The sequence below is a fragment of the Podarcis erhardii genome (genome assembly GCF_964252035.2).
Source record: "Podarcis erhardii genome assembly, chromosome: 1".
In the NCBI taxonomy this organism is placed as follows: domain Eukaryota; kingdom Metazoa; phylum Chordata; class Lepidosauria; order Squamata; family Lacertidae; genus Podarcis; species Podarcis erhardii.
This window is the reverse complement of record NC_138497.1, coordinates 139,155,136-139,226,378: the sequence shown is the minus strand read 5'-3', so window position 1 is coordinate 139,226,378 and position 71,243 is coordinate 139,155,136. Positions and strand designations below refer to the sequence as shown.

The 71,243-nt window shown below is 42.6% G+C and overlaps 2 protein-coding genes and 1 long non-coding RNA gene across 6 annotated transcripts; all 3 read right to left on the bottom strand.

The window, feature by feature from the left end:
• Nucleotides 1-1,858: 1,858 nt before the first annotated feature.
• On the bottom strand, nucleotides 1,859-24,751 carry ACADL (acyl-CoA dehydrogenase long chain). Of its 2 annotated transcripts, none has more exons than XM_081842904.1 (11): nucleotides 24,609-24,751; nucleotides 20,198-20,359; nucleotides 18,840-18,977; nucleotides 13,784-13,948; nucleotides 12,242-12,308; nucleotides 10,977-11,141; nucleotides 10,171-10,272; nucleotides 8,616-8,729; nucleotides 7,427-7,554; nucleotides 3,779-3,865; nucleotides 1,859-2,568 (listed from the first exon to the last, which is right to left on the bottom strand). In XM_081842904.1, the coding sequence occupies exons 1-11, from the start codon at nucleotides 24,683-24,685 to the stop codon at nucleotides 2,475-2,477; spliced, it is 1,299 nt and encodes a 432-aa protein (XP_081699030.1). In that variant the 5' UTR covers nucleotides 24,686-24,751; the 3' UTR covers nucleotides 1,859-2,474. The 2 variants fall into 2 exon arrangements, with proteins under 2 accessions (XP_081699030.1, XP_081699031.1); XM_081842905.1 differs by lacking the exon at nucleotides 24,609-24,751 and adding an exon at nucleotides 21,433-21,505.
• On the bottom strand, nucleotides 14,875-17,147 carry LOC309336027. The gene is made up of 2 exons (XR_014153865.1): nucleotides 16,955-17,147; nucleotides 14,875-15,196 (listed from the first exon to the last, which is right to left on the bottom strand). It is a non-coding gene; the product is annotated as an uncharacterized lncRNA (long non-coding RNA).
• Nucleotides 24,752-41,004: 16,253 nt separating the features above from the next.
• MYL1 (myosin light chain 1) lies at nucleotides 41,005-70,054 on the bottom strand. 3 transcript variants are annotated; one of them, XM_081849985.1, is made up of 7 exons: nucleotides 69,795-70,054; nucleotides 55,232-55,259; nucleotides 51,144-51,287; nucleotides 48,013-48,186; nucleotides 45,723-45,800; nucleotides 42,067-42,121; nucleotides 41,005-41,320 (listed from the first exon to the last, which is right to left on the bottom strand). In XM_081849985.1, the coding sequence occupies exons 1-6, from the start codon at nucleotides 69,915-69,917 to the stop codon at nucleotides 42,093-42,095; spliced, it is 576 nt and encodes a 191-aa protein (XP_081706111.1). In that variant the 5' UTR covers nucleotides 69,918-70,054; the 3' UTR covers nucleotides 41,005-41,320; nucleotides 42,067-42,092. The 3 variants fall into 3 exon arrangements, with proteins under 3 accessions (XP_081706111.1, XP_081706113.1, XP_081706112.1); XM_081849987.1 differs by lacking the exons at nucleotides 55,232-55,259; nucleotides 69,795-70,054 and adding exons at nucleotides 55,525-55,549; nucleotides 56,345-56,468; XM_081849986.1 differs by lacking the exon at nucleotides 69,795-70,054 and adding an exon at nucleotides 56,345-56,418.
• Nucleotides 70,055-71,243: the final 1,189 nt, after the last annotated feature.

Below are 71,243 nucleotides of genomic sequence, written 5' to 3'. Positions count from 1 at the left end.
ATCCTTTCCCGATACACCCGGCTGGGGCGCTGGCTCCGCCCCCACGGCTCTACGTCACGCCGCCGCCACCCCCTCCCTCCCTCCCTCCCTCCCTCCCTCCGCCGAGGCGCGCGAGCATCTACTTTCCGCTCCCCTCCCCTCGCATTCCAACGCCCCCGCCCCGCCCCCCGCCGCGCTCCTCCCCATTGGCCGCCACCCCATCACTCTCCCAAATCCCACCCCCTTCGCCGCTCCACTGCCGTTAGGGAGGGCGCCTGAGGGGAGGCGAGTCGCCCGCGCGCCACGAAGGAGCCCCTGCTTGGGCAAGAAGCCAACCGCCTCTCCCGACGCCCCTCCCCCTCCCCCTCCGCCCGGACTCGCCTGCCAACTTCGGTCTGTTCGCCGGCCGCCTCCTCCGCTCCCCCCGCCGCGCAGCCCGGCGAACTTCTCCTCAGAGGGACTCGCGCTTTCCTCTCCCGCCGCCGCCGCCGCCGCCGCCGCCGCTTCTCTTCTGCCCGTCTCTCGCACTCGGGCGGCGGCGCCGCCTTTCCCAACAGCCGCCCGCCCGGCGCTCCCGAGCCAAGCTGCCTCAGCAGCCCGAGCGGCCGCGCGCGGGCGGTAGTTTAGGCGGGGTGGGCGGGGCTCCCGCGGGGAGTCGGCCGACCAATCCGGAGGGCCGGTGGGCGGGCCTATGTAAATGAGGCGGCGTGGGCGGCGGGTCTGCTTCCGGGAGTGTGTGTGTGTTATCGATAGCATTGTGGACTAGGAAGGGACCACGAGGGCATCTGGTTCAACCTCCTGCAATGCAGGAATGTTTTGCCCAACGTGCGGCTCGAAACCACAACCCTGAGGTTAAAAGTTTTATGCTCTACGGTTTAAAGCTTTCCTGCATAAATTGTGTGTGTGTTTCCTGGAGATATCACTCAAATCACAGCACTTGTTCTAAGAATAAAGCTTAAAGATGGCAACTCCTTACAAACTCAACAGTCTTTGAGCACAACCAACCATTTATTTCACAACAAAGCAGCATCTGTCCCCAAGCTTTCTTCTGAGGCTGCAACCCCTCCCTCCGCCCCTAGAACTGAGCTCAAAGAAGCTTACCTTCCATGTAAGTCTGTTTACATAGGACTACGAATAAGGTTACAGGGGAGAAGAGGGCAAAATGGCAAGGTAAGTCAATGTAAGAGACTCTTAGACCCATGCAATCTTTGCATAAAGGTAAAGGGACCCCTGACCATTAAGTCCACTCGCGAACGACTCGGGGGTTGCGGTGCTCATCTCGCGTTATTGGCCGAGGGAGCCGGCGTACAGCTTCCGGGTCATGTGGCCAGCATGACAAAGCTGCTTCTGGTGAAACCAGAGCAGCGCACAAAAATGCCATTTACCTTCCCGCCGCAGCGGTACCTATTTATCTACTTGCACTTGGACGTGCTTTCAAACTGCTAGGTTGGCAGGAGCTGGGACCGAACAACAGGAGCTCACCCCGTCGTGGAGATTCAAACTGCCAACCTTCCAATTGGCAAGCCTTCCAATCGTTCCATGGCACCCACTGAGTCCCTTTCCTCCAATGAAATTAGACTCCAAAGAAGTATTCTGATTTAACCATTCAAATAGGAGGGTTATGTGCTTGATTGCAAGTTTTGGGTAGCGCCCATGACCATTTCTCCAGTTTGCAAATGTGCACAGGGGCCTCAAAAGGCTGGCAACCCCTGATTTAATTGATGGCTAGGTACCAGGTCTCTGAAGTTATTTAAGCACTATTGCCACATTTAATAGGTGTCATGTTGCACATCCAGTGTGTCACATCTTGCAGTGCAGTTTGGAGCACCTTTCAAGCTGTTGACTCAAAAGATATCAAAGATATTACTGGACTATGATATTACTATTATTTAAGTTTTTTCTTTTATTGTCATATACAAAATACAGTTACATGTTGGAAGGCACTTTAGGCTGCATACAAATGTCACTCTTTTTGTGCAATCATCTGTAACATTAGAAGATTAACTGCCCACCTGTTGTCTTCTTTGCTTATAGAGAAGCATACCCATTCAGATCATTAGAAGAGGTATATTTCTTTCTTTTTTGTCAGAAATGGGCCTACATTTATTTCCAAAGAGCTTTACAGTTTCTACAGTAGAAATTTTTCACATCATCCTCCAACATATGTTCTATTTAGAACAGAAAAGAATTGCATTAGGTTTTAAGCAATTCAGCTTTAGATGACATCATGAATTTTGTGCTTGTAGTCCAAATACTTGTAAGAGTTTTTTGCATTTGGGGAGTTAAATCATAAATAAATCATAAACAGTTATTCTAAGTTTAACATTGGAGATCAACAAAAACATACATTTTATTGTTAATGTTCTAAACAGGCTTTTGCTGCTGTTTCTTCTTCAATTAGACCCATACTGTCTCCTTATTTTTATTTTTGGCGCAATGTAATTCCTTATCAGTGGAAATGGGATCTGGAACTATCCGTTAGTATAAACAGATGCCTATTTGTCGATCACGATATCTCTAGCAATGAGTTCTTTCATTATTTCATTAGTACCACCATATATTGGCTGAACACGAGAATCTACAAAAGATCTAGAGAAAAATGTCAATGAGTAGATTGCAAAACATATTAGTACTTCTAAATAGAAACGTGTGTCATCATGGACACAAGCTTGGATCCTGGGATCTTCAAGTGTGCATTGCTTAAATTACGGTAGTTTTTACAGAGCAATTGTTTCATCAGAGTCTATTACATTCTCCCTCACTATGCTAAGCTTTGGGGAGAAAATTGTTTTTATGCTGTTTATTTATTTCTAAAGATAAATATTTAAAAAGTAACAACAACAAGGAGAGAGTAAGATACAAAGCTAATTGTCATATTGATGATTACACTAGCACACTAACATTTATATTCTTGTTAATAATAACCATTTTTCATTTATTTTCCAGATGCTTCAGTCATTTCAAAAGAAGTTCTGGTCTGTGCATAAAAGACCATGTGTGTTTAGAGGTTTCCAATAAAGTTCCTTGCAAGCAATATCTATCTATCTATCTATCTATCTATCTATCTATCTATCTATCTATCTATCTATCTCGTATTTTTCCGTCTATAAGACGTCCCCCTAATTTTTGACATTATTTTTTAGGAAAAAGACCTAGTCTTATACACAGTAATTCTTAGAAATAAAATGATGGGACCTTAAATGTTTGAAAAGACAACAGGACATAATTTTGACCATAAAGACAAATAATATATCTCAAAGCACCCCAAAGGTTGGGTGATGAGCCACACATTACTTAACTGGGATCTTAAGTACCGTTCGTTGCTGCAGCTTGTGAGGTCCAAACTGGCCCACTGTCATCCTTAAATCATATTAATAATGATGCTGAAACATCTGCATGGCAGCACTGTCATAACAGTTTCTCATCTGAAGAGAAACTGGTTAGTAATTCAGCTCAAGCACCAGTCTCAGTTTCTCTAGACCTATTGATTATTATGTTCTGCAGCTCCTCTTCTCCACAACCAATAGATAATGAAGTTTTACATTTTGGAAGAAACTGCCTTAATCCTGTTTAAAGGTGATTTTCAGGTTTCAACCAGTCACTGGACACAGAGAGAACACGGGGGCCCAATTAAAACTCCCGTGTCAACATTTTGTACTTAAAGAATACAAACATTGTTTCACAGCTTTGTAGACTTAACTGGATAAGTAAAAGACCACTGAAACATCTCTCTTTATGGATGATCAGCTTTTCCCAAACAACAGGCATGCCTGTGAGGATAAAAAGTAGTCGTACTTACTTTGCAATTGGATATTCCCACATATATCCCCATCCTCCATGGAGTTGCACGCACTGAGTAGCCACATTGTTTTGGAGATCAGAAGCCCTTAAACAGAGAGAAAAGTCTGTTTCCAAAGCAGTTGAGCTCTTAAATAAGTTGCACCACCATGATCTTTTAATAATCACTATTTTGAAATAGCTTGCATGATGCTCAAAATAATGTATTGGCTGTAGAAAAGGTTTCAAATGCAGGTTGATGCAACATTTAGAGGGGAATTCAGTGCAGCACTAAGGAGATCACTCTGCCAGGGAACAATATCTCCCCGCCCCCAATCCTGTTCTGGGGGTTCTCCAGACCCTCCCGAGCCAATTTGGAAGGAGAGGGTGGGTACAAAGGGAGAGAACAGGGGAAAGCCATATTGCACTAGCACAAGACCTTGAATTGGCTTCCAGTAGTGGGAAACCCTTAGTTGAATCCAGCCCCCACAATTCAGCAACAGCTTGGTTTTATGTATTGCTTTCCTTAGTAATAAAAGCACTACCTAGACAACACAGTTTGATTGGTACTTTTCTCCCAGTGCTGAGTTTTCCATTCCAGTTTAGAATGTGCACACACACTCTAGGATCTTTTCCCATGCAGCAGTAAAAAGAGAACAGCTCTATCTGAATACAGCCAGAGTCATACTCAGTAATGATACCAAGAAACCGCTTTATTTAAGGAAACTATAAGGAGTTTTATTGGGATAAGATATGGGTGCCATGGGCTGCAGTATTCACCATGTGGTTATGACTATAGTTAATCCTTCTGCACAGACAAAAAGACAATGGTGATTTCCTTTTCTTAGAGGCTAAGTAAAATTACTTTCCTATCAGGCATTTATACCCAAATTTCTTTTCCATAACTGGAAATACCCCATCTGGACTCTGTTATTGGTGTGTGTTTCTCTTTCTATAGTTTCCACAAGAGAAAAATCAGTATAGCCTCACAAAAATGTTTTCTGTCATTCTAATCTAGCATCTGATTTCTTTCAACCATGTAGTTAATTCAATCTGGCATCAGTACAAAGTATTACCTTAGCTGTTTTTACTTGTCTAACTCTGTCTGGTAAAACATAAGTTAATATGTAACAGCAATAACAACCCAGCGGCTTTTTCTGGCTAATGAAAAATGGAACTCTAAAGAGGCAGCCCAGGTCAGGATGTGTTATAACATGGCAAGTGGGCAACATTTCCACCCTGAAGAGTCAGAGAGATTTGGGGAAATGCTTGGTGAAAAATACCAAGTCTATGTTTATGCAGCATGCTATATGGAACTACTTATTTGATAAACCTTCAGCCGTTTTGTAATAAGATTGTGTTATGGTTTCCAAAAGCCTTTCAACTGAGCAATTAAGCATTGTTATGGAAGCCAGACTTCTAATACCATGGTCTCTTCAAGCTGTATTTTGCCAAGAGCAATTTAGAAGCTGAGGTCAAGATGACTTGTCTACCTCAAAAGAGGAGGAGGGAGAGAAAAGGGGGGAAAGGAAATACAAGATCTTCCTGAATAAATCAGCTGACAAACTTTATTCAGTTCAAGGACTGCAAGTAGCCAACGCTGCTTTAAAACCAACCCAGCATACCCAGTTTCCAAATCTAAGGAACCCAGTAATTTCCAGTAATGGGTCCCAGAGTCTTTTATTAAAGGGTCCTCACCCATTTGTACTGCATTGTAGTCATGCAGCCAGATTCTTTCCTACTTTCTAATTGCCTTTCCAGACTAGTTCATAGCCAATAAACGCAGTGTTCATTTGGTATATAGACCTCACCTCATTCATGGCATCATATTATTTTGAGGACAAGGCATTTTTCTCATCTAGAGGCAGCATCTGTGCTACTACAAGTGCTGCATGGGGTGTGACCGTGACTAGTATTCTTAGTGACGAGCAATCAAGAAACAACCCTCTGTCGCATTCTTCTGTTTTCTTTCCATTTTAATTCCCTGCCTGCCGCTATTGTGACGAGCCCCCCTACATCCTGAAATATTCCCAACAGTGCCTCCTGATGCCTGGTATTTGACACCCACTATGGTGAATACTGCATAGGCATATATATTGCATTTTTAATTTCCCAGTGCACATTTTCGCATTAACCCCCTTTTCACAATAGCTAACTGATTTGCAGTGGAAGTTTAGAATTATCAAGGAAGTGGAACCAACCACTAAATGAATTTCTGGTCTGCGGCCTAGACCCCTTACATCAAAGGCAGAGACTCTCCTGCCATCGGTCTCACGAAACAATGCACCTCCATTAAGACCACAGCTTTTGTTGGTCTCCAATTTTCAGAAAATATGACAGGCTTGATCTAAATCAGGAACCTAAAGACGTTCTCATTCTCTTTCAGAACTTCTTTCTCGCAAGGAACACTGTATTGGTCAGGCAAGAAGGTATAATCAGCAAAGTTAGATTGACTTTACTGATTTTATTTGCAAGCCTGTGTGTGATAGTCACCTTCCATTTCCTCTCATCAAACATTCTTTAAATACTTGGGCATTTAAATTCACTGCTTTAAAATGTATTTCTCATTAACAATTTTCCCTGTTACAGATAGGTAGCCGTGTTGGTCTGCCATAGTCAAAACAAAACAAATTCCTTCCAGTAGCACCTTAAAGACCAACTAAGTCAGTTCTTGGTATGAGCTTTCGTGTGCATGCACACTTCTTCAGATACACTGAAACAGAAGTTTCCAGACCCTTCTATATAGTGATTTTCCCTGTGTGCTGGAGACTGTTAAGCTACCCCCAAGTGTTCCAATGACATTTCACAGGGTTTTGTTCTGTGTCCCCTTAGCTGTAGCAAAGTAAATATCAAGCTCCTTACTGTTTATATTTCTAGAGCTTGGCTTAAGCAGAGAAGTCCTTGTCAGCTGGGCTCAGACACCCTCCTAGAGGAGCCTTTGCTGGCAGAAGTCCAAAATGTCTGATAGAGTTGGAAGGGGCCCAGAGGGTCATCTAGTCCAACCCCAGGCTGGCAAAGGCTAACTTAGAGGGGGGTTTTCACATTTTGTTTGTGGTGGCAGCCTATCAGGATGTATTTGTTGTTACTGTTAACTTTCTTGCACTTAAGTGTTGAATGGCCTCATGTGGAGCATCCAGACCTAAATAGTTGCACAAGTGCAAGGATTAGCATTAGCACAATGGGCTTCCCCCACCTCTCCTCCCCGGTGGGACTTCCAAATCTGTTCCAGAGGGCTGGAAGGGAACTCAGAACAATATTACACAGTGCGGATGAGAACGTTCTGTGGTGCAAGGGGAAATCCCTGTGCTGATTGTGTGATCTGCTTCATGCTATGTTGAACACAACTCCTGTTCTACTTAAGAAGTAGTTGCACTTTCCTAACCATTTCAGGAACTTTTACTTCCATTTAAAAAAATCAATCCTGCTGTTCAAAATGAGCCCTGGGGTGTGCATCCCACTTCTCATATGCACAAGTATTTGTGCACAGAAGTAGCAAAATTAAACTGAAGGAAGGATCATGGAGACATTTGTCACCCCCCAGGAAATTCTTTGCACCCCTGTAAGAAAGGCCTTTCACAGCCTGTCAACCATATGCAGTTATGTTCAATGTAACTGTTCAAAAGACAGAGATGTTATATGGAAAGATAGATAACTTGTTTAACACACATACCAGTACTTGGCCATTGAAGCGGTGGCAGAATCCAGCCGTTTCACGGAGTGGAGCTGGAGACAGCTATCCAGAAACGTACGACCTACACATGTTTGCGTTTTCAGTTCTGCTAGCTTGTGCTGCACAGTCTTCCAATTCAAGAAAGAAAATGCACAGTTTATTTACCTGGGAGTAAGATCCATTAGAACTGAGCAGCACTGAAAATTAAGAGGGCTATTTGAAATGGAAGATCGGGTCAGGCACCCCATAATGTACCTCTTCTATATAAAATGTACATTACACTGTGTACTCTGGGAAACATTTGCGAAGGTAAGCCACTGTAGCATCAGGAAGACCTGTGGAGGTGCTTCAAAGAAGCACAGATATAGATGTGCTACGTGGAAGGTGCCTGGGAAAACGGAAATGAGACAATACAGGCAAAGCGTCCGGTGAGAAGTGGATACCTATCAGTGTTTCCCAAACTTGGGTCTCCAACTGTTTTTGGACTACAACTCCCATCATCCCTTTACTAGCAGGACCAGTGGTCAGTGATGATGGCAGTTGTAATCCAACAACAGCTGGAGACCCAAGTTTGAGAAGCACCGCTTGGCAGAGAGAACAGAACCAGTATAAAGACAGAAGGCAGGGTGAGGTAGGGGAGAAAAGGCAATAAATTATATGAGGTTGAACCCAGATTTTGTTTGAAATTGCTAGCAAGGAAAGTATTCATTTCACCTGGAAGGATACTGTTTTCTCAGCGTATATCAGGTTTGTCATGCTGTACTGTATCCAGGACCAATTCTATGGATTTCTCTAAAATTTACACTTGTAAAAATTAAGTTATTGAGGAAAAAATGGTGAACTGACTCATGCACATGCTGCTAAACTATGTTTTTAGTGTGATGTGCATATACAGCCACAGGGTGGAATTCAATGTTTCGCTGTGGTGAACATTCCACCAGCGCAAGCCTTGCAGTTTGTCAGATGTCACCGTCTCCCCTTACCCCATGTACCATCCAGGAGGTTCTCCCAGCTACCCTAGAGTCAAATCTGGGGCCAAGGAGATGGGGGAAAGGCCGATTGCACATTAGGTGAATCAAACCGGTAGTCTGAAGTGTGGTGTCAGAGCTTGTCAGAGTAATATATACTTTATGGGATTCAGACATTTATTATGACTTTACAGGACAAAGAAACATGCCTAAATGCTTACCTGCAAATGTGCAACTGTTTTTCCAAAAGCTTTTCTTTGTTTAACATAGTTTCTTGTCTCTTCAAACATGAATTCACAACTGGCAATTGCCATATCAGCAATCAACAACCTTTCCTTAAGAGATGGAGGGAGAAAACATCCTCACATGTGCTCATTACCACAGAAAAGCTATTCGTATGCACAGTTCTGTATTTGATATTCCCTGCCCTTTCATCACAAGCTAAATTAGTCTTCCCAGTCTTTAAAAGTGACGTGGACGAGAATTAAGCTTCTAATATTTTCAACATTCTTCAAAATCCCCACACGGTTCAATTTGGATATAAAATTTTTAGTCCCAGATCCAAATTGCTAGACATGTGTCTAGAATAGCAACATCAGCCCTGTATTGATGGCCAAAGTGTGCAGCGTATAAGCACAGCGGGGGGTGGGGGTGGGGTTTGAGATTACCACTTTGCATCCATGCGCCTGAGAACCTGTCCACACAGGGGACCTAAGTACATGCACCTCATGTATGTACATTCTGAACACACAATATATTGTTAGGAGTTTGTGGGGTGCCACACACCCTAAATTCCTCAGGTTGTGTGCGTGTGTGTGTGTGTGTGTGTGTAAATAAATCATATATTGTAAAGACATTAGTCTTTTCTATGCCTCATTGTCCAAAGGGAAACAGACTCCATGTAAAGTGCACCTGCAACTCCTGGAATCTTGCACCGCTCTTCGAGTTTGGGATGGCGCATAACAACAATGCATCCTGAGAAAAACTGGACATGGAATATATGCATGTAGGGCCATATGCAGAAGCTATGTTCAAATTACGAGAATCGGGGCAATATGTTAAAGATAAGTAAAAAGGTATCAGTTTTACACTCCTAAGAAGTAGCTGTTGCCAAAACATTACCCCATTTGCCTCTACATAGTTACATCCTTTTTTCAGACATTGTGAGATATCAGGATGATGTGATGTTCAGCAGGTGATATATCACAATATTGAAAAGCAGATATGACCCAACCCTACCCCAGACCGTGAGCAGAACACTGACTGCCTCATCTCGTCTTGCTACTTGCGCCAGCCAGACTAGAAGGTGGATGGGACGGTTTTTTTTCTCATTTTTCGCTGTGCCAGCTCCAGAATGGAACAGCTGAAGATGGAGTCACTAATGTTAAACAACAGTTATCCATTATGCTGTGATCAAATGCGTCTGCAACAGATCTACTCAACATGGTATCATAATTTGTCCATCCACATTCATTTTAATATTAAACTGGCATGGCAAAAATCAGTTACATTATCAAACCATTTCTTATGAAGCTGTGATCTCTTAAATTAACACACAGGTCTGTAACCCAGTAGAAATAAGATCACACGTCAGTTTCAAATGCAGTATTTCCAACATGAAGCAGCAAAAAACCCACGCTGAGATCAGCAGGTGGTGGCTGCTGAAATCCTGTGTCGGAGATCAAATGTCACACCATGCAATCTGTCGCTGGCAGTTTGCTGCAATGAACAAGTCATGCCTTTGTGTGCCTCAGTGTGGTTTTATGTCTCCCCTACCTGAGGAAGCTCTGCCATTAGATAATAGAAGCCTTTGTTCTCCTGTCCAAGCAAGGCCCCGGCAGGCAGGCGGACATCTTCAAAAAACAGCTCTGCCGTGTCCTAATTTTTTAAAAAAAAACACATAGAAAATTTGCCAACACCATTTTGCAAGTCTGCTTCTTGTTCCCTTCATACACACAGGCTCAGAAGTCAAACTGCTGATGAAAGTTATAGCTCACCACATCCATTTTCTAAGGACCAAATGCAATGTAGCAGCAGTAGCCATGTTTGTCTCAAATGTCTGTCCCACCGCCAACACTTGGTGAGCCATAGGGTGTGCCTAATACTTAACATCATGCATGGGGGACACCCCCCCATCAACCCAGGTACTGTACTTTTCTCAGATGGGCTCACTTCCATTACTGGAACAGGTTTGGGGCAGGACATATATACATACACAGAGCAGGAGTTTGGGAAACTGACCTTGGGGAACTGGGGCAGTGGAAGTTAAGCTGTCTTCACCAATGCACCACTTTTGATGCTAAGATCAGGTTCCTGCCCCACAGCTCACTTTGTGTCAAAGGGGCAGACACATGAGATGCCAAAGGTGGCTGCCACCACCATGGGATGCCGCTGCACAAGCAGCTTCTGGGTCAAGGGCTCCTTTGCGTGATGTGTGGTCCTACACCCACCTTTCAATTTTGCTGTCTATTTTAGTGCTAAATAATACACTTCTTAATAGTTTTAGAATATTTATGTCATTCCTCAAGTTGCATTCATCACAGGCAATCATCGGAGTGGCTTCTCAGACTCCCACGACTCACCTGTGCTTTAAGTCCTATTTTCTCAAGTTTACGCCCTTTGATGAATCCTTTCATTCCTTCTTCTACCAGAAAGAGGCTAATGCCATGAGCAGGGGAACGGGCCTCACGGTTTGTAACAGCCACGACAATTACTACATCACTCATCCAACCATTAGTAATGAACACCTGCAATACAGTAGAGTGGGATAAAGTAGCTACATACTATTGTTATGACTTCCTTTGTCTTGGAGACAGGGTCTCTGTTAAGGAACTCCAAAGCAGCTGCAGCCATTTACAATGCAGCAGTGATTGGCAATGAACATTCACATGGAGGAGAGGGGAACCCATCACAACAATGCTACCATAGTCAGCCATTCCAGTTTTTACTGGTGGATTTCTCTCTGAGCAAACCATTGCTTATTCGTTTTATCTTGCAGCTTTCGTGCTAATTGTCTAGTTTAATCAAGATCACTTTGAATTCTTGTTCACAGGACAGGATACAGAAGAGACCCAAAGATATCCCACTGCCAAGTGATCCCCATCACAAGGAGTAAGGCAGACGGAAAAAAAGAGGCTCACGGTTCTTCTAATGCAGCTCAAGCTCTTAAAAAAAGCAGCAAGCAGCAAACCGAACATTAGCATAAAGTAAACTTATAATCCAGTAAGCACACTTAACTAGGGCAGACTTCTCAAACTTAGTGCCCCCTCCTCCTCCCTGCCCCAAACTTTTATCAGAGAAGAAGAGAAGCGGTTTGAACTAAAGGATCTAATAACAAAGCAACAGCAACCTGGCTGCATGCAGTTGGCATCCAGCATGGCATTTTCCTTGAACCCTCACCGAGAAAGTAAACTCATTATTTTTTCTCTTTTGCACTGATGTAGTCAAGTTTTTATTTGCCTCCTTGGTCCCCTCAGGCAGCTTCATACCAGGGAAGCCATTCTACTGCCAACTCTTTTGAACTGTGAAATATTTGCACATTGGTTACCCTGTGTAGGCCAACTATGTTGGAACATGAAAAGGCCAAATTCTTCAGATGGTCTTTATATCTTCCCCAGATAAAAGAAGTACAGAAGAGCACCTGCTAGGCTGATTGAGTTTTGAGGCTGCCGGCAGAAGTAGCCACATTACCTGGCAGCATGAATTCTCGTAAAAAACATAACGGGAAGCAGCTTGGCACTGCTTCTTTGGCAAAGACCACCGTGGCCAGTTTAGAAGCCATTATCTCAAAGGGCTGTAAGATGAAGTCTACACCAAATCCAGAATAATTTATCCTTCCTGCACATACCTTACTGCCATTTAGAATCCAGTCACTTCCATCCTTTTTTGCGTATGTTCGCACACCCTGCAAATCGCTAACAATAAAATAATTCTTAATAGTACAGAGGAAAAGGCACAGTATTTATTTTTAAATAACCCCAGCATAGATAGATCACACACCAGGGAATCTATTATATATAAAAGCAAGTTCTCCAAATAGTCACACAAACAGAAACAAAGAAAAAAGAACCCAAGCAGAATCCAGAAGAGAGTTAGGCATATGTGGGAGGAAAAGCAGTGTTAACAAGGGATATGAAAAAATAGATCCTATTCTAATGGTGATCCATTGCCATTCACTCCTACAAGGGGGGAAAGTATAGCACTGCCCTTACGAACAGGGCTGCAATAAGGGCAAAATCTGCCCTCCGTAAGGAGGCTCCACTGTATTCAATGCGGCTTACCCACAGGTAAGCATGCACAGGATTGCACAGTAAGGGAGCAACTCTTTTTTATTATTTAAAACATTTATTCAAAGGTTACAATACAGTTTTGTTCGCTGCCATAATATCACAGAATGAGCAATTCTAAGTTCTCAGCAAGGAGCAGTGGGACAGAATAGCAGAATCAAAAGCCTCGCCAGGTCTTGCCAGCCAGGGCAGAATGTGGGAAGGAGCACTTTCTCTCTCTTTTTCCTGCTCCAGTAGTTGGCCGGCACAGATTGGCCCCTATCCAAGTTATGGACCAGTTTAGGATCCTGCTCCACCTTCATAATGCCCTGTTTCAGAGCCATATCAGGAACACTACTGGTAATAGCATTCAATTAGGCATGGGGATCTCTGCAGAAGGAAGAGCCCACCAACAGCAGAGGCAGGATGAGGTAAGCAGACAGGGACATCTGCTACATCCTAACCTCCTCCAGCAGCCAGGCTCCGGGGGTTCAGACTGCAGCCTAATGGGCCACAATAATTTTTAAAAAAGCATTATCTAAACAGGGTAACAAGAAAAATTAAAGCATACATTAACACTTAATTTTCATGTGGAACATTTGCATCCAATGTTACTTCAGTGGTGAGTGCTTTGCTTCTTTTTTCATCTAGTCCTGGAATAACAGCTTCCTGTTGATAATTATTCTGCCTCCTGCACTTGGAATCATGTGCATATAATTTCTTGTAACAGCAGTAATACTTTGCATTTATAGTGTTAACAGTTCCTCCTGTCTACACACTCAGAAATACTTAAGAGCAACCTTGTAAGGTACTTAGCATTGTTTTTATACAAGGAGCAGAGGCCAACAGATGGTGATTTGCCAGTGGACTCTTAGTGAATTTGTGGCAGAGGAGAAATTAAAACTGGTTCCTTCCTGGTTCACAGCTCCATCTTTCGACCACTACTCTAGCTCTCTGACCTAGTTCAGCAAAGTTAGAGGAATTTGCTCTGACAAACTGGTCCACCAATTTTACCTTATACAGGAAGACAAAAGTATTTGAAATCTTACAGAGCACACACATGCACACACACTTAATGGGACTTACTTTTTACAACAATTAATTTTTGTAATTTCTTGGCTCACCTCCCAGCACCAGGCTCTGTCATAGCTATTGCACCAATACATTTGCCCGCTGCCATTTCTGGAATGAACCTCTTAATCTGCTCTTTTGAACCATAATTTGCTATATATGGCATGACAATATCGGAGTGAAGGCTGAATCCTGGGCCTGTGCAGTTAACATACATTCTGAAAAAGAAAAAAAGAAGTCAAGAGATGTTCAAAAAAGCAGCTTCACATTGATTTCAGGCTGATTTTTAAATACAATATCAAAACATAGAGAAACCTAATTATCAAATTATTTTTATAATTCCATTGTTTTTGATATCTAAAGTTTTTGTTACTGAGGGGAAGTTATGAAGCTAGGGACTGGATTTACTTGTTCAAAATTATTCCTTAAATCACACAATAGTTCCGCATACTGGCCTTTCCTTTTTTAAAGGAAAAAGAGAAAGAGAGAGACCATGATCTAGGACTGAGATATACAGCTGCAGATAAAACATTTTAAGTGTGTTGTAAAGTGCATTACACAAATGTGGCACTAGATGGCAATGGTGAGTAGCTCACCATTGCCATCTAGTGCCACATTTGTGTAATATATAAAAAGCTGTGAAAATGTTTTTTATATACAGTGGTACCTCGCAAGACGAATGCCTCGTAAGACGAAAAACTCGCAAGACGAAAGAGTTTTTCGTTTTTCGAGTTGCTTCGCAAGACGAATTTCCCTATGGGCTTGCTTCGCAAGACGAAAACGTCTTGCAAGTTTGTTTCCTTTTTCGTAAAACCGTTAAAACCCAGGGTGCATTGCTTGAAGAGGTGCAGTTGTGGCTTGACTTCGAGGAGCAACTCATAGCACGCGGTGTGGTAGCCTTTTTTGAGGTTTTTGAAGACTTTGGTGATTTTTGAAGCTTTTCCAAAACTTCTTTTGCAGCCATTTGGTAAGTTAAACTTTTAAAACTTTTTTTGGGGGGGGTTGGATTTTGGGTTGGGGTGTTTAGAATTCAAGGACTTGGTGTTGGGGAGGGGTTTGCAAGAATCTAGAAGCTTGTGTGTTTTTTTCTGCATTTTTATGATTTTTTGTGACCATTGGGCCACTCTGCTGTTTTTTTAAAAAAAAATCTGGGTTTGAATTTCTGTGTGGTGGGTGGCTGGGGGAACAGTTGGGGAGGGGTTTGCAAGAATCTGGAAGCTTGTGGTTTTTTTCTGCATTTTTATGATTTTTTGTGACCATTGGGCCACTCTGCTGTTGTTTAAAAAAAAATTCTGGGTTTGAATTTCTGTGTGGTGGGTAGCTGGGGGAACAGTTGGGGAGGGGTTTGCAAGAATCTGGAAGCTTGTGTGTTTTTTTCTGCATTTTTATGATTTTTTTGTGACCATTGGGCCACTCTGCTGTTTTTTTAAAAGAATTCTGGGTTTGAATTTCTGTGTGGTGGGTGGCTGGGTGCTTTTGAATTTTTTGGATGTGAAGCACTGATATTTTTTGGGGGGGGGTTGCGAAGGTAGGAGCTGTGCTGCCATGGGACCCAAGAAGACTGCTGCTGCAGAGGCCGGCGAGAGGAATCCATCGACCATCGGGACCATCCTGAAGATGAGGGAGAAGATCCTTGCGACTGATGCAGCCAAGGGAGTCACCAGGACCGTGAAGAACCGCCCAGCTGTTCTGGAGGAGGTCGAGAAGTTGCTGCTCATCTGGTTAGAAGAGAAGCAGAGTGCAGGGGACACAGTGACTGAGGCCGTCATTTGTGAGAAGGCCAAGGCCTTGCACGCAGACCTCGTCCGGGAACAGCCAGGAACCTCAGGCGAGCCTGAAGTCTTCAAGGCAAGCAGAGGTTGGTTTGACCGGTTCAAGACAAGATCTTGAATCCACAGCGTGGTCAGGCATGGAGAGGCTGCCAGTTCTGATGTTCCTGCAGCTGAAGACTTTGCAGCGGAGTTCCTGGAGGTTGTGAAGACGGAGGGCTATGTTCCACAGCAGGTCTTCAACTGCGACGAGACCGGGCTGTTTTGGAAGAGGATGCCCAAAAGGACTTTCATCACTCAGGAGGAGGCCAAGTTGCCTGGCCACAAGCCCATGAAGGACCGTCTGACCCTGCTCTTCTGTGCCAATGCAAGCGGCAACCTGAAGATCAAGCCCCTGCTGGTGTACCACTCGGAGAACCCACGGGCCTTCAAGAAACACAAGGTCGACAAGGAGCAGCTGAGTGTCATGTGGCGATCCAACAGTAAGGCTTGGGCCACACGTGTGCTGTTTGTGGACTGAGTCAATCTTGCTTTTGGCCCTGCTGTCAAACAGTACCTGCTGGACAACGACCTGCTGCTGAAGGCTTTGCTTCTGATGGACAATGCTCCTGCTCATCCTAAAGGCCTTGAGTTGGACTTGTTGGAGGAGTTCAGCTTCATCAGCATCATGTTCCTGCCGCCTAACACCACGCCACTGCTCCAGCCGATGGATCAGCAGCTCATCGCCAATTTCAAAAAACTCTACACCAAGGAGCTTTTCAGGCGATGCTTTGAGGTGACTGATTGCACCACCATCACCCTGCGGGAATTCTGGAAGGACCACTTCGACATCGTCACCTGCTTGAAGATGATCACCACGGCCTGGAACGGGATCAGCCAGAGAAATTTGAATTGCGGTTGACGCAGCCTGTGGCCGGACTGTGTGGCACCAAGTGACTCTGATGCACCAGAGTCAACAGTGGTGCAGGACATTGTTGCCTTGGGGAGGACCATGGGCCTGGAGGTCACAGAGGAGGACGTCAGTGAGCTGGTGGAGGAGCACGACCATGAGCTGACCACCCAGGAGCTGGTCGAACTGCAGGCAGAGGCTGAGCAGGAGCAGGCCTCGCTGGAAGAGGAGGAAGCAACTGAGGAACGTCTGTCCTCCAAAGAACTGAGGGACATTTGCCTGAAGTGGAAAGATGTGCAGGCTTTTTGCACAGCGGCACCACCCTGACAAGAACCTGGCACATGACCTTGTGAACACTTTTGATACGAGGGTCCTGTCGCCTTTCAGGGAGGTGCTGAAAAGGCGGATGAAGCAGCAGACCATGGACAGGTTCTTCAGCAAGAAGCAAAGAGTGGAAGAGGAACCTTCTTCGAGTGGTCCCCCAGAGTCTTAGAAAATGTACTGTACTTTGTTGATTTTTAAATGTTTTTCTGTCATGTTTAGAAACTTAATTTATTGTTCCTTACAGTATGTGTGACTTTAAAGAGCAGTTAATAAACTCTTTTTGTACCAAATTTGGCTTTGTTTGGCCATTTTTTTACCATAGGAACGCATTAATTGATTTTCAATGCATTCCTATGGGATTTCGTGCTTCGCAAGACGAAAAATTCACTAGACGAAAAAACTCGCGGAACGAATTTATTTCGTCTTGCGAGGCACCACTGTGTGTGTGTGTGTGTGTGTGTGTGTGTGTGTATAATATATATATATATATATATATATATATATATATATATATATATATATATCAGAGCTGCCCCAAGGTCCCAGCTCACAGAGGACCAACGCCAGGTCGTCGTTATGTACAAAAGTCTTTATTAAAGTTCAGTTTCCATTTCAAAGCCGCAGCGCGCAGCTCTACGTCTTAAACCCTAGACCGTCGAAGTTCCGTCTGAATCTCCTCCCCCCTGACACCAGTTTAAGATTCTAGCCCTGCTCCACCTCTTCCTCCGCTCTCTCCTCCGCTGGGTCCTCCTGCCCGCTGAGGCATTCCCCTTTCTGGACTCTTCTGACGCTGAGTCGCCTGACTCCTCCCCCTGCCTCCGGCGGGCTTTAGGACCTGGTTCCCAGTCCTCGTTCTCTACTGTCCCGCTCGCCTGTACATTTGAACTTGGCTCTTGTGCCAACCCAGTGACCTTCCTCCTGACCGTTACACTGCTTCTATCACTGCTTCCCTCTTCCGGGATGCTGGCTGGACCTGACCTCCCCTCCGTTGCCTGACTCTCCGATGGAGGCGTGGTCAGCCCTGACTCATCTTCTCTCCCTGGTGGGGGATACGCTGGACCCGATATCTGGGACTCTTCCCCCCCACTATGCTCTGGTGGGGAAGCTGGTCCTGATCTCCAACTGCTGCTCTGGGAGTCCCCGCTGGCCCCTTGCTTCTGGAGTGTCCCCCTTGGGACCCCCCTTGCCCTGGCCACCGGCGCCCCCTTCTGTGAATCTTCCGATTCGCTGGAGAGGCTCATGGAATCTCTCGGGCCACTGTCATCTTCTCCTACGCTGCCCTCCGATTCTTCCCCTTCGCTCTCCCTTTCCTCCCTTCCCTGTGCTTCTGCTCCTGAGCCCCTGACAATATATATATATATATATATAACATTTTCACAGCTTTTTTATGTGTCTAGATTCCACCCTAGCCTCTCAACATACTGAAGGCGTGGCATTTTGACACAAATACAGATAACTGGAATCAAGTGCCGTAGGGGTTTCTGAACTGTACCACTGCAGTCTGGGGATGATGATGGAATGGAAAGTCACATGTCAGGTTCAAGGATTATAGCCTAGCCTTCTCTGCAATGTGCAAATTTTCTATGGGAAAGGATATACTGATAGGGGGGACATTCAAGTAGTCTGGGGAGCATTTCAGCCGAGATGCTGATTCTCAGCAAGAGCTGACATAAATACATAAAATTACCATCAAACAACAACAACCAGATTCACAGCAGTCTACCATTTAGCATCAAATCAATGTCCTGCACAATAAGATCAAGCAGTCTACAACTCAACATGAGATCACTTTTTAGTCGTTGTCAAAATATGGACCCAACAGTGGCAATGGTATCTCAGGAGGGATGGAATTCCTTATCCTAAGTCACCACCACACCTAGAGCTCTGATGAACACACAGAAGGACTATGACCTGCAGATCTCAATAAGTGGGTAGGCTGATATACAGAGAAGCTTTCCTTCAGGTATCTACGTCCCAAGTTGTTCAGGGCTTTATACATTTCAGAAGAATTAGCAATAGGGAGGGGAAGCCAACAACAGTGTTCCCAAAATATATGACCATAGGAAATCAAGAGCAAAAAGGTACTTGACATTGAAAAAATTATTTCACGGTGCATTTGCTACTTACTGCTCTTCCCAAACGACTGCTGCAGAGAAAAGATCCCCTCCAATGCCACCATGTTCTTCTGATATATTGACACCCAGCAAGCCCTGCTGTCCAGCTTTTTCCCAGAGCTCTCTGCTCACCTGTCCAGCTTTCTCCCACCTGCAAATAAAACAAGATTTGAGCGGAGTCTGTGGGATACTTTTTAACAGTGTGCTGGGCAGGGGCGGGGGACACAAAACTGAGGAATTGCTCTATAAAAATGCATTGACTGAAAACAAAGACGTTTAGAAGCAAACCTATACACAATACCAAGAGTTGAGGATTGCTTATATGTGTCTGTACGTGCACATGCTCAATCATGTTCACACTTACACCTGCTGATTCAGAGATGCAAGATTTAAGCACTGGGGGGGTGTTCGTTGGATTTGTTCCCCTCCCCCCCCAATGGAGATACTGCAACCAAATTAAAATAAAGGAAGCCCCTGTCTTGGTCCTGCCACCCTCACAGGCACACTTGGTGGGGAAGCGGGAGAAGGCCTTCTCAGTGGCTGCTCCCAAGACTTTGGAAGTTCCTCCAGAGAGAAGCTAGACTGACTGCCTCCTTGTTGTCCTTCTGCCAGCAGGTGAAGACTTCCTTGTTCTCAAAAGTCAGTTCCCAAAAGCCAAAAAAACAGGCTTTGGAGAACTGACTGCAGCTGGTGCCATGCTGCTGTTATTGCAATTATTGGTATAGTTTCAATAGTTATTATATATATATAATAACTATCCATGCTTAATGGATATATAATAACTATCCATTTATCCATGCTTAATGGTTTTTTAATGATTTTCTATATTTTAAGCAGTTCTTGTTTTTATCTGTAGGCTGCCTACAGGGGAAAAAGGCAAGGTATAATAATAATAATAATAATAATAATAATAATAATAATAATAATCAGAAATAAGTCCCATTAAGTTTAATGAGGCAAACTATCAGGAAAGTAGGTATAGGGTTGCAGCCTTTGTTAACCTGCTGCATTACATTATTAAACCAAGGGCCAAACTATATTTATGTTAAATGCATGAATGCACAACAAGGGGAGGGCAGGATTTTTAGCCACAGAGAGACCTGATCAGGACTACAGTGTGTGTGGTTTTGTTCTGCAATCCTTTTATCCCATGCCACTGTTCCAGCAAAGATACCCCAGTCCTGCAAAGTTGCTAAACACTGTAGGATGGAAACTTCCATTGGCAAAAGTATAATCTCTTCTCCTAGAAGAACCGACATGTAATTTAACATTGCTTCTAACAGGAGGTGGCGGGTGGGGGAGAATGGAACGAACTCCGGTTAACAAACACCACCACAGGCAAGACCACAAGATTTACAATGTTTAACTTACTCTCCATGATGTGGAAGCACAGCTTCCTGGAAGAACTTTCTTACACTTTCCCTGAACATGTCATGATCCGATGAGAAGATCCTCCGAGTTCCTATGTCCATTAAGGTTTTAGCAGAGGAGGTTTCAAGGCGTGCTGATTCATGATTTTCTGTTTGAATATATCTTTAAAAATAAAATTAAATAAGAGGACTTGTAGCAAAAACATCACATTTATACTGATTTTTTTTTAAGCAAAACACTAGTCACAATCAAACTACTTCTGGAAGAATGTGGGCAAAACTAGGAGTTATAAGAACACAGCTTCCACTGAAAACCTATTTATTTGTTGCATTTATATCCTACCCTTTTCTCCATGGAGCTCAAGGTGGTTTACATAGTTCTCCCACTCCTCATTTAATGCCCTGTGGGGTTCAGCTATGATTCAGACTCTTCTGATTCACAGTTTAAACTGATAAAGGCTTGGTATTCCCCACAGAACAATTTCAGTTCCCTGATCTTACGGGAAACTTAATATTATTCACATTCACGCTCACTTGCAAAAACAGGAAAGAGCAATTTAATAATTCTGATGTGTTGCAAAAGATGTCAGCCACAATCCCTAAATTATATGAAACAAGGATGAAATAATAACTAAAGTATTCAGTGCAACACTGAGGCGAAGAGGAAAAAGCTGGCAGCTGCTGCCATCCTCTGGACTGGTTGTCACATTTATTGGTTGGATTTAAATATATTACTTTTCTGCCATTCTGCCCAATGCAATTTACAATTTCAAAACACCAAATGTAGTCTGGTAAGAGTCCTCTCAGGCCAACTGGGAGCTGACAGCATGTGTGCTCCCGAACCATAGATAGAAGCAACTTTTCCTTGGCACCACTGCTAATGGATCAGCACTGGCTGCCAATCTTCTACTGGGTGAAGTTTAAGCTTTTACTGCTCGAGTGCAAAACTCCTCAGCAGCCAAGGGCCTGAGGTCACCTTCAGCCTGCTTGAACTCTCAGGTCAAATGAGGCCCTCTTGTGGCCTTTTCAGGCTTGCATTGTTTGTTATTGTTCTCATTGGTTTTACAAATGCGTTTCAATCTATTTTTCATGTTTCAACTTCATATTTTGTTTGCACTTCTTTTCTTTGTTTTTGTGCACCGCTACAATTTTTTTTGAATGGTGGATGGTTGGTAAATTCTAGAAATAAAGCATGATCTTTTCTGCACTTTTGGATATTAGTGGATCCTCCCCTACCTCTTCCACTCACACTTTCCCCTCTGCCAGGACCTCTCCAAACCATTCATCTAGCAGCTAGCTTGACTCAAACGCTCTCTGGACATGTCAAAGCGATAAACAACTACCTGACATTCAGAAGACATCTGAAGGCAGCCCTGTTCAGGGAAGTTTTTAATATGTGACATTTTAGTGTATTTTTCATCTTTGTTGGAAGCTGCCCAGAGTGGCTGGGGAAACCCAGCCAGATGGGTGGGGTACAAATAATAAATTATTATTATTATTATTATTATTATTATTATTATTATTATTATGGACATGAACTGTGCCACACTGGCACTTTGTACACCAGGTAACAGTCTCCTGGCATGAAAGATTCACTGACTGGTTTGTCAACAGCATCAGAGAGAGAAGAGAGAGAGAGTTATAAATAGAACTTTAAATATTTTAAAGCCAGAGGGAAGAAAGAAGTACCGTATTTTTCGCTCTATTGGACGCAGTTTTTCCCCTCCAAAAATTGAGGGGAAGTGTGTGCGTCCTATGGAGCGAATGCAGGCTTCTGCCATAGCCGCGCTCAACCTCTCCGGCAGGGAGAGGCTGCACGGGCTATGGCTTCTTTAGCCCTGCGCAGCGTCTCCCGGCAAGGAGAGGCTGCACGGGGGTAAAGAGGAAACCAAAGCAGCGAGCGGGATCCATCCCGCCCCCTGCCTTGGCTTAGCTGCGCGCAACCTCTCTGGCAAGGAGAGGCTGCACGGGGCTATGGCTTCTTTAGCCCTGCGCAGCGTCTCCCGGGAGGGAGAGGCTGCGCGGGGCTAAAGGGGAAGCCAAAGCAGCGAGCAGGATCCATCCCACTGGCTGCCTTGCCTTCTTCCATAGCTGCGCGCAACCCCTCTGGCAGGGAGAGGTTGTGTGCAGCCTGTACGCTGCTCTTTGGGGCTGGGGGGGGGGGAATATTTTTTTCCTTGATTTCCCCCCCCCTAAAAACTGGGTGCGCCCTATAGTCCGGTGCGCCCTATGGTGCGAAAAATACGGTAATTTTCTATTTTTAAACCACCAAGACGATGGCTGTCCCTTGAATAAATCATCTCTTGTAGTGAAATGATAGAGAGAGCATATTCCAACAGCAGCCTTGTCGTGTCACAGCAACTATCTAAGCAGCGCAAGACAGGCAGGAACTGGGTCAGAGTTCACAGCTGGTTTTTCCAGTCTTACAGGAGTTCTGGATTGGAAATAAGGATACAAGCCACTTGCCTTTTAATTCCTATGGCAATTTATTCCTCTTCTAATTATGGGGCAATTGACAATCACAATCAAACTGCAATTACTCCTCATCTGCACCACTTGCACCCCCTCCAGCAATTAACACTTCCTCCTTTTTTTGAGGCTGGGTTTGCTCGCTATCAACAGATGTGCAGCAGGCAGAAATTAAACAGGGGAAGCGTTCAGCATTCTTGCCCCTTCAGTTCTGGCAAAGACTGTGGCAGGAAAACCCCTCCTTGCAATCAGGGCCGGATTTAGATGCAGAGAGGACCTGGGCTACCCCACTTGTGAGGCCCCTCCCCATCCCCCACACTCACGAGGAGAAGAAAATGGAAGAGTGTTATAAACAAAACTGAATGAAGCCAAGGTTGATGATGGGTATTTAAAATTCTGCAATTCACAATTTCTCCTCTAAAGGACATCAGAAAACTTCATCAAAATCTGTTTGTCTAAGTTTGTCACATTCTACGTACAGAATGCTCAGTGTGGACAACCTCTCTTGAGACATTGTGGCCCTTAATTGATTTTTAATTCTTTTGGGTCTTGAAAAACTATCTCCCAAGCAGTTTTTAACCCTAACCCTAACCCTAACCCTAACTAAAACTAAGAAATAGCCACAAAACTACTTCCACATTAGGAAAGGCCATCTGAATTTTTTCGTTTTATATAATTTGATAAAGCTCTGTATGGGACAAAGAGTGCTCTGCTGTAAGCCTATGGCTTTGTCTCATGTACAGGTGAAAGTGCAAAATATCATCAATAGGTTTCAGGTCAATATCTTCCAGGGGATACTTCCATCAACAGTTCAACACCTTGCTGAATTTCTTGCTTAGATGCTATCAGAATAGCAAGAATGGAAAAACAGTTGTGCAACATCACTGTACACAGCACTTCTTTTTAAATTGGCTTCTCTTTAAAAAATCCAGAAGTGAACTGTACAAACTTGCACAAGAACTCAGTAATAGGTTTGATTTTTTAAGGGCTTTGCTGATCTTGTGAAAATGACCAAGCACACAGATTTATATCTCTAAGATTCTGCAGATTTTGGCTATAAACTAGGGCCCCACAATTTTTTTTTCAAGTTGGGCCCTAGAGGTTCAAACTGGGCCCCACTGGCTGGCCCTGAGTATCATAGGGTTGCCCAGGTTGCCCTGCCATCGCATGAAGTCTTGGGTTTGCAATTTGGGGAGAGGGGAGACTGCCTACTGGGGGGCAGGTGGGCTAGGGAGGCCCCCTAGATTTAGAGGCCCTAGGCTTCAGCCTACTTAGCCTATACATAAATCTGGCACTGCTTGCAATACAGTGGTACCTCGGGTTAAGAACTTAATTCATTCTGGAGGTCCGTTCTTAACCTGAAACTGTTCTTAACCTGAGGTACCACTTTAGCTAATGGGGCCTCCTGCTGCCACAATTTCTGTTCTCATCCTGAAGCAAAGTTCTTAACCCGAGGTACTATTTCTGGGTTAGCGGAACTTGAAGCGTCTGTAACCCGAGGTACCACTGTACGTTCTGGGGACAGCTACCCACTACAGCCAAGTGATGTTATAAAGAGGCAGCTGTCTTTAATAGGGGCATAAACAGGCGCAGATCTATTTATTTCCAACTAATTTTAAATTCACAAGGGTTCTTTCTTCTTCTCCGGAAGTACTGAGAGTTGCACGGAAAGGGGGGAGGGAGAGAAAGAACTTCAGCAGAAGATCCTTAATGGGAGCTGTTTCTGTTTCTGTTTTTGAAGACTCGCGATCTCAAAACTGCCAGGCGTGCAGCGAGGATCTGGGGGACTGACTTATGCGGGATACTCGCGCCCTACTTTCCCCGCCGGTGCAAGACGCTCTCCGTCCCCTGCCAGCCCTTCTCAGGCCTAAAACTGCCGCGCCCACGACGCGTCCAGCTCGGCCCGCTTCTCCAGCCTCCCGCCGCCCCTGCCCAGCGCTCACCTGGCAGGCGCCCGGCCGCCCGGGAGAGAGGCCAGCAGGCGCGCGGCTCGGCGCACCGGCAGCCTCGACGTGGCCATGTTGCCGCTCGGCTTCCTCTCCAGCGCCGCCTCGCCGCCCCGGAGCCCCCTCCGGCGGACAGGAAAGCGCGCTGCAGCAGCCCAGGATGGGCAGGAGAAAAGCCCGAGGCTCATTCCACAGGGAAGGGTGCCAGGAAATGGTCTGGTTTTGCGGTAGAACTGCAGAGTTGGAACGGGGGGGGGGGGCTCCCCAGGGTCATCTATCCCAACCCCCTGCAACGCAGGAATCTCACATAAAGCATCCATTACAGGTGGCCATCCAACCTCGGCTCAGGAATCGCCACCGCTAGCAGTAGTGGCATTTATTGAATTTGTAGTTGACAGAGCAGTTCACAGCAGCAAAATACAAAACAAGAATACTGTACAAAGTATATAATAAATCCAACACACGCTCCCGCAAATGCGTTTTAAAAGCTGTAGAATGTTAATCAGCTCAGTTGAAGAGAAATGCTTTCACCTGGCTCCTAAACATATGTAATGAAAGCACTAAGCAAACCCCGGGGTTGCAGACAGTGTGCATCCGGCAAACGAAAGCTTCCGCGGCAAGTGGCTACCCAACCTCTGCTTAGAATTGTAGAATTGTACAGCTGGGAAGGGAACCAAGGGTCATCTAGTCCAGCCCCCTGCAATGCAAGAATCTCAAAGCATCCATGGCAGATGTTATTTTAAAAGCCTTCTTGCAGAATACTAATATATATATATTCAGACACCCGCACAGAATGCTGGCAAGGAGGGAGCCATGAATATTCCAAAGCAGTTAGTGTCTGTTAGTCATGAAAAAGATTACAGTGGAAGAGAAGCAGACTTTTCACGTATTCATAGTTTCAGGAGTTACTGTTAATGGGTCTTAACATATCACAGTTTATCACTTATTAAGAGAACAAATGATTATTGTTAGATTTTCAGTAGTTATTCACCAATTATGTGCTAACTGGCAGCCTTCTGTAGTAAAATTTCTATCTGAACTTCTGCTGGGCTGTGGCAAAGCAACACTGTTCTTTACACGTAACCACAAGATGGCAGTGCAGGAGAACATATTAAAAACAAATATTGATGACAGGCAACTAGTATTTTGATGCTAGCAGGAAAGAGGGATCCAGAGTATACCCTCTTAATACTACTTTTGCTTCTTGTAAGCAGGTTGTTCAAGTTTTTTATTATATTGTTATATATATTATATGATATTGCCTGCAGAATCTGTTTGACTTGAGGTGATTCTCAGCCAGAAGAAATGTATTTCTACACCAAGAAAAGAGAAACCCCTCTTGTATTGCATTCAGGTCTCTCAGAAAACTGTTTGTCACCAGTCAATGAGACTGGCTGGAAAAAACCTCTGATGCTATGCATCTTAATAGAATACTCTGAAGACCAGACATTTTTGTCTCTCTTCCTTGAATTTCTGTGAAGTTTGCATCATATGGAAAGAAATACTGTGGCAGCCAGCCAATAATATGGACCAGCCACATCTACATCAGAGAAGGAATAGAGATAATTTGCAAGGCAGGACATCTGTTATCCTATATGGATGTGGTACAAAAAAAATCCTTTGTGGATTTCCTCAGCAAAACCCCCAAACAGCCCTGTGAAGCATGTTAGACTGAAAGAGTCAGATCTCATAACAGATCATTTTAAGCCACTCTGGGAGCCCTTAGCTGAAGAGCATAATAAAAATGCTTCAATATGTGGTGACCATTTCACAAGGGGGTTCCTTCCGTTCTTGTCTCCTGCATGCATCAGCGGTGCATATAAACACACCATAGGCAACCCTGTTCCGCTCCTGTTCTGCCTTCTGGATCCAGCATGACACACGTGTCATGAATGCACATTAAATGGACCTATTAAAATGACCATTGCCAGTAAAACTGGACTAAATAGTCGGGTGAGCTTTTTGGCTGAATGGAGATGCTAACTTGGGTTTGTGCAAGCACTGGACAAGGATCAGTACGAGAAATTAATTGTCCAGAATAGCTACATATGGCCTGCACTCAACAGCTTTCCCTATACACTTCGCTGCCCCTGTATCTCCATTGCTTCCCATACTCTGCAAAGATCAAAGATGCTTCAGTTCCTTGTGCTGTTACTGTGGTGGCACATACTTAACTCTAACCATAACCACAACCCTAACAATGACCCCAAAATTAAACCAAACCCTAATGCTAAATATAAACCAAACCCTAACCCTAACCCTAACCCTGAGCCTGAGCCTAACCCTAACCATTAAGCCCAACCATTAAACTTACCCTTACCATAACCCTAACCCAACCCTAAAAGAAACCCTAACACTAAAACATATCCTAAACCTAAAACAAACCCTTACACTAACCCTTAACCCTAATAGTAACCATATCCATAACCCTAACACTGACACTAACCCTAACACAAATCCTAACCTAGACCCTAAACCTAAACAAAACCCTAACCCTAACCTTAACCTGAAAAACCCTAATCCTAACCCTTAACCCTAATACTAAAAGTAACCATAACTATAACCCTAACACTGACTCTGACCCTAAACCTAACCCAAGCAGGAATCCTAACCCTAACCCTAACCTTAAAACTAACCATAGCCCTAACACTCAGCGAAAAACAAACCCTAACCCAAATCTGGTCCATAACACTAAACCACCACTAAAAAACCCTAACCCTAAACCAAACTAAAATTCTAACCCTAACGATAGACCCAACCCTAAACCAAACTATAAGCCTAAGCCTAAACCTAAACCTAAACCTAAACCTAAACCTAAGGCTAAGCCTTAACCCTTACCCTCACCCTAAAACTAAAAAACCTAAGCCTAACCCTAAACCAAAAGACCCTAACCCTAATACTAACTGTAACCATAACGATAACCCTAACCCTAACCCTAACACAACACAACCCTAACACAACCCATCCTAACCCTAACCCTAACCCTAACCCTAAACCAAACACAACCCTAAGTCAACCCTAACCCCAAGCCTAACCACAACCCCAAGCCCAACCCTAACCCAACCCAACGCAACTCTAACCCTAACTTTAACCCTAAAAAACCTAACCGTAACCCAAAAAATCTTAATCTTTTAACCCTAATACTGAGGGCACAAGGAGAAGGGGACAACAGAGGATGAGATGGTTGGACAGTGTTCTTGAAGCTACCAGCATGAGTTTGACCAAACTGCGGGAGGCAGTGGAAAACAGGAGTGCCTGGTGTGCTCTGGTCCAGGGGGTCACAAAGAGTCGGACATGACTAAACAACTGAACAACAAACAACTAACTGTAACCAGAACGATAACCCTAACACTGACTCTGACCCTAACCCCAACCCTAACCCTAACCCTAAACCCAAACGTAACCCTAGCCCTAGTCCTGGCCCCAATCCTAACTCTACGTAGTACTGGCACCTCTCTTTTTTTGGTTAAAAAGTGTGACGGTTACTGCAACAACTCCATGTACCAGCACCTATTTTTCTAGGAAAAAAGCGCTGGGGTTAAGGTTTGTTTTAGGGTTAGGATTAGGGTAAATTTTGGTTTAGGGTTAGGCTTAGGCTTTGAGCTAGGGGTACGGTTAGGGTTAGCGGTTGTTTTAGGGTTAGGGTTAGGCTGGGGAGGGCAGAATTGTCTGAGCCATACAGCCTGCCCTGTGCCCTCTAAGGCAGTGGAGACACTGTCCTGTCAACAGGGCAGATTAAGATTTAACTGTCATTCCAGTTGATTTTTGTATGTGCAATGGGGGAGAGCCACTGTAGCACCCTGCTTGTGGTTAACGCTTAGCTGGAATGAAATATTCAACGCAGCAATAGAGAAATTAAAATAATAATTTATTTGTCAGACAAATAAATGAGAGGCACAGTGGTATATGGTTACCAAGCTCTGGCCTGGCCTCCTGCCATTCTGGCCAGCACTTATATTTCCTTAATCCAGCCCCCTTGCTCCTCCTGTGGCTGCCTCTGTCCAATCAGCCTGGTTGAAATTCCTATTGGCTGTTTGCTAGAACCAATCACAAAAGATACACCCATTTCCTTTCGCCCTTTTATGGGACACAAAAAGCTATATATTCTTATATCTATAAATGACAAATAAGTAGTAATATATCTTACACTTGTCTCAACAAGGAACCTTAATTACCAGCTCACCTCTTGCGCTCCTTGCCCTATTGCCTTCCAAAACAGATGGTTAATCTTAAATTTTTATCTTAAACATATGTCAAGGATCTTGAGTTCACATCAACATTGAAAGATCTCCTTCATTTGGAGGTCTCTAAACAAAAGGCCTGACAACCATATATCTAATGATGTTTCCTGCTTGGCAGGGGGGCTGGGCTGGTGGCTGACTTAATTTCAGGATAGTTACAACTCTTACAACTATATGAAATAAGAATCTAGCATTTCTTAAATCCTTTGCATAATTACATTTAAGCCAATATATTTAATACATAACATAAATAACCTTTTAAAAGGAAAAGAAATCTTAAAAGGATCTCAGTTTAAGAAAGAAACAACTTTAGAAAAGACTTCCAAAAATCCTTCCTTTCTGCCAGCTAGATGCTTTCCCCCCCCCCATTGCTCTTGACCTTTTAACCTTAGGAAAATATGGCTCAAGTTTAATGGGAGGCACATGGTGTTATTTTACTATTTACCCACTCTTAATTTTGACCACTCTTACAGCTTAATTGTACTCTGTAACATGCAAGGTCAGTGTCCTGCTCTCAGCCTGTAATTCCCTTTTTACGACTTTGAGAATTGTTTTCTGCTATAAATCAGGGGGCCCCCTTGTCCAGGAGAATAAACATCTTGCCAAGGTTCTTTAGGCAGCTGGTCTTCTGCCTGGCATAAACATTTGAAAATCTTTAAGCTCTTTTTAAGATACAGGCCCTGATCGAAATATAAGCTTTGATAAAAATGCAGGCTTATGATTAGATGCCTCATTCCCCCCTTTCAAGCTCAAGGACCTTCATCCCAAGTGTCCTTGATAGCTTGACCTTCATCATATTCCTGAGGTAAAGCTCTGTATAGGGCCATGATATGAGGTAAAGTTTCATTTGAAATCATCTTGCTAATTGTACTTCTAAAACACGAAATGATACATGGCATCATACATAAAACCATTACTACTACTGTCAAGAAAAACAAGCAAGACAATAGTATCCCTTTGAGTCCTGCGACATTAGGTAACCAATTGGTGAGCCATCCCATATCCCATCCTTCCCATGTTTGTACTGGGACATGTGCTATATTCTCCATCTTTGTGGCCAACACACGGATTGCCTCACCATTATCAGAAATGTTAAAGCAACAGGCATTCCCTGTCAAGTTCAAGACTCCACATAGGCCTCCCTGCCTGGCAAGTACATAATCCATTCCCATTTTCAGCTGCAAAATGGCGGCTCTACTTTCATCCTACTGTTGTGCAATAAGTCTCAAACTCTGGGCCGTTGCATTGGTTACAAGTTCCACTACTGCTTGCAATCGAATTATTCTGTTTAGATTATAAATAGGATCCCGTGCCCCTTGTATGAGCTCACCAGGATTCCCGGAGGCAGGATCATAATAGGCTATAATGCGCTCTGGTGGCCAATCATCAGTATCGCTCCAACTTTGGGTACTTCCTCCTGCTATATGAGAAATATCAGCGTTTCTTCGTGTACGCTTGACCGAACTAGTGGGCATAATCCACATTGGTGGTAATATCCATCCCAGGAAACAAGTCCCACTCCATTTGGAAGGGAGTTTCTTGTATGCCCATTCTCCACATATCCACCACAACCATCGGGTCTGAGGTTTTTGGTACGTGGAGTGCATAAGGCGAAATATCAAAAGGGGTACAGAATTCACAGTGCAGTATGTTAGATTGCCTTTTTCTGTCACAGTTATGTTCCATACCACTTTCCATGCATGAATAAAAGGAGGTGCACAGGGCAAGGTATTCCGAGTTCGATAGGTAGTACCGTTTGCCCAGGTTTGACTATTCTTAATATAATCCCAAGTATAGTGGCAATGAGAAGAGCCTATCATGGTAGGATCAGCTGCATCTGATGATTTATGCACACAGAATTCCCCTTGCACAGGTATAACTCGTATTGGTTTAGTTGAGTTCCATCCGGGGAAATTCTGTACTTCTGTTTGGTGCGGCATTTCGCTTACCATACCAATGGCATTTAATGGTATTGGTAATAAGGGCATACCTCCCTCTGAATCATCTGGCCCAAGAGAGCAAACAAGGCAATTAGTCCTATTTGCAACATTGGCTACCATCTCAGCTAAGCCTACCCACATATTGTGGTCATGGCGGAATCCATATTTAGCAAATTTGGTCAGATTCAAGGACCCTTCCCCTTCCCAAGGGATCAGGATTAATAATAAAATCATGTTGATGTCTAGCATATGCATTCCTTCCACAAAAGATTACCTTATTGTGATAGCAAATAAATATTAGCCCCAATATAATTCCCCCAGTGGCAGAAATGGGGAACCACCAAGACCAAAACATATATCCCGAGGATCCCCAATGAGTAATATTCCTTATAATTGTTCCACAAGGGGGCAGTCAATCAATTGTATAAGAGAATCTTCCCGTTCACAGTCGCTGGTTCAGACGCTCCTCAAGCTTCAGGCGTGCGCAGGTCAGCCAGCTTCCAGGTCGTGGCTGCAGCAGGCCGGTCATCTAAATGTTGCCCGTGACCTAGCCCGTTCCCGGTAGGGCTAGATACAGGGGTTTTTGGAGAGAGTCAGTTTTAAAGGATTAGAGGGGTCACCTTTGCACGTCCAACTGCCTTCGGACTTCTTCAAACGGGAGTGATGAATCCAGAGGGTCACCTCAGCTACCTTCACCGCTGTTGGAGTAGAGAGCAAGACGGTGTAAGGTCCACGCCACTTAGGTGCAAGTGGATCGCGTTTCCACTCTTTCACCCATACGCTATCGCCAGCCTGGAACTGATGAATCGGCTCGGCAATGCTGCACGGCATGTGCTTGAGGGCCCACCTGTTAAGAGAAACAAAAACACGGGAGAGAGATTGCACTTGTTCCTGTGTCACATGGTCTCCTATTTGTTTAAGGTCAGCTGGAATATTCTGAACAAAGGAGGGCGGCCTCCCATACAGGAGCTCAAAAGGTGACAACTTAAGTCTTTTTGTGGGTGCACACTGAACACGAAACAGTGTTATGGGTAACACATCTACCCTTCTGAGACTTTAGACATATTAGTGGGCTTCTGGCATGCCCTGCGGATACCTTGCACAAGTGTCTGGTGGTAAGTCTGGCCAGGTGAATTGCATTGTTTGGATCCCAATTAGGATCTTCCAAGGGAAAGTTGTCCTGAAGATGACGATCAATATTAAAAATATTTCCCACTCTGGCCTGCTCACGCAAATATATCTGTGCCTTTTCAATTATGTCTCTCCTTTCCTCAGTGGTGAAAAGAGTATTTAGGAGCTGGCGACAATCTGTCCAAGTAGGACTATGAGTATTTACTATTGAAGTCACCAAGTCCATCATAGCCTGAGGTTTTTCTGCGAAAGATGGGGTGTGTGTTTTCCAATTCATCAGATCCGTAGTCGTGAATGGAATATATTGCAGGGTCGAAGTTCGAGGTGGCCGTGGTCCGCGTTGCCCGTTAACCAGCACAGGCTCCTCAAGTGCATCAAATACTCTTCTAAGAGGGGCTACTACGTGACCTTTCTCTTCACTTTGCTCTAGGGGCCTCAAATCATAGGGGATGGTATCTGTCCCAAGGCGTTCTTTTAGCAGCTTTATACGCCTGGCTGTATTGCTTGCTGACCGATCAAGGTCTCCCTGTAACTTCTGTAATATTTCTCTGGGACTTGGATGTACAGGGGTTTGGGGTGGGCAATCAGTTGTTCCACTAAAGGAGACTGTAGATGGAAGTCTATTAGGAGTCACAGGTGGAATAACCACTTCTGCTTGGGCTTTATTATAGGACTCCAATGCCTCCTGAAGATATTTATCATAATCTATCAAGGAATCAAGCTCTGTGACTCCACCCCCATTATTCATTCCAGTTTCTTGCCTTGGGGTTACAACTGGTGGAGTGTTTGGATTAGGCTCCCCTCGGCGTGGCGCATAGGGTGGAGGTGAAAGCACCTCTTCCTCTGGCCTCCAAAAAATGGGTTTGAGTTTATTTGGCAAGATTCCTTTCCTAGCTTCGGCTTTTACAGCCAATAATTTGCATCGTTTGACTTTGCATTTCCTTATCCATGGAGGATTATTATTTAATGTGCTCAGCCAAGAATCTATATATGAAAATTGTTCTGGGCACCCTCCAGTTTCTTTGGCGATATCAGTCCAAAGTTTGCTTACTAAATTTATATCAAAGGTTCCCTGAGATGGCCATCCAGTATTTTGTTTTGGCCACTCTAATTCACATAACGTTCTCAAGCACTCTGGCGTCATTTTGACTCCATATGCCCCTGAGAAGGCTTTCTTAAAATTATTTAACATACATTCAAGAGGTGTATTTCCCCCCTTTGAACCCCCAACTCCCATTGTATGGCCCTGTGAAGTATCCACTCAGTCACTCACACACGCGCTTTGTGAGGTTCCTTGCCCAGATGAAGTCGCCTTACTGGGAACCGAAGTACTACTCACTCCACACTCAGGTCAGCTACAGATTGTTCTGTACTTTCTCACACATACAATGCGCTAGATACTTCACCACACTCTACCTCCCAATTTTTCCCTTTTCCTCCACCAGACCAACATCTGATGTACCCAACCACCTAGCGTACTCAGTTCCCCCTTACTGAGACGCAGAAGTTTGATCAAGACTTCTCTTCCTCCCAATTAATTGGAGGGCCTCAAATCCCTTTGTGCACTTACCCTTGGCTGGTTCCCTGTTTATTTCTCTGGTTCCCCCCGGTCCGTCGCCGCCAGTGAGCAGGGTATCAGACAGACGAGACTTCTGTGTTCCCCCTGGAAAAATGTACCAGTGCACGCTGGGTAAGCAGTTTAGAGGTCCTCTCTCTTGTACCCTGCCCAGTACGGCGAAGGGGCTGCGTTCCAGCAGACCACTTATCCGAGTCACAGGGGCACCATAAAATGTAGCACCCTGCTTGTGGTTAACACTTAGCTGGAATGAAATATTCAATGCAGCAATAGAGAAATTAAAATAATAATTTATTTGTCAGACAAATAAATGAGAGGCACAGTGGTATATGGTTACCAAGCTCTGGCCTGGCCTCCTGCCATTCTGGCCAGCACTTATATTTCCTTAATCCAGCCCCCTTGCTCCTCCTGTGGCTGCCTCTGTCCAATCAGCCTGGTTGAAATTCCTATTGGCTGTTTGCTAGAACCAATCACAAAAGATACACCCATTTCCTTTCGCCCTTTTATGGGACACAAAAAGCTATATATTCTTATATCTATAAATGACAAATAAGTAGTAATATATCTTACACTTGTCTCAACAAGGAACCTTAATTACCAGCTCACCTCTTGCGCTCCTTGCCCTATTGCCTTCCAAAACAGATGGTTAATCTTAAATTTTTATCTTAAACATATGTCAAGGATCTTGAGTTCACATCAACATTGAAAGATCTCCTTCATTTGGAGGTCTCTAAACAAAAGGCCTGACAACCATATATCTAATGATGTTTCCTGCTTGGCAGGGGGGCTGGGCTGGTGGCTGACTTAATTTCAGGATAGTTACAACTCTTACAACTATATGAAATAAGAATCTAGCATTTCTTAAATCCTTTGCATAATTACATTTAAGCCAATATATTTAATACATAACATAAATAACCTTTTAAAAGGAAAAGAAATCTTAAAAGGATCTCAGTTTAAGAAAGAAACAACTTTAGAAAAGACTTCCAAAAATCCTTCCTTTCTGCCAGCTAGATGCTTCCCCCCCCCCCATTGCTCTTGACCTTTTAACCTTAGGAAAATATGGCTCAAGTTTAATGGGAGGCACATGGTGTTATTTTACTATTTACCCACTCTTAATTTTGACCACTCTTACAGCTTAATTGTACTCTGTAACATGCAAGGTCAGTGTCCTGCTCTCAGCCTGTAATTCCCTTTTTACGACTTTGAGAATTGTTTTCTGCTATAAATCAGGGGGCCCCCTTGTCCAGGAGAATAAACATCTTGCCAAGGTTCTTTAGGCAGCTGGTCTTCTGCCTGGCATAAACATTTGAAAATCTTTAAGCTCTTTTTAAGATACAGGCCCTGATCGAAATATAAGCTTTGATAAAAATGCAGGCTTATGATTAGATGCCTCACCACTATCTTGTCCTTTGCCTCAGGCAGCAAAATGTTTGGGGCCAGCCCCACATAAAAGCAGCAGTCTTTAGATGTCTAGGCAGAGCCAGCCCAAGACATTTTGGCACCTGAGGTGAGCCACAAGATAGCTCCTCTCCACCCGCCAGTCTAGCGATTTAGAGGCTCTAGCCTTCAGCTCCACAGTCCCACCTGGCTTTGGTGCTGAGTGGAGGTGGGGAGAGCCTCTCAGTGGTGGCCAGAGTGGGCTTCCTTTCTGCTCCGAGTTCCTGAGGAACCAGTGTAAAGCACTTTGCATATTTAAAGGCCAGTGGAACAATGGCTTCAAGTTCAACCATCTTACCATCAAGGGATGCTTCCCGCATTAAGTTGGCTGCCATGCTGGGAACAAGGGCACCTGTTGCATTTCGGCCTCCTCCTAGAATCTCAGTGAGGACTGGAAGAGGAGTCTGAATCAACATCGATATTCAGTACACAGAGTGACAAAGAAAGAAGCTGGAGTTAGGAGATGTGTGGATGTATTTCAGTTACTGGGTGGGGAAAGATTATCACATCTTAAACTGCACTGCTATTTAAAGGCTGCAGCCCAGCTAAATTTGTTGTTGTTGTTGTTGTTGTTTAGTCGTGTCCGACTCTTCAACTAAATCCAGGCACGGCCAAACTCGGCCCTCTAGATGTTTTGGGACTACAATTCCCATTACCCCTGACCACTGGTCCTGTTAGCTAGGAATGATGGGAGTTGTAGCCCCAAAACATCTGGTGGGCCAAGTCTGGCCACGCCTGATAATTGCATTGAAAGCAAAGGGATTTAATCATGCCTAAATTGTTCACTTGGGCTAATTTCATGGCTAACTTTAGCTAAGTCACAGTCCTTTAATAGAACAAATACGATTTTGGATTAACAGGTGCAGTGATGCCTCTGCACATTGAACACTGCTTTTCCTTACACAATTATTCAGAATACAGCATCACTTTTTTGGTGAGCAGTGTTTGTGTCACATGCTCTGTGTATGATCTCTGTTGAGGACCAGTGTAGAAGCAACAGAAATATGATTTTAGGTGAATAGGCTAAAGCCCTGCTTTCCTTAAACGCAAACTCAGCTTTAGCTGAGATTTCTGCATTGCAGGGGGTTGGACTAGATGACCCTCGGGGTCCCTTCCAACTTTACAGCTCTATGATTCTATTATTCCCCTCAACCTGCCTGTGACATTGTATGTCTACCCAGTCTGACAGGTAGATGTAATAGCCAAATTAAAGTTATTAGACAGCAGCCTACTCTTTTTCTTACTTCTTCCTGAAGGACAAATGTATAGGCAGATGTATCGCACAGTGGTTAGAGTGTCTGACTAGGACTGGGGGAAATGGCTTCATATTGCTAACCCTTCATGGCTAAGTGTTTGGGACAGTCACTATTTCTCAGCCTTGGCTGTTCCAGAGATGTGAAGGGAAGAATGGGCAACACATCATGTATGCCCTTCCAAACACAATGAAAGCAGTGTCTAATACATCCTTAATGTTCATGAAAAATAAAAAATTCAAGTTTGATTTCTAAATACCTTCACCCTGCATCCCAATTAAATATAGGAACTAACCCCGCAAACATAGATTCCTAGAGAGAATCTAATTGTCAGGAATCAGGTACAAGTTGCTTCTTTCCCATCTGCAAGCATGCACAAAATGGCTTGGCTGTTCTTCCACTTATGGAGACTGTGTTATGAATGGTTGGCAGGCTATCCATGCACAAACTAGTGCAAATATTAATTTGGACATTTGCCTGCATGCCAGGGTTTAAAATAGGAACATGGGGGTGGGTGAGGGGGTTTGGTGGAGGAAGACATGGAAACCTGACACCACCCACTTCTACAGCTGGCTGGCGCATTAAGGATTACATTCCTTCTCAAACCCCACCTCGCTGATGCACCTGGTGCCTCTTGAGTTATGACCATTTCACATGTAGAAATTTAATAAGGTTAAGACAGACTGTTATAGAATAAGCTGACACTTGGCTAGGGGCTTAAAGTAGTTTTATATGTGCCATGGGGATGGGGAAAGTGTCAAGCTGAGACCCAAGGTATGCCAGTAATGATGTAGCTTTGTTGTTTAACTACTCTACAGCAGCCATCAAAGAGTAAGATTAAACCAAGGTCTTAACTCTGTACTACAAATGAAATAAACCTTGTTTTATCATTGCCGACATAGAAATTAACACAAGTGGCTGTGGACTTCCGGTGGAGCGCGAGCCCGTCGCAAGCGATGGATTTTTCCGCTAGAGGAATCCCAGCTATTTCGGTCGAAACGGGGGGTTATTGGGTGAAATAACCCCCCATAAAGCCTCTGGAGGGTGTTCAGAGGATCAGGTTCCCGGCAGTGCCTAGAGCTAACCTACTGGCCCTCAGGTAACCCCGAAAAGGGGCGAAGAGTACGGAGGGAGGATTAGCAGGCTTTCGGGAAGCCATTGCTAAGGCCGATTAGCGAAGCCCCGACCTTGCAAGGAACAGCGCTCCGCTCTCAAATTTAAGAAATTCGGACTCAACAAAATTATAATTTGGAAGAAATAACATTAAGGAAGGCTCCGCAACTAAAAAGGATTAATACAGAGTTCAGCTGTCATCTGGAATCAGCGCAGACGCAGCATTGTAAGCAGAGCTGGAAATTGAAAGTGAGTTGCCGCTAGCGGCTATTGTTTCCGTTTCTCTCTAAACTTTTAGAACTAAAGTTAAAAGGTATAAAAGAGACTTTGGAAGAGGTTACAAGGACACAGGAAGATTATTACAGTAAAAGAGGGATCAGAAAGTTACTATAGTGGCAAATAGATGTCTTTGGTGTAGCAGAGGATATATAAGGCTTGAAGCGTTTTCCCACTTTCACTTTTAAAGACAAAGAGCCGCGTTGGAAGGAGAGCCTTCGACTCCATTGTTAAGAGCTAAAAGGCTGCTGTTGCAGAGGGAGAATTGCAGAGGGAGGTGGTTTTCTTTTTAATTTTAATTTTTTTTCCTTTGGAGACTGACATTTATATGAATTTTAGATCTACGCCACTTATCTGGACTCCGATTCCCTAGTGGATGGAATGAGTCATTACAACTTGTTTTTCTATGATTTTCCTTGCCAGTGGAATATTTTTAAGAAACAGGAAATCTGACTTCTCCCACTTCATGTTTTGGGTGCTAGGTGGAATACTCCTTCTGGGACTCTATTGATTCATCTGTAAGTGTGTTTAAATATATTCTGGAATTAATACCAACAAGACAATTAAGAATCAATCTTCTGAGTTGATATTATAGGTTATAAAATATTTGGATATCTGAAAAATTATTTTTGAAAAATAACTATATTTGGACATTATATTTGAATTATAAAAGAAAATATTTGGATTACAAATTCTTTGGATTATAATTGGATTACAATTTTATATGGGAGGAAGCGAAAGAGAAGATTCTAATTAAGGATTAGCCCAATTGGGGGCAAGAAGACGGTCCTGTACTTTGGCTTGGATTTTGGATTTGGCTTCTCCTTTTCTCCTTTGAAGTTATTAAAAGGAGATAACCCGACAACTTACCTATCTGGGTACCCCTTCTCTCAAAAGATACCCCTCTCTACATATTGTACTTTTCTTTTTTCTTTTTTATACCCACTACTACTATATCCCTATTCTACTCCCTACTCTACTCCCTACTTTTTTGGAAGTGGACATATTATAATTCAATAATTGAAATTGTAAAAATTGTTTAAAATTTATCATCCGAATTTGGTATACAATAATTGATTATTGGCTAATTTAATGAATAGGGTTTTGTACTGTAAGGCAGTTCGGTGAAGGATTGGGGAGGGAGGTTGTAGAAGGGAGAAATGGCATACCAACAGAAGAAAGGGGTGGAGGGGGTGACACCAACAGAAAGGAGAGCATCTAAGCAAGAATCGGACTTCAAAGCAGAAATATTGAAAATGTTTGCAGAAATTAAACAAAGTGAAAAGAATTTGGAAACAAAATTAGAGCAAGTGGATAGTAAAATTGGCAAAATGGACAAAAAAACTGACGAGACGGTCAATGAATTGAAAGGACAAATAAGAGAGGTATCAAAAAGAACTTTATCATTGGAAGAAGGGATGAAAAAGGTTAAATTAGAAATGAAAGAGGTGAAACGGGAAGAAAAGAAGATGAAAGTGAACATGATGGAAATAAATAAAGCACAGGAAGATATTAAAGATGTGATAGCTATGAATGAACTGAGACAGAGGGAGGTGAATCTGAGGCTGAGATCAGTGCCGGAGATACAGAATGAAGATATTAAAGAGAGATTGATTAAAAGATTCAAAGTTTCAAGTCGATATAATAAATAATAAATGTAAAATTCTGTCAAAAATGTATAAAATACTGTTGGAATGGAACATGAAAGATGAAGAGGTTAAATCGGTAATGATACAATGGGCCAAAGACTTCGGTTATAATATACAATTTGACGATTGGGAAAAATTGTGGAAAGAAAATCTGAAATTTACTGCATGTACTGCGTTGAAGGAAAATGTTATGAAAATGTTTTACAGATGGTATATCACACCGGTAAAATTAGCAAAAATGTATCAGACATGTAATAAGTGCTGGAAATGTAAAGAAAAAGAAGGAACATTTTACCATATGTGGTGGGAATGTAAGAAGGTGAAAGGTTTCTGGGATGCCATTTATAATGAATTGAAAAAGATGTTGAAATTTACTTTTGTGAAGAAACCAGAAGCCTTTCTTTTAGGAATGACAGGAAAAGAAATAAGAAGAAAAGACTGTAAACTCTTTCAGTATGCAGTTACAGCGGCAAGGACTTTATTGGCTCAAAAATGGAAACAAGAGGAATTACCAACAATAGAAGAATGGAGATTGAAATTGACAGATTATGCGGAACTGGACAAATTAACTGGGAAAATCAGATATGCCCGAGACCAAAGGTTCATTGAAGACTGGGGAAAGTTTGTAGAGTATCTGAAAAATATATGCGATATACAAACAACGCTAGTGGGGTTTCGAGAGGCGCTGTAAAAACTGAGAGATATTGTCAAAAAAGAAATAGAGGGGAGAGGGAAGATAAATGGCAATATGTGTAAAGGGAATGCGTAATTAAGAGATAAACATGGATGATTTCCAGGGAAGCTGAAGGAAGTCCAAAAGAGATGTTTTGTTACAATTTGGTTAAAAATGTATAAATGTATTGGAATATATATATATATATATATATATATATATATATATATAAACACAAGTGGCTGTGATTGTTGTACTCCATCTAGGTGGCCCAATAATTTTTTACTCACATTTGAAATGCAGTTAAAATGAAAATATTTGTTGTTGGGTCTCACATTTTTTGTAAAATTCTGATTTGAATCACAGATCTCCCATTTCCAAGCTGATGATAAGTTAGGCTCTGTGTTTGATTCAAACTGGAAGTTCTACTTTATGGCTCAGTCTTACGAAATTCCACTTTAGAAAATTCTAAATGAGCTATTTTGCATGGTGCAAGTTAGCTTTTAAGTTCAATGTGGCAAATGCATTTTAGTGGCATTCCTAAAATAGTTTATAAACACATTTTTAAAGGGCACTCTTTGCCAACATCTCCAAATTCAATGGAACCTGTTGCTTCTGACTTTTGCTACCTACTTTGGTAGGAAGAGACATTACCATTATTACCATATGCTCATTCCTTCCATTCCTTTGAGCCACGAGGAACTGGGAGGATGCTAAAGGGCACATGCCTAGGACAGAGATAATTTAATTCCTTATTCACCAGCTGCCTGGCACCTGTCCCTTCAATTAATAAGTTGTAAAGAATGTACTGGCCAATTAAAGTAATTAATGGACATTCTGAAGTTTTCTTGGATAAGAATTGAATATGTTCCAATGAAAAATTTGAAACCATTGAAGAACTGTTAAAAAATTCACTCTATCTCTCAGCCCCAAGGAATTAAAACCGCTCTTGGATCTACATGAAATCAAATTGAACCCCAGATAATATCTTTTTTTGATAAAACTTTATTGTATGGAATACAACATATAGAGAAAATAAATTAAGACTTCAAATTTGTTTTAATGGGGATCTGAACAGATTAAAGAAAGATTTTCCAGCCATTCACTGACCACAGAGATTTATTATCAGATTCGTATTCCCCCGGCCAAGAACATACACTGTTTTCATGGTGGACAATATGGAAAAAGATAATTGGGCTTAACAGCTGTGGCAATGTAGTCCTCATTTGCCTTGGCAAGTGCTTCTTCTGTGAAGTGTAAAAACTTTGAGATTCAATTGGTGTCTGATGCTGATGGCTTTAAAAAAGGGGATGATTGGAAGGCATCTATTACAATCCTTTAAGGTTCTAGGATGGTGTTACTGGATGGAGCAATAGTTTCCTAGATTTGTAGATCTCAAGTGCCCACTGATCTTGTTCTGTCAAAAAGCAAAGCAAATATCATTAGATTCTGTATTTTATTATAAGTTGGGGGGGGGGAATGCCTATATTTACATTTTCAACCTGCAATAAATACTTTCTCTCTGAAATAACCCTATGAGTAGGCAGCAATAGTTCCATTTTACAGATATGAAAACTGAGACTGATAACAACTCGTTCCTGGTCAGCCATAGCTGACTTGGTATCTTCTGGATCTACTGATGAGACCACATAAGATCCTAAGTGTTTATGTCAGGTTATTTGGAGATCAGAATGAAATGTATAATATGATTAAAGCCCCAATGCTGCCATTAGTTATTTTTGTGTGCCTATGATCTATGTTTAAGAATCATAGAGAAATCCTTATCTTAGAGAAAAGTCAGCATTAGACAGGAATTGTGGACACAATCCAGCCCAAGTGAAGCTCTTCTAACGGACTTTAATGAGAGACAGAATTGCTCTAAGTGGGACTGAAACACCATTCACTTGGGCTGGGCCATGCCTTATTTATGTACTTGTTACAGTTGTGTCAAAGCCTTGAAAGGGATTAAATGTCACAGGGTCCTTTTTGTATTATAAACCAATGCAGCTCTTTTCAAATTGTCACCCACAGAAATTCAGCTGATACTGGTAGGGATGCCGCCTATAGTAGCTCAGTGCTACTGCTGGCTACATGCAGATAATAAAAGGCACCCACAAATAGAAGTGCGAAAGAAACCAGAGCACGTGTACAGAAGCAACTTACCAAACTACGTGTCTTGAGAAATCTGTTTAGACAGACATGATGTGCCTCACAAATGCTGTGGAATAAAACATAATCAATACGTCATGGAAGCAGGGAACTTGAAAAAGACATTGCAGTATCGAGTGCTCCTGCTCAGGACACTCCATCCCAATCCACCTCCCTCTCGGTTTTCTTTTTCCCTTCCCCAAGAGCCAGTCAGCATTCCATACCCACAGAGTGTGCTTGGTCCACATTGGACTATTAGGACTAGGATTCCCGCCCCCCCGAGGTGTGGGTTTTTTTGTTTTTTGTTTTGGTACTTCTGCAAACTTTGGGGTTCTCCCTCAACCCGCTGCTACTGCTACTTTCTTCTCATGCAAGGCTGGCATCATTTTAGCTCCTTAAGAACAAGCTCTCAATAGAACTGTGTTCACTGTTAGTATATATAAAAATTAAACAGACATTTCCAGATGTGTCAAAATTCTTCTGTACTGAGAGCATATTTCAGTGGAACTGATGAGCCAGTAGTAGAATTGCAACATGAGCTGAACCCTGTCGGTGGTATTTAACTAAGTTTTACTCAGAGTAGACCCATTTAAATTAATGAACACGACTAAGTTAGGTCCATTAATTTAAATGGACCCGCTCTGAGTAAAACTATGAGGTTGCCTTACCCAACATGTGCCCATTCAACTGATTGTTTAGTGTGGTAGTGCCTGCACTTTGAAATTTCCTGCCTATTGAGAGCAAGAAGGTGCCTTCACTGTCCTCTTTTTGGTGCCTGCTAAAAACATTCCCCTTTAGACAAGCCTACCCAGATGCTTAGAAAGTTGAGATAAGGTTAATCTGTTTTAGTATTTTAACTTTTGTATGTTTTAAGGTACGGTTGTAAATTTACAATGATGTTACTGTTTCACCTTTTTGTAAACTGCTTTGAGGCTTTTTACAATTGTGGTGTGTAAATTTATGAGAATGATAATAAAAAAATAAAACTTGACTATCACCTCATTTAATTAGTAGCACCTGCCACCAGTTGACAAATGACAGCACTGATAAATTCAAAGTGAGATGTGAATTCTCTGATCTCCTGTCTTTCTTGGGATTACTTCTCATACTGTACACTCTTGGGCCCTGTTGCTTCAGTCCCAGCTACCTCACAAAGTAATCAGGTTGTCTTTGCACAGGGCCATCTTAAGCGTATCCGGTGCCGTGGTGCAAATATCCCTCTGCCGCCGCCCCCCCCTTTCCCAGAGTTGCCGATCGTTTTTAGGGAGGACAGCGCTGCCGGCTACATGCACAGCTTTGCGGAGCTGGAGGAGGCGGGCAGCGGCTGGAGGGCAGCTCCTCCGGCGGGGAAGAGGCGGAGGCTGGACACAGAGGCTCGCGGCTCAGCTGGCCGCTTCGTGCCGTGGTGGCCATGGCAGGCGGAGGCTCTGGGCATGGTGCTGCTTCAGTGCGGCATGGCGGAGGCAGGCGGCGAGTTGATGCCAGGAGGTGCCACGTCCAGCCTCCGCCTCTTCCCTGGCAGCCTCCAGAACTTGGTGCCCTGCGCCACTAGCCTCTATGGGTAAGACGCCCCTGTCTTTGCCGTTCTTGTAGATAGAGCTGGATGGAGACCACATTTTGAGATTCCTGTATTGCAGAGGGTTGGGCTAGATGACCCTCAGGGTCCCTTCCAAGACTTCTGTGATTCTATGAGGATCTGCTAATGGTTCAGAGTCCTTTTTTCATGTAATTCCTGATCCCTTTCTGTCATTGCATTTTTTTCAAGCTACGGTAATTGTCCTCCCCCCCCCCTTTAACAGTCATTCCAGCTTCCACATTACCCCACGCTCTGGAAGCCACACTTATGGCATTTCTCTCTGATCCCTGCCTGTTGCTTTTCAAGTGAAGCCATGCAGGGATTTCTCCAGCTGCTCTTCGTTTGTTTGTTTGTTTGTTTATATGTTGGACTTATCATGATATACAAAATAAAACCTAATATTTAAACCATTTTGAGCATTTAGAGCAGCTGCTTCCTTCAAAATGCTATTAAAAGTCAGCATAAGCACAACAACAGCAACAACCCCCAGTGGAGTCAGACCATAGTAAGAAGCCTGAGGAGTGAAGTCTGCTTGATCTCACACAGGACAGCCATGAAACAACTGTTGAAAGTGCCCAGCAACCTAACCATCTTTGGAGGCTGGCATATTAGCAGGACCTGCAAGGTAGAGCTTTACATTAGGGCAGGTTGAGACAGGTACAGATGAACCTGTCTCCAAACCATTTTGGGCACACTGAATTGGGCCCAGAAATGCATTGGCAACCAGTGCAACTGATGCAATATTAGTGAAATATGTTCCAAATGCCCGGTTTCCAAGTGACCGTGTTTTGTACCAATCAAAGTTACCAGACCACCTTTAAAGGCACCTCTGACATGAAGTGCATTATAGTAGTCTAGTCTAGATGTCACTAGTGCATGAGTAAGTGAGGCAAGCTCTGCTCTCCAAATAGGATCACAGCTGGCATACCAACCTAAACTGGCAAAAAGCATCCTTGGCCACTGCTGCCACCTGAACACCCCCAATTTGCTCTGAGTTCAGGGTCACACTCCCAAACTGCAAACATGGTCCTTTGAGAGGAGCACAGCTTCATCTAAGACCAATGTAAGACTCTGTCCAAAGTTATGGGTTTCCCTGCCCAATGGATTCAATTTCAGCCTGTTCATTCTCATCCAACCCTGTACAGCCTCCAGTCATTGGTTGAAAAGTTCAACAGCCTGTGGGGAGCTGAGGTAGAGCTGACCAAGTGTCATCTGCAGACTGATGACACTTCAACCCAAACCTACATGAAATCATTGGGAGAAGTCATTGGGAAATGCTGAAAAGCTCAACATCTAATAAATTAATAGCTCAAAAGCATCATGGCTGGTGTAGTAATGATAGGGAGCCTTTCATTCCTTTCATGGAAAGACAGGTGTTCCAGTGCCAGGAGTGTTGGATTTCAACCTAGGCGAAAAGAGAAACCGCTGCTATTCATGCACCATTCTCAGTGCTGAAAGTGGGCGAGGGATACCATACTTTTCATGTGGCCCCATAAACAATCTCCTTTCTTTTCCGGTGGACATGAACGTGGGCTAACCATCCCACTTCTTTTCTCTCTCGCTTTGGACACTGGCCACCCACTTTCCCCTGCAATGAGCTTGTCCGCATTGGGCTGCTGATAAGGGCACACGACAGATTCAGCCCCATCATTTGGGAGGGGGACGTGGCTCAGTGGTTGAGCATCTGCTTTGCATGCAGAAGGTCCTAAGTTCAATCCCCAGCATCTCTTCAGAGCACAAACAGATGTGACATGAGAAATCCATGATCTGATATGCCAACTTAAAAAGGAAAGGCATCTGTGCTTGGGTGAGGGATGGAATACACTAGTGAAATAGTGCTGGGGAGAGGATATTTCTCCCTTTCCTCCTGCACGGTTTCCCCAAAGCTACTGGGGAGGAAATCACAGGTACCACTGTTTTATATTGGGTCTCTGGCAAAGCAAAGCAAAGAAAATAGCAGCTTGGGGTGTGCAATTTACTTGGGAAAACAGCATGGGTGAGGGAAGTGTTAAATTCTCCTTCCTCCAGCACTGCTGCCCTCTTTCATTTGACCCCACCCCATGGCTGCTTTCCCCTACTGTATAGTGGAACTTACCCTCGTAGTTGATGCAGCCGTTGGAGTCTTCCTGCCCTTTCATCAGTTCCTCTACTTCTTCTTCCTTCATCTTCTCACCTAAACCACAGAAGATATTTATGGTGGTGATGATGTTATATACAGTCGTATCTTGGTTCTCGAACACCTTGGTACATTTGGCTTCATACATTTTGGCTTCCAAATGCCCAAAACCAGGAAGTAAGTTTTTGAACATTCCGTTTTTGAACATTTTTAGATGATGAACATCCAACACAGCTTCCTCTTGAGTGCAGGAAGCTCCTGCAGCCAGTTGGAAGCTGAGCCTTGGTTTTCGAAAGTCGAATAGACTTCCAGAACAGACTACATTCGAGAAGTAAGGTACGACTATACTGCTTATGTGCCAAAATTGCTTCTAAGCAGTTTACAGATCTAAATATAATAAAAGCCCTGCTGGATCTGACCAAAGACACATTTAGTTCAGCATCCTGTTCTTACAGAGGCCTATGCTGTGCTGTGGGGTGGGGGGCAAACAAGAGACTGGCTTTGTGTTATGTGTCAGCTATCACTCATGGTGTGTTTCACTCCAAAGAAAGCCCAAGCAGTTTGTTCTTAGTTTGTTCTTAGCTTCCTGGCTCATGGTTTCTTTCAGATAAACAAACTACGAGCGCTGGTTCACGTGTAACAATCAGCTGGCCTCTGGTTTATCTCCTCCCTGGAATGACAACAGCAGGAATAGGGTGGGGGAGATCTGAAGTGGAGACTTCTGAGCAGCATGCACCAGCACACTCCTCGTTCCAGTTAAACCACATTTTAACTGTAGATGTACAAACTAGGTCAGTGTATCTGTTCTGATAGCTCTTCATTTCCGATGTCATGGGACTTGCGGTGTTGTAGCAATCTATGTGGACTTTCAGCCAAGGGTGCAATGTGGTTAGGCAGTCAAAATGCTGACATGCAGAACTCAGGGTGGATCACCTATGTTTCCTGCTGCTGTGGAAGCAACTTTCTAGGTGCTCACAACAGATCCATGACCACACAGGATATCAAAGGAGAGGTACCCCTGCAAAAGGGCATGTTGAATTATTCAACTTTCAAATTCCAAATATGATGGATCTAAAAAGTTGTAACATGACTTGGGAATTCAAAAGATATTTTGGTTAAATTAATATACTTACGTTTTGCTTGGTAAATAAAATGTTTGTAAAATTGCACGGAAATCATTGCAAACAATTGCCAAGCGCTTGGACTTGTAGTTTATATTCTTGTCATCATCTATCTATCATCTATCTATCTATCTATCTATCTATCTATCTATCTATCATCTATCAATCTATCATCATTACCTGACATTTTCAGAAGGTAAAATTAAAATTATCTAGTTTTTTGAAACCTTCATCAAATCAAATTACCAAGCTGAATGTTGTCTAATCACAAAATAATAGCAAATATAAATTCCTCAAACTCTAAAACAGATTTTTAAGACCCTTCACTGAAGAAATTTGCAAAAATTAAGTTTCACCCCCTGAGATCACATGCTCTGTTCCTGCGGTTGTATGATTCTCAGTGTCTTTGAAATATATTTCTTTTTAACCAACCAGGATTTAATGATGCTTTATTGATGTCTGTATGTATGTTTGTATTACCTGCCCTCCATGCTAAGATCTCAGGTGGGCTACATCATTAAAACATAATATAAAAACAACTTAAAACAACTTCCAACCTTAAAAATAAGGTGGGTCCAAAAACATACACCTCAGGTATCAACAGCCATGGTAAAGAGTTACTTTTAATTACACTTTTAGTTATTTTATTATAATCTTGAATGTTTTATATCACATTGTTATACTTCAGGGAAAGTGTGGATTATCCAAATTTAAATAAATAGGCCTTTGCTATTAGAAATATCCGTTTTATTACATTGGAAATAATAATTGGGCACTAATGCCAATATAGATTTAAAGTGGCTAAAAAGTTAATCTTCTCCAGCTCCAGAAACATTTACTTTATTTTCCTATTTTTATTCCAACCCATCTCTCAGAGGACTCCAGTGCTTGGTTTAAGGGGATGGAAAGCCTTGGGATCCCTTACAGAGAATTCTCGGTGCTCTGACCAAAATTCCAGTTCCCAGATTTAACTGAAGAAAGCCAAAGGAATGTAACTTTTATAAAAACAAAACATATCTGTAGTACAGTTAACACAGGGCCAGGGGTTCAAGCCCCATGTTGGGCAAAATATTCCTGTATTGCACGGGCTTGGACCAGATGGCCTTTATGGTTCCTTCCAACCCTATGAGGACTTTTGGAAGCCTTACCCAGAGTGGCCAATACATGACGGAGTTCAGCACCCATGACGGTCCCATTGCCCTCTTTGTCAAAGACACGCAGACCTTCAACGAAGTCTTCAAAGCCGCCCTGGTCCTTGTTATTGGCTGCTGCTTGCATCATGGGCAGGAACTCTTCAAACCCAATTTTCTTGGCATTCATCTCTACAATAAAACAACATTATCAACAATGTTCTCAGATATATTTGTGATGCTTTAGGAAGTTCTCCTGAAGTGCTATCCTGTGATTTACATCTGTTTCTCAACCAAAACTATGCTTCCTTTAGAAATTAAATTTCTTCCTTCACAATATGGCACTACTGCCAAAGCTTTCAGGTAGTCATAAAACACTGAAGTCTTTGCTTATTGTTGTACTTATCATCAGGTGATGCTACATACACATAAAGGAGGCAAATCTGTATTCAGTGGAGGAGGACGGTTTTTACAGGAATCATAATTTAAAGGAATCATAATTTAATGGTTGTCCAGCTCCATTTCTAAGGAAACACAAGCACACAGTGGTTGCACTGCTTGTGAAAAAGGATCTGTAGTTTAATTTGAACACGCTATTTATTTCATGCATTATCTATTTATTATAGTTTTATAGTGGTGTTTCTAGTGCTGTGTACTATGGCTTTTCGTATAGCACCTTCACACTGGTAAAGCTTGCTAACAGCTTTAAAGGAAAAGAAAACAAGGGGCTGTGAGTTAGATATTGTTATGAGTTGTGGGGTGAGGAGTGCCAGACCCATGGGGGCAACCAAGGGGGGATGCGGGAAGCTGCCCCCTGTAAATCAATAAAAAGCAATAAAAATACTTAACTGAGGTTCTGCCTCCCCCAACAAAAGCTTGCCCCCCTAACAAAAATCCTGGCTAGGCCCCTCTAATCCTTGGATTCAGCAAGTGTTAAAAGCTAATCAAGACTTCTGATTCCTGGAAATAGTTAATCTAGCTACTGGTGAGGTGATGGGGGCTTAAGGGGCTCAGTACAGACGGCAATTTCAAGTCAGTTTATATAGGTCCCACCAGGCACTAGTCAGATCTTGAACTATTTAATTTCATGAAGTAGCTGTATCATATGTCTTCAGATATGCCCTTGGCACATGCTTGATTCTTTCTCATCAAAGACATCAGGATTTTAATTTGGGTGGGTAGCTGGAAGCTACTAACATGAGTTGGACCAAACTGAGGGAGGCAGTGGAAGACAGGAGTGCCTGGCATGGAGTCTTTTGATAACGACCTTCGAGTACGGCAGAAGGAAGAACATCCCATCTAGCCAATGTAAAGGCACGTCTGTATTTTGGGATGGTTAATTTAAACAGATATGAAGCTGGGGAGTCAAAATGAGAAGGGGGAGAGTAGGTATACCATGGGCACAGTTTCTTTAAGATAGTCAGGTTGTTTTGCCGTTCAATGTCTTTCAGGCGCTGGCCTATTAGACTCTTTGCTTTAATGAGGCCCATTGATAGTAGGGACTGTGAATGCAAACCGCATGTAAGGAGTTTTTGATGCACAGTTTTGAACCACTTGCTTTTGTGAGGGTCTTGCATTACTAGAGGCAGTAGACCAGGTGGATTTAGATTAAGACGAAGCCAATAGTTGAATGTTCTTTGCCAGGTCTGAGTTTCTACAGATGGAAGGCAGGCCTCGAGTCGTAATGCTGCGTTTGGAACACAGGTGGGGACGCCGAATATCTGCCTTAGGAATTTAGACTGAACAGTTTCAAGACTGGAGCAGTGGTTCCCCGTCCAGATTTGTGCCCCATACAGTAACTGCGCCAGAGGTTTTGCTTGAAAAACTTCAAGGGCTGCTGGGATGTATCTGCCCCCCTTCGTGTAAAAGAAGCGGGACAGCATCTTAATACTTTGAGCTGCTTTTTCTTTGGCACATTTTTGATGGACATCCCAGGACCCAGTCGACTGGAAAACGATGCCCAGATATTTGAAGGCTTTAACCTGTTCAATTGTCTGGTTATCCATCCTCCAGCTGTACTGTCTGTGTTTCCTTGCAAAAACCATAATTTTGGTTTTCTGATAGTTTATTGCCAGTTGCTCTCTCCTGCAGTATGCTGAAAGTTCACCTATGAGCCTATTTAAGCCTATTCTTGTTCGAGATAGGAGTATCGCATCATCAGCATACAAAAGTACTGATATTGATTTGTCAGCCAGTTTGGGGGCGTGGAAGTCCGGAGATGACAAACAGTTAACCATATCATTGATGTAAAAGTTGAATAGAACTGGGGCCAGGATGCAACCTTGCTTGACCCCCTTGCTGACAGGAACTGGTCCTATAAGATGGCCATTTAACGAAGTTCTTACATGCAGCACCGTGTCTTTATATAAACAGCTGATCAGAAATAATAGTCTTTTGTCTATACTTGATGTGCTCAATTTATCCCAGAGTCTTGCACGTGGAATTGAATCGAAAGCAGCCTTTAGATCGATAAAGGCTGCATATAGCACCCCACGGGTTTTTTTGGCATATTTGTCAATTAAATAGGCTAGGGTGAAGCAATGGTCTATGGTGGATCTGCCTTGTCTGAAACCCGCTTGCTCTTCCACTAGAATAGCTTCAGTTTCCAGCCAGCTAGTTAGCTTAATATAAAGATGTTTGGCATATAGTTTGCTGGGTATAGGCAGAAGGCTGATTGGTCTATAGCTCGCCGGGTCTGGCATAGGTCCTTTTTTATAGATTGGAATAACTATTGCCTCAGTCCAACCATCTGGGAGTAAACCCGTTGAGTCGATCCAAGAGAATAAAGACGCCAGCAGGGGGGCGAGTGCCTGGCATGCTCTGGTCTATTCTACAGGTTCACGAAGAGTCGGACACGACTAAACAACAACAACAACAACAACAACAACAAAGCTGGAATAAAACTGTTGAGCTGAAAAAATTACTTTGCACATTCACAAGTTCTACAAACTCATGTCCATAATAACAAAATATTAAATGCTTTAATTTTTTTAAAATAAAAACCCCACCCCCACAAATGCTTGTGTGGTCAAGGCTTGTATAAGAGGAAAGCACACTCCATCTTCACTAAAATTAAGGTAGTGGGAAAGGAGAATTTGAGTGAACGTTAAGAGGACATATTATGGACCATTTCATCTCAGAGTCATTACCCTCATTGCTGGGGTTGCCCATGATCTTCTTGACCTCAGCATTGGTGGGGTTCTGCCCCAAAGCACGAATGACATCTCCAACCTGGCTTAGGGTGATCTTGCTTTCACCAGTCCTGTCGAAAAGGAGGAAGGCCTCCTTAAAGTCTGCAAGAGGAAAGTGTCAGTGTCACCATAGCCAAACAACTTGCCCATACACTAGTTTGTATCTACTATGGTTTAAATATTAATAGGGCCACTTTCTCTGCAACAAAATTCCAGTGGTGTGACATTTGCATAATTTTACTGGTAGTATCAAATTTATTTTTACACCCCCCCCCCCCATTTTTTGCCTCTAATAGCCATTACAAGCTGAGATTTGGCCCCCTCCCTTGTCCCTTTTTTAAAAAAAATGTGTAGTTTCATGGAAGCAGTGAGCCCCTTTGGTTCACAACCCTGTCCCCAATAAATATTGACTGTTTACCATATCTTATGATGGCTAATAGAGCCCTGATAAGGTTGATACATTTTAAAATCCTCCATGTGAAACACCCACATTGCTATAGCCCCATGGAGGAGGAGGTAAGATATGAGCTGGGGCATCTGCTCTGACACCTGATCCCCGGGAAAACTCTGCCTATCTGCTGTCACCCCACTTTTGAGAGAGAGAGATTGCCTGAGTGGAGTCTCCACAGAAGGAAGCACTGGTGTGGATCGCTCACCATTTTTGGTTACTCTCCTCTGCGGCTGAAGCAACGGGGCTGTGTCACATGTAGGAGCTTTTATCGTAACTGCCTGCATGCATATAGATGTTATATATGTATATAGTTTTAATTAACTAATAAAAAAGGTAAAGGGACCCCTGACCATTAGGTCCAGTCGTGGCCGACTCTAGGATTGCGGCGCTCATCTCACTTTATTGGTCCGAGGGAGCCGGCGTACATGTGGCCAGCATGACTAAGCCGCTTCTGGCGAACCAGAGCAGTGCATGGAAATGCCGTTTAATTAATATCTATATTTAATTCTTAATTAAATATTAATTAAATAAAATATTAATTAATATTAATTAATTAATATCCATGTTCAGTTGTCTTTCCTGTGTTTTTAATGGTTCTTATTTTTATCTGTAAGAGACCTTGGGTCCCATTACAAGAAAAGGGAGGGGTATAAATCAATATCACACCATCATTGATATCATCATATAAAGGAAGGCAGAACCTTGCAATTATGGTTACAGGGGGCCATTGCAGACAGCCAAAAAGTTCAGAAAATGGAAAAAGGATCTGACACAACTAGCAGCTGAAAATAGCAAGCATTGTGTCTTGACAGTAAAAGTACTTTGAGAGGCATAGAAGCGAAGCTGTATGAATAATCCGGGAAAGCAAGCAGGTCCTACAGAAAGGCAAGACAGCGTGAATAGGTGTGTCTTTGGAGGGGTTTAAAGTTTTCACCTTCTACACTGCATTTATAAGGCTGTTAAGAACCCAGAGTGTCACCTAACTGCAGTCGCCACAGAGCAGTTTTGAAATTTCTTCTAGACAAATTTGGAATTTGTTCTGAAGCCACATCATGCCTGGCAAAGTGTAAATTTCTGCTTTATATATAACTCTGCTCCTTCCGTCTTTCGGTCGACGCAGGCTCAGTAAGCCCATGGGGCAAATTATGCAGCCTCCATTCATTTTCTCCTGGGTGCTTGTGAAGCTGTACTATTTTGGTGCTCCCTCTTGCCCTCCTTATACTGCCTCAAGAAGTTCCCTAGCCCTCTCCTAAATTGCTGAGGCAGGACGTGCGGTGGCTAGTCTGTAACCCAATATATCTGATATTAATCCCCTCACTGTCTGATGCGTTGAGACCTGCAAGGCACTTCAATAGCTAGCCCTCTCTCATTACAGCTCATAAAGTTCTGGCCTTTTAGAATTGAAGAGACGAGACGGCTACATGCTCCCAGGCTCACATTTGATATTTCCTGAGTGGCTACAAACAACAGAACTTCACTCATTTACACCAATGGAAGATCTCATCACCAACTCATCACCATTTTTATTCTTCTTTTTAAAAGACTACCCACTTTCGGGAATGTAAAATGCAAATTTTTAACGGTAATAATAGGCTCAGTAAAGTATGCTTCAAGCACGTTCTTCTGTCCCTCAGATTCTTTTTGCTCTGCATTTTGGATCAGTGAATTTGCAGCCCAAGAACAGATGGGCATTGCTGAAACAATTGGAAGGCCAGAGATGTTTCCTTTCTTTATAGGCACGCATTGTGACTGAAATTCTTTCCTCTCCCCTCCATGCAAGATCTCAATAGGTTTAAAAATATGTTTTTGCAGTAGGCAGAATGTGAAGCTAAGTCCACAGGTGTGTGTGGGTGCTTAAAGACACAGCTGGGATTCTGATTTTACCCCCCTTCATGTTGCGCAGTGCAATAATTTATTTATTAACCCAGAAGTAAAAATTTTATTTTAGGGTTCTTCCACGTCTTCTTTAATTGGCTAGGTGTTTGTCAACTTTTTAATAAGCCATAAAATTGATATTAACTGGGGGCAACATTTCTTTTATAGCAGTTTAATATGACTAAAGAAAGTGTTTCAATTGTTAAAAGTGTTCTTACTAAATGTTGGCCAGCTCTTTTGTTTTGAAATACTTTGGTTTTGACTGATTTAAAATTAATCTAGCAAATTAATCAATCTATGGTCACCTTAACAAGCAACTCCAAGAATACCCTTTAATCTGGAATGTATTGCTTGTGAAAGTTGTTAATGCAGAATGTGAAGCTGGAGAGAGAGCTTTTTAATTCAAAGGTACATTCTAGGCAAGGTGAGTTTTTCATTCAATTTATAGGTCTAAGAAATGTAAAAAAACAATAGGTACTCACTATAGCAAGGGCATATCAAATCAAGTTAAAGAAATCTTGCCATTTGATGGTTTCATTTAGAATCCCCATGTTACAGTGAACATCCAGATTTTGCTGAATGTTGCCATTTAAATGTGAATGTTGGAAATCCAGAGAAATTTTGTGAATACCTGAAAACAGATATATATCCCCCACCCCACCAAGCTCTTTGTAGATATACCAGTGAATGCTGACATTCACCATATCTGGGGCATTCTGCATCATATACTCATATCTTAAATCACATAATGCAAGCCAATTATTTGACAAATAAAATCCAAAGCGTTGTAGTATATTGATCCTACGTATGAGTGGTAGCATATCAACATGCCATTCAACTGCTGTGACATTGCATTAAAATGGATGATAGGCAAGAAGCCTTATAATGCTACTACTATAAGGCTGTAATTCTAGCCTCATTTACTTGGGAGTAACCACCATTGAATTCAATAGGATTTACTTCTGAGTAGAGAAGATTAGGTCTGTGGTGTTAGTGATAAAGGTGTCTTGCTTTTAATTGAATAATAAAAGACTTACATAAATTGGTATCAAATAAAACTATCTTTACAGAAGTAATATTTTAGGATATTTAATTGATAAAGTTGGGCTATTTGTTTCTTTTGTCTGACAAAGACACAAAGATTTTTTGTGGGGGTAGGAACATTAATTTACTGGAATTATGAAATGTATACAACAGGCTGATTACAATAAATAAATAAATAAATAAATAAGCCTCAAATTCCCTTTAATTCATGACACTCATATTACATACCATATTCTTAGTTAAATTGATTTAGCTCTGCCCCACTCCAGCAATACAGCTTGATATTCCCTTAGTATTTCCTAGGAGTCATAATCATACATGCATTGTCTTCATTTATTTATTTATCAATATGCAACATTTATAGATTTTTGTTTCTCTGCTTTCTTCCTTACTAATGGCTTTAAACCTCATTCTCTCATTACTGCCTTACCAGCTCTCTGAAGAGCTATGTGCCAAAAGGAGAAGGCAGCACTCTCTTGTGATCTGTGCTTCAAGGCAGGCAACAGCAAAACATAAAACATCTAAAGAAGTGATTTGGAATCTGTGGCCTGATCTTTAAGTGGTGGAAGTCTACATGACTAAAGTCAATTTAGCTTCACTGTTTATACCAGCGAGCATATTCCAATGGTATTAAAATACCTCTCTCTATGGTTACTGGCTCTCCCCATAAACTTACCATCCTGTTGTTCCTTGGAGAACTCGATCTGTTAGAAAAAAAATCAATCACAAAAAGCCCCCTTTTTTTTAAAAAAAAAAGACTTGTTGGACTAGACAGCATCCAGCTTGCTCCTTGAAACATCTTCCCAAGATGCAAAGAAAAGGATTTTGTCCGATTTTTCAAGTGTAGCTGAGATGCCACCAGGTTGCTAATGGAACAATGCCTACTTAAGCTAATGAGTATCCAGTATTTGATGTTCCGTGCAATGAATCACATCAACACGCAGGGAATTGAATTTATGTTCCACTTACCAGCAATCTGATCAGCGCTGAAGGACTGCATTTGGCAAAAGAGAGAGGAAAGTAAAAAGCTAGTACTCTTGGAGGGAAAATTGCATTGACAGACAAAAGTTATACATATCCTATAGTGTGTTTATGTGAACTAATTTGGCCACAAATGTATTTTATGTATTCCATTATTTGAAATCTTTCTAGGCCACCTTTCAGGACAAAGCCCTCCAAAAGCAGTTTATGTTAGAAATAATAATAATAATAATAAAAGCAGATAACAATGTCATGTAAGTATTTGAAGTCCATTATAGTGTCTTCCTGCACACAATCAGAAGCACAGTATGAGCTAAATATCCTAATCCTTTTTAGAGGAACATATTATTGCATTACAGTAGAGAACATAATGTAAATCAAAAATATCATTGTGCAATAAATACTACATTCAAAAGAACTAATAAAACAGAAGGTTTAAGACCCATATGTCCTTTAAGCCTTTATTTTAAAAACATGCCATTTTGTTACTGTTCATAGGCAGGTTGTGCATCTGGATTCTACTGCACATATATTTCAGCAAACATGAATTACAGACTATTGATAACAACAACCTGCTATAAAAGACGGGAAACATGCGAGCTATTACATAAGACAAGATTTCCCAAATAATCCCAGTAATTTCACATTAACAATAAGAATAGATGCACACACTCCTGCATGATTTTGGTAGGACACTATATTGGTTCTCTGACTCCCTTATGCTATGCATTAATTACACACTTGAAAATGACAATGTTAGATCAAACCACTGGCTCACTATGCAGAACTAATTTTCTCCTGCACCCACCATGATTGCGAAAGTTGGAAGGGAAGAGGAGGAGGCAAGGCTGGAAGCTGCCTGAATCCCTGAGAGTGGTCCTGACTCCCTGGCCTTATTTCTTCTTATTTAACTTAGGCCAGTGACATCATGGGCAGGATTAAGTGTCAGAGAGTAGTGGCCACTCCCCCTAGGGGAGTTCTTTAACTTTCTTAGGGCAAAGGCAAAGAAGGATCCATTTCTTGATGGACCTCTCGTAGGCACTATTTTTAGGAGGGTGAAGAGCAGGCAGGGAGCTGCTGCTTGCTTTCCTGAGTTTGAATCCTGTCAGCACTTCTTCACTCTGCAGCGTAAAGATGGAACATTCCTTATGTAGTCTTCCTCAAAAAAGGCTTATCGCTTATGGACGCCTGTTCCTATTGAGCCAGCTGGTGGGACAGTGGACCTCTCAAGGGTTTCTCCAGCTGGCTGCCTTAAGCATTTTCAGCTAGGTCTGATACCTTTGGTATTGAGAACGACATTTTCTAGCCAGCGAATTTAAGAAGCTTGATCCCGAATTATTACACACCAGGGAAACCACCCCTCCTGCTTTCAGTCAGCATAGTTCACTTGCCAGTTAAGGCAGAGAGTTAGGCAGGTTTACTTGAAGTGAGATCCACTATGTTAAGGGAATGTTACTCCCAGGTTAAGTTCACAAAGGAAATGATTAAAGATCCAAGAAGAAGTAGCAGGTTTTATTATAAATTTGGCTTGATTCATGCATTAATTTTGAACATGGTAAAGCCACTGTTAAGATGATTTTACCATATCAGTTTTGAGTGATGAGTCTATATTGTCTCCTATGTAATGTGGCATTTTACTAAGACAGAGCAAACTTTAGCCTTCAATAGTTCAATCTGGCATAGTGAATTCCACATCAAACAAACATTCAGAAAACATTCACCTGTGTAGAACTGATGGGATGATTTTACCATGAGCTCAGTGATTTTACAACATCCATGAGCAATATGTGAATTGGACCTTAGGGGTGTAAAATTAGATTCAAATAGTTTGACTTAGCCAACCAATTGGCTTGATAGCCTTAAGAACAAAACTGAACAGCTTGGTGGTTGCCACCAAGTCAAATATGTAATCTGAATTACTTCTAGCATTTAAAGTATGTATGATTCATAAGATTCTGTATTTTTAGATTTTGTGAATCGTGATAAAATGTAGCTCATGTAGGTTTTGGAAAAATGATATGCTGCTGGTTCATGACAGACAGGAGAGGGTTCCCATTATTATAATAAAAAGCTGGTAGCATATTCAGAGACAGGAGTTTGGAATACGACCATTTCCCTCACTACATTTACAGGTTTATTTGCAATCCCTGTAACATTGCCCTTGCCATTCTTTGACATTTCTAGTAGCTACAAAATACAAAACTTGCATATCTAACTTGCATATTAAAGTGTGGGTAGGGAGACCACATTTTAAATATATTTTGCTTTTATGCAGTTTTGTTTATGTTCAACAATTTAAACCCATGTCTCAGGTTTGATTCTGGTTCAGGTAAAAAAAGTAGAGTAATTTACCTTGTTTGAAAATTAATTGATAATTACCACAGTTTTAGAGGTAACAGAATGGGACTCAACATTGCTTCCAGAATGCGCTAAAAAGGACTCTGGACATAATGAAATGTGTTAAATGTGTTAAATGTGTTATGCCCCTTGGACATAATGAAATGTGAAGCTTGCTGTGGGAAAAATCCTAATTCCTTTTCATTGGCTAAACAAGTAATTGCCATGCTATCATTATTTCCAATTATATTTAATAATTTGTAACTAATAAAGTTCTACAACTACAGTTCCTAATTAACAGGTGAAGAGGAGCATCTGGAGTAGGGCATTCAGTTCCTATGCCAAATCTATTATCAGGAGGTATTTTTTCCTTGTTGAGCCGCAAGACCAAGATTGGTCATTCTTCAGGGCATGGTTACATTTCCAATAAACTCACCCCATAGAAACTTTCAGAATATGAGATTCATGAATGAATCCCATGTAAATTTGGGTTAAAGGCAGGAGTGGGGCCACACCAGCACTATAGATGGCATCCTACAAGCAAGGAGAATGCACATCCGGCCCCACAAACCAGGCCATTTTTGCACTTCTGTTGCTGTGGGTAAGAAAGGATTTTTCTCTTTGAAAGGGAGGCTGAAACTTCGTGAGTGAAGTTGTTTCCCAGCTGTAACAGTAGAAATTCTTAGATACAGCTAAATTGGCATTATGGGATTGGCTTGCTTCTAGACTATAGATTGCTGAGTAGATCCACCCAATGGGACTTACCCACCTGTAAACCGGTGCAGAATTACAGCCCAAATCACTTCGAAAATTATCAGGGTTGACCTGTCAGTTCTTCAGAGGTAATACTGGTTTAGACAGGATGAGGCCTTGATTGGTGCGTAAGAAGAAAGCTGGGGAATCTTACATGAGTTGTATTCCTCAGCAGTACAGAGTCTGCGTGTGTCGAGGCTGAAGCAAAATGGATTCTCTACAGATCCCTTTGCCTTTGTGCCTTCTGGGTTTGGTTTGGTTTTGACAACTGTCAGGGGTTCAGGAGCAGAGACACAGGAGAAGGAGCAAATGGAGAGTGAGGAGGAGGAATCCGAGGGGGGTGTAGGCAGTGACAGTGGTCAGAGAGAGTCCACGAGTCTCTCCAGCGAATCGGAAGATTCACAGAGAGGAGCGCCGATGGCCAGGGCAAGGGGGGTGCCAAGGGGGAAACCCCAGAAGGAAGGGGCCAGCGGGGACTCCCTGAGCAGCAGTTGGAAATCAGGACCAGTGTCCCCACCAGAGCGTAGTGGGGGGGAGGAGTCCCAGGCATCGGGACCAGTCTTCTCACCACCAGAGGGAGGAGATGAGTCAGGATTGGCCACGCCTCCATCGGAGAGCAGGGAAACGGTCAAGAGGAAAGTCACCGGCTGGGCGCGCGCGCCAAGTTCAAATGTACAGGCGAGCGGCACAGCAGGTAGCCCGGATAGGGAGCCAGGTCCTAAAGCCCGCCAGAAGGAAGGGCAAGACTCAGGGGGGTCAGCGTCAGAAGAGTCCAGGAGGGAGGAAACCCCAGGGGGCAGAAGGACCCAGAGGAGGAAGGAACAGCGCAGGAGGTGGAGCCGGGCTAGGATCTTAAACTGGTGCGGAAGGGGTAGTGACTCAGAGGGGACTTCGCCAGTCTAGGGCCAAGACGTAGGGCTGCACGCTCTGGGGTTTGAAATGGAAACTAAACTTCAATAAAGACTCTTGTACATTACATCAACCGGGCGTTGGTCCTCTGTGAGCTGGGACCTAGAGGCAGCTCTGACAACAACGTACTATTCAGCAGAATGCAGGTGGGGCCCTTTAAGAGGTATTCAGTTTTGCTAGCCTCTCCTCCTCAAGGCAAATCCTGCTTGGGTGCTTTTGAAAGATGCTATGGGGACCTGGGCTGGCACCTGAGGTGAGCCACAAAATGCTGGGGAAGAAGAGGGGAGTGAGTCAGGATGAAGTGATATGGGAATTATTATTCACTGTCCAATGAATTTATATTCTGCTTATGGAAAAAAGCCTCTAGCTGGCTCACAAGTAAAACAAAACACACAGAATCATAAATTCAGGTTGCCAAGTAGCAAATGGCATAAACAACAAAACAAAGCTATTGGAATCAATAAGAAATTGATAAGCTTTACTGAAGATACTCAATAGGCAATATTAACCACTGACTCTGAGCATATATGAAGCTGTAATAAGTCACAACTATTAATATTGCTGAAAAGTCGGGGGGCGCGGTTAAGAAAAAGTATTTGGCTGGTGCCCCAGGGATTGCACAGTGGTACCCCGGGTTACATACGCTTCAGGTTACATACTCCGCTAACCCAGAAATAGTACCTCGGGTTAAGAACTTTGCTTCAGGATGAGAACAGAAATTGCATGGCGGCAGCGGGAGGCCCCATTAGCTAAAGTGGTACCTCAGGTTAAGAACAGTTTCAGGTTAAGAACGGACCTCCAGAATGAATTAAGTTCTTAACCCGAGGTAAGGTAAAGGTAAAGGTACCCCTGCCCGTACGGGCCAGTCGTGACCGACTCTGGGGTTGCGCGCCCATCTCACTCTAGAGGCTGGGAGCCAGCACTGTCCGAAGACACTTCCGGGACACGTGGCCAGCGTGACGAAGCTGCAGCTGACGAGCCAGCACCAGCGCAGCACACAGAAACGCCGTTTACCTTCCCGCTATAAAGTGGTCCCTATTTATCTACTTGCACTTAGGGGTGCTTTCGAACTGCTAGGTGGGCAGGAGCTGGGACGAACGACGGGAGCTCACCCCGGCACGGGGATTCGAACCGCCGACCATATGATCGGCAAGTCCTAGGCGCTGAGGTTTTACCCACAGCGCCACCCGCGTCCCTACTAACCCGAGGTACAACTGTATAAAGTTACCAGGTGTCGCTGTTTCCCGGGGACAGTCCCTGGATTTACAAATCAGTCCCCTGACAAAATCTATTGAAGCTGAAAAGTGTCCCTGGATTCATTGAAAAAAAATCTGGTAACCTTAGCATAGTAGGCACCAGGTGGGCTTCCCTGAAGAGGGCATGCCAAAGGCAGGGGGGAAAGCCCCTGTCTCTCCTCCGGAGGGAGGTTTTCCATAAACCCCAGGTGAAAACCAGCACATGATTGAATAATGTGGTTTCCCCCACTGCTTCTAGTTAGGTGCTAATCAGGAGTGAGAGAAGAATTGCTATCTCCATGTTGAGCCATGCATGGCAATAAGAAATAAGGACCATTTGGAGTGTCGGATGATAGTAGAATTATTAGCAAGAGTTCCTGTCTTATACTGTTACTTCTGACTGAGGAGTGTGAGCGAAAAACAACATCTCAACATTATCCTGCTATACATAGAAATTGGAAACAAACGTGAAAAGAAATAGGGTGTAGTTTTTGTCTTTGGTAGGAGGAAATTGTCATTTCCCAGGACTACTTTCAATTTTATTAGGTGACCCTCAGGGTCCCATCCAACAGTACAGTTTTCAAAATATATAAAGAGAAATGGCTATGGATATATCTTTGTAATGTCTGAAAGTCCATAGCTGGGTTGTCCCTTTTGTTATGGGCAGTCTTAATAACTACAGAATAGGCCAAACTCAGAAGATGAAGCTTTTCTTGGATGGAGGTGTGGTGATACAGGAAAGTTGTACCACCGGCAGATTGCTGTCTGCCATGCAACTGCTCAAAGCAGGTGAACCTCTGCCCATAAAAAAGTGAGACGGGTGGGTGGCAAATGTGTGAATTGTGAGGAAGGATCTAGAAGCTTTACCAGCATTTGTTATTGGTAAATAACATTCTAGAATTCTGACACTTTTGCAAGTAATGAGTCAGACTTGTTTACGCACTATACCTCTAAAGCACATTCTTTACCTCAGAGAATTCTGGGCACTGTAGTTTGTTAAGGGGTGCTGGGAACTCTAACTCTGTGTGGGGTGCCCAGAATTCTTTGAGGGGCAAAATGTGGTCTAAAGGTGTTTGCAGCCCAATATGCCTTAACTGACATATTGGTCAGATCAGTGGTCTGATCACATTAAATTAAACGGTCAACATTACTACAACCATGGATATCATATAATAATAATACTGGACTGTGACACTTCAAACAGTGGTTATCTCCCCCCCCCCTTCTTTAATCAGCTCGCCTGGGCTGCCTCCTGTTCCTCATGCTGCAGTTGGCATGGCTGCCTAGTGGTGGCCGTGCACACTGCAGAGCATGATAGCACCTTACGTTTTTATGCATATAGAAAGACAGTGAGATCCTATCATACAGTAAGACGTTCTGTCTAGCAAGCATGTTTAGGATTACAGCCTTAATCCTTTTTGTGTAATAGATTTTGTCACTGTTGAATGTAACCGTAAATGCTATTTTCATCCCACCCCAGCTGTGAAAACACACATCTGGGTCTAGTCTCTGCACAAGCATGCAAAAGAATGCAGTGATACTGTGCCACTTCAGGTTGCAGGTGCAGGGGCTGACATAAAAAAAAAAATATTTAAAAATCCACGCAAGTAACAACAATCCTGTGTATGTTTATTTGGAAGCAAATCTTGTTGATTTTAATGCAACTTACTTTCAAGTGAATGTGAACAGAATTGCAGGCTTGGCCTATTCTGAAGCTGTTGTTTATTCACACCACTTTATCTTCAGCATAACCCAATTCACTTGTATATACAATGCTCACCTAAATACGAGAGGAGCTGATGCTAAGAATCTGGGGCCCTGATCCGTAGCTCTCACCTAAAATGTGATGTGTGTGTGTCACCTTTATGGACAACTCTAAAAAGCCTCAGTCTACATTTATGTGGTGAAAATATGGGAATGAAATTCTCCATTAACGTGTTTCTTTGGTGTGGAATTTAGAAATGGAAGTAACAAGGGCTAATTGTATACGTTTTTACGTAGCTTTAGGAGTAATGATTCTTTAAGAATAGAACCACCAAAGCATCTTAGCACTTCCATTTTCTTCACAACTAATTTTCTAATCAGCACGGTAGAAGATGAAGAAACTCAGTGCTATTGACATTTACAGTGAGTTCCAGGGGACCTGTCTCCTTTGAGGTGCTTCCAGTGGCCATGTTGAGGCATTAATATCATTAGGGTTGGAGCTATTTGCCAAAACATGTAACTTCTGTCTGTAAACAGGAAGCGTGCCAAATATATATTCAAGGATCATATTTAATATCTCTTTATATATGACACCCCTTTGATAGTCATTATCCAAATGTACAGTTTTGTTTCTTCAACATCTTGATTTTTCAATATCAGAAAATTAAATTTGTATTCTTGGCCAGATTAATTCAACTCTAGAGTAAGAAGAGTTATTGACTTTTTAGATGCCAAGGCACAATTAATTATTTTGCCTATGGCACCTCAAGCAGCATCCAAGCAGCAGCAGTGGGATGTTTTCTCACTGTTGCCATAAAAAGGCGTCCTCTGTAGGAACAACATAAAGGTTCACACTGTTGCTCATAGATACTGGGCTGGTCAGTGGTGGGGAAGGTTGTGGGTATGGATTAAAAGAAGACCCCTCTCTTTGCTGAAGACACACATGACTGACTTAAAAGTAAACACCATGGCTCGGTTGCTACTGTACCACCATCCCAAGGATTTAGGATTACCTGGCCATCTCACATGGAATAGCTTATCCAAAAGTTACTACAGGTACATAGAGTCCTATCTGTGAGGAAGTGATTTTCAGTAGCAACCATTACCTTTGCATTAACATTTAAATATTCTAATAATCATGCCATTTGAGCATCACGTAATACAAATTTGGAATTTAGGGTGGATATGGGTGTGAATGCTACTTGTGCTGTATCTTCTAACACTCATCACTTTGGTGATTCAGCCCATCAGCTGAGTTTTTAAAATACAGAAATTTCTCCTTATTTCCCCCTTATTGGGAGCAGTAGTTTTGTGTTTAATAATACAAATTTGGGCATGGCAGGAACCAAGTCAAGAACTTTTAGTACTAAGAAGAATAAGAATTGCTATTTAGTCCAGGACACTGAATCAGGACCCTACATGTATAAAGCAATCCTGGTAAGATCCCTGTCCAGCCTTGTCTTAAATCTTCCTCATTGGAGGGTAATATCATGCCAGCACTTTTTTGAGCTTTTTGGTTCATGCATATTCTGAATAGATATGCAAAACTCTTCTTAATGATGTACTTTTTGACATTCAAAAACCACAAGTATTCAAGCAGCACTGAAGCAAAAAAACTTATACAATCAATTTAGTTAACTGGCATGTATGTTTTACAGGCAGAGGCCATGGAATCATAGAATTATAGCTACTTCCTATGGTGTCCAACCCTAGGAAGGATTCATTAAGGTAGGGAAATCCTCTTTGCCAGGGGTAGCCAATGTGGTGCCTTCCAGATGTTGCTGGAATACAACTCCAGTCATCCCTAACCATTGCCCATGTTGGCTGGGTCTGATGGGAATTTCCATCCAAAAACATCTGGAGGGCACCACATAGCCCACTTTTGTCTAGCACAACCACCTGCCACTTAAGCATAGATTTATAGGAAATTCCATTATTTAACCCATCAGGATAGTAAGTTTAGGCAATGGTTATGCTCTTGTAGGACCAGGAAGACTTAATGGGCTAATGAATCCCTTCCAACTTTATACTTCCGTCTAACAGGAGAGAAATGGCTTCCAACCCTCAGAGACCACTTGGACCAGGCTTGGGTATAGTGGCAGGTCAATAGATCTTACCCACATAGGACTTCCTTTTCTGATCATTAACACGCATCCTCTTCGTGTCTCACAGATGCAAAGTAGAGAGAAATTGTGTCTGTCATTTGTCCTTGTGCAAAGCATTGCAGCAGTATATATGGTACTGATGCTGTTATCAATTGTAAATCTAACACTATATAAGACTTTAATTGCAGATTCTTTGGTTGTGTGAGCATACCTGCTATCAGGCCTTAGCATAATGGGGGTTTGAGGGTTGAAGATACACGGTTTGTTTTAATAAACTTTTCTTTTTCCTCTTTTTTGATACAAATAGGAGTTTCACACTACTGTGAGTTGTCTGTCAAGGCAATTTATCTGTTTACCTTCTCTCCTTATACCACTTGTAGTGTTCATTCAGCGACGACCTGGTTGAGTAGTAATTGTGAAAGCCATTGAAGAAAATGGTCAAAATATGCAAAAATTCATATATACAATGGCATGCACATGCACAGTCACACGTCAACACTTAGCACATTGTATGACTCTATGCAAGACAATGCTCATTCGTCTTCTGCTTTCTCCTTTTATATTTCCCTGTTTAAGAATTGTTGGATCCAACCGAGCAAAAGTTAGTTCCAGTATAGCAGTGCAATTCTATCTACACTTGTATGGGAACAAGACCCACTGTATTGTCTACACAAAGGTAAGATTGACTGAAGTATGGGTATTTATTCACTCAGAAGTAATTGTGCATAAGACTGTGGTCTTAGTCACGACTAACTTAACAATGCAATCCAATATGTGTGCATTCAAACCATTTCTGCCATACTTTCAATGTCTGCTTGTCTGAATATCCTGAAATGCTGGTGAGCTTTTTACAGGATTTGTGCCCATTGCTCTTACTGTGCTGTATATGCTACTTATTATTAACAGTCTACACTACTCTGCAGTCCCCTCATTCCAGACATTTTATTTCATGCACTGCAATCTGTGGCCCTACTCAAAGTCGGCCACAGGATGGCAGAGCTCAGCCAGGAGTCGAGATGGGCATGCAGGCAGCCCTCTGAGCTTCAACCTAACCTGGAGGAGGAGGAACTATCCTTCGTAGAACTTTGGACTGCCAAAGTAAGAGTCCTTAAACACACAGCCTTTCACTCCTGTGAAAGAAACATGTAAGCCAATACTACTTTATCAGCCTAGAGCAATACCCCTATAGGCCACAATCCAGAATCTGATATTTGGTTCAGCTATAACCTCCGCAGTAGAGAGCATTTGTACGATGTCAGACATTGCACAGGGAAGCTCTTTGAGTAGAGAAGGCTCTTCACTGCAGACAGCAGAGGCTGCTTTATTGGGGCAAATGGAGCACAGCCCCACAAAACTGTTTTCCCTCACAGCCCCCACCTAGAATAGAATCATAGAATCATAGAGTTGGAAGAGACCACAAGGGCCATCGAGTCCAACCCCCTGCCAAGCAGGAAACACCATCAGAGCACTACTGACATATGGTTGTCAAGCCTCTGCTTAAAGACCTCCAAAGAAGGAGATTCCACCACACTCCTTGGCAGCAAATTTCACTGTCGAACAGCTCTTACTGTCGGGAAGTTCTTCCTAATGTTTAGGTGGAATCTTCTTTCTTGTAGTTTGGAACCATTGCTCTGTGTCCGCTTCTCTGGAGCAGCAGAAAACAACCTTTCTCCCTCCTCTATGTGACATCCTTTTATATATTTGAAGATGGCTATCATATCACCCCTTAACCTCCTCTTCTCCAGGCTAAACATGCCCAGCTCCCTTAGCCGTTCTTCATAAGGCATCGTTTCCAGGCCTTTGACATTGTAGAGGAGGCTGAACCCGCAGGCAGGTGGAATTTTCACCTGCTGTACATGGTAAACATAGAGGAAATATTCGTCACACTCCAGGAGCTCCTCGGGTGTGTTTTTATATCAAGTCGTTTTAATAGAAGCATTTTATTCCAAGTCAGGTCAGTGGCAATTAAATAGATATGTTTTGTAGTGAGCTGCATCACAGAGTGGTTTGATTTGAGATGTAACTGACACGACAGGGTATTAGAAATTAGTGGAGTTTCCGGTCAGGCGAATGTGTCACATTAAATCAGTCAGAGCTTTACTGTCCAACAGGTGGTGCTAGAAAGCAAGCCATCTAGCACCGCCCTTCAGAAAAAAATGAATTTAAAGGCTATGGATAAGCAAATATTAGCCACCAGAGGACTGTCTACTGATGTTCAAAATTTTAAAGAGAAGCTGGAAATAGTTTATGCAGTGCTTTAAATAAAAAGAATCAACCAAGTGTGCTGAGTCAAGGCTGTTTTCAAATGGTTACTTGGGATTTTCTATTGTAGGGAAAGGCTGCATATTTCTTCATCGGTTGCTTGAAAACTCTTGTTTCCATTGAGAAAGGAAATATCTGTTCATATGAGGGTTCCTTGACTAAACAGTGTGAGGGTGCCTGAAGGGAAGCTGCAGAACAGAGCCAAATTGAAAAAGAATCCAGCTAAATCAGCTCTATCATCTGTTTGCCTGCTGGGTCTCAGACAAAGCCTTGGAAACTTAAATCCCCAAAGTTGAAGCAATAAACTATAGCTTTTGATCAATTTATTCAGTGGCACATGCCACTAATGCAACTCCTTCAGGTACCAATGGAAAGGACTCTGGAACATAGCACCCAGGGAGAGGGGGAGATGGATTGAGAGTCTAGGCTGAATGTCCAAGAAAAATGTTCTCAAAAATGTAAATGGCTACAGTGCTGGGCATTTTATTCATCAAGATGGTTCTTAGGCTTGGAGACTAGATTCCCGGCACTAATCCTTGGAACGGCAACTATCTCAGGAGGTGACCTTATCCCCATGAGGCTGTCCGGGCCTCAGTTATGAGGATAAGAATATTCAGCTACCTCACTGGGGTATTGTGAGGATAAGGAGTCTCAAATGTGGTAAAGAACAGGGCCATATAAGTAAGAAGACATATGAGCAGAGCACAGGGCTAGAACACAGGAACAAACCATTATTGTTTTAGGACTGGGTACATCTAAGGAAAGGGAGTGCAATTGCCTCCCACCCCTGTTATTTGTAAGTTGGGAGGGTGGCTTTCTCACATCTAGTTTTGTTGGAGAATGGTTATTTAGACCTTTGTCCAAATGTATTTAGACATTTGATACAAGTGTTCAGAGATTACAGGGATCGTATGCTTCAGAAATGGAATACTCTTTCAGAAGTGACTGAGTGATAAAGAGCATGGGCTATGAATTGGTAAATTGCCCATGAACTCACTAGCATGAACTCTCACATCCTCAGTCCTCACATCAGGGTAAAAATACTGACTTTTGTTACAAGGTTGTCCTAAGAATTCCTGAGACAGTACTTTCAACTAAAAGGCTACGTCTTATGAGGCAATAATGCAAGATGTTTGTTTAGTAATTCAAGAGGTTTCTCCTCTCATACTGTATTCCAGTTAAATTGGAATATTCATTTTTTGTGCATTAGCTAATTAGGTATAAAAGCAGGGAGCTCTGGTGCCAGTCACAGAAAGTCCACCTCTGCCGCTAGAGTGACACTCTTGAGTTAGAAAAGTGCTTTCAGGTCTGAAGAAGAGGGTCCTGCAGGGCTGTTGTGAGGGCTGAAATTACAGTATTCCATCTTTCAGATGATAAATACACCATTAAGCATATTTATGTAAAGGTAAATTAACCGGAGCCACTAGAGTTGAAAATTCTATTTTCTCCTAATGAATTGGATACATGCAGCTTTGAAACTAATGTAAATTACTTCAGCGGAAAATACAGCCCACATTCTTCTTCATAGCTCAGTGTACAAGAAATCCACCATCTATTATAATTGGAAAAAAGTGCCACAGATGGTCTCGTTGGAGCCCTGTCTCCTCTCTGTTCAGTTTTGAGACTTTTTGTTTTTCAAATGTCTAGTATCACTGTTTAGGCGATGCAGATATAATGCTCCCTTGGATTTTACTCTGGCACCACTATGGCTTGCTTTTTAGGTGTCAAAGAATCAGACTTAACAATCAGTACTTTGGTACTGATTAGTGTGCTATTTCAGGATTAGGTATGGAGGACTCTGTAAGTGGCACTTACTTGCGAGGAAACATGCAGCGATAGTATTGCAAAGTAAGCCACATTTGCCAGCTTAAAATGATTAAGAGTCCCTAGAGGGACCTGGTGGTTCAAATAGAGAGCTACAGTATCAAAATTCTTGCCCACCCTTACAGCATTTTTCACTGTTTAACTTGCCATATTAGGCTTCATTTCTTAAGCAGAGTTTGCTAAATTGGTACTGTGATCAATCAAAGGGCTTGTAGGTGGCAAGATGACGCTCTACTTAGTCACTCAGGGAATCTATCCAGCTGGGTCTGTCCCTCTGGCTTCATTCCACAGGCAGACGGCTTCCTTGCGGATCACACTTTGAGGTAAAATCCTGGGCAAAATAGTGACTGCACTGCATAACATTTAATGCCAGCATGCAACAGCTAAACAGTTGCATGCATTAAATTTGAAGAAGTAAAAACACTCAAAAGTATTTTCATGTCACTGCAATTTGCAAATCATGATCCACAGAGATGAAAGATGTAGTCACTGAAACATATCAGCTTTTCTTTTAATCTCACATCCAAGTTTGAGTCTGATCCAATTTTAAAGCTTAAAGGAAATGAACTGGGTTGCTATTTTTCTTTCACATCAACAATAAGCAAAGCAATATATCCAGAATGAATGGCTAGTCAGCTGATAACTATATATATAGATATATATAATAATAATAATTTCAGAATAAAAATTGTACACTAATTAACCCTTATTAAAAAGGAGGGAGATGTGCTTAATTTAATTAATTGCAAATCTGCTGTGAATTTTGTTTACACGATTTTTTATTTATCTGACAAGGTAAGCACAGACAAATTTAACTGAGAAAGCTCTGATTCAGGCCAAATTGAAATAGATTAGACACCAGAATCAAAAAACAAAAACACCGCCATAGGTTTTTGTTTTCTAACATGCCAAGTTCAGCTACTGAAATAAATATTTGCTGTGCCTTTTAAAAAAAATACACATAAGCTGTAAGTATTTCAGAAAAAAATGCCCAGTTTCTTTTCCAGCTCAGCTTCATTAAAGTATTCAAGCCATAAGTAAGACCAGCCAAAAATACTCTTCCAGATTTGAATAAGATAATGCACCTGTTTTTTCTAGCTTCAGTGACCACATAAGTCCATCCATTTACCTTGATGCTGGAGAGATCAATTGCTGCTTCTTTGGGTTTTGCTGGTTCTGGTGCTGGTGCTGGTGCTGGGGCAGGTGCAGCGGCAGGTGCAGCTGCTTTCTTGGCGTCTTTCTTTGGTGCCATTTTCTTTTCTTTCTTTTTTAAGTTAAAAGGTGCCCCAAAAAACCCTTATGAGAGATTCCTGGATGAGGAGCAGCAGATGGTGAGGATGATCTACAGCCCGGTGCCTTGGAGGTAGACCCAGTGTGTTGAACACCATAAGGGCATATATATATTTCACTTAGTGCCTAATACAATCTTGACACTTGCAGCTGGATTGGACAGTTTGCTAGTCAAGGGGGATGTCATCCGAGTCAGGCTATAAATGGAATCTAAGGGGGTCAGACCTTCATCAGATTCAAGGGGACTTCTGTGCCCTTTTTTAAAGCCTCCCGAACATTTTTGCAATAGATGAAAAGGAGGGAAGAATATGACAAAGCCAGTTTCAGGTCTCTCGTTGACATTCGTTCAAGTGTAAGATTGACTGACACTTTTTTTTCTTGGTAGAATTACAGTTCTGCTAAAGTTGTAAATCTTATTTTCCATCACTGTATGTCATTATGGGGGGGGGATTGAATTTCCATCTGGAATTTTGACTTTAAGGGTTGGGAAATGATCACCAGTTTCCATCTCTCCCCCCCCCTTTCCTCCAGATCATGTCCCCTCCTCTCTCCTTTACTCCTCCTCCATTTCCTTCCTTTGCAAGATGAAAATGTTGATCCAGCAAAGAGTATGGGGGGGTGTGTGTGTTTAAAAATAAAGGCAGGCGTATATGGAAAACCCATCCTGCTTTAGCCTCTCTCTCCCCTCTCTCATTCTCTCCAGTCCAAGATTCTTCCATCTGTTCTTATTACTCTTTTAATAAAGCTCAGAATCTACAATAAAGCTACTCTGAAAAGCCAGAAGCTCTCCGCTTAATCCAATTTCATGTATTGTTGGCTGACATAACCAAGCCCAATTTATAAAGGAGACAGACATGCCACCTAATGTATTTTCCCAGAAAGGCAGGAGACTCCCTTCCCTCACAGCATTTATAAAACCAAAATAGCTATCAATCAAGGATAGCAGTTGTGTTTATTGTTTCTAATTTAATTGCCAGTCTTCTGTCACGTATTTAGCTCTCTTCACTTCCAGCCTCACAGAGACATTTCCCCTTCTCATGCTCTCCCGTTCCTTTCCTGAGCAGACAAGTGTTCAAGCTCTTATTAATCACTTCTGTGTTACTCAGAAGGGCTCTGCTCTCATTGTTAATTAAACCCATATTCGGTTACTATACTCTTAGATCCGAAGGATTTCTGACCTCTGCAGCCATCTCAACTGTTGCTTTGTTCAGCTTACTGTGTTGAAAATCATTTAGATAGATTTCAGGATCCTGGTATCTTTCCAATAATAAGCACAAAGCTACCAATA

What these genes read in the sequence shown, in the direction of transcription:
- ACADL (XM_081842904.1), bottom strand. Translation starts at nt 24,685, where the DNA reads ATGGCCACGTCGAGGCTGCCGGTGCGCCGAGCCGCGCGCCTGCTGGCC. An exon ending in AAATAGGACTTAAAGCACAG is followed by an intron (nt 10,273 to 10,976) that starts GTGAGTCGTGGG and finishes TTAAAAAATTAG; the next exon opens with GACACGGCAGAGCTGTTTTT. An exon ending in GCTTCAATGGCCAAGTACTG is followed by an intron (nt 3,866 to 7,426) that starts GTATGTGTGTTA and finishes TCTCTGTTTAAG; the next exon opens with GGCTTCTGATCTCCAAAACA.
- MYL1 (XM_081849985.1), bottom strand. Translation starts at nt 69,917, where the DNA reads ATGGCACCAAAGAAAGACGCCAAGAAAGCAGCTGCACCTGCCGCTGCA. An exon ending in TTGATCTCTCCAGCATCAAG is followed by an intron (nt 55,260 to 69,794) that starts GTAAATGGATGG and finishes TTTTTCTAACAG; the next exon opens with ATCGAGTTCTCCAAGGAACA. An exon ending in TCATGTATTGGCCACTCTGG is followed by an intron (nt 45,801 to 48,012) that starts GTAAGGCTTCCA and finishes TCTGTGGTTTAG; the next exon opens with GTGAGAAGATGAAGGAAGAA.